This window comes from Aristolochia californica, unplaced genomic scaffold (genome assembly GCF_029961685.1).
Source record: "Aristolochia californica isolate CCGP_79_NKW_82.1479 unplaced genomic scaffold, dmAriCali1.0.hap1 SCAF_16, whole genome shotgun sequence".
NCBI classification, from domain to species: domain Eukaryota; kingdom Viridiplantae; phylum Streptophyta; class Magnoliopsida; order Piperales; family Aristolochiaceae; genus Aristolochia; species Aristolochia californica.
In genome coordinates this window covers 13,576,321-13,648,409 of record NW_027181837.1, presented here as the reverse complement: position 1 = coordinate 13,648,409, position 72,089 = coordinate 13,576,321, and the positions used below count along the sequence as shown (strand labels likewise).

Below are 72,089 nucleotides of genomic sequence, written 5' to 3'. Positions count from 1 at the left end.
CTTGTATAAAGTTTCATATCCATTCAATAGAAATCAGTTGGGAAAGAAACTGAAAAAAAAAAACACTTTACTGATTTTACATAGTATGGTACTCTGCTCGGTCTCTCTGTCGCTCCCATCTGCCCGTTTGGTCGAGCGTTTATAGGGTTTTCTGCCCTTTTTTTGCCTTTATTGGCTGAATGCACCCACTTCCTCTCGTTTTTCCCAAGTCTGGTTTCTCCCTAAGGTCGCCCTTTCCTCATTTCTTCCATATTCCGCTCCAAGATTTTCTCCTCTTCCTGGATCTCGAATATATTGAATTTATGGAAAAGATAAAAACTTCATTGACTTTATAAAATCTGAGTACATGAACCCATATTTATAATAGAGGAAAGTAATAGAGTCCAATTATATTTAAACTACCATTGTCCTAATTATACCCAAACTCTAACACTTAAAGATGAGTCCTAGCATAATTAAATAATTCAATATAGAAGACTAATATAACTAAAACACCTTTAAACTGAGACTCATGTAAACCTCACTTCCTCCTTTGGAGGACAACTCACGCCTATAGTCCACCTCAAACTAGTGTATATAAATCTTTGATGTCCAACTTGCCAAGTGAGTTGTAAAAGTTCTTGTATGTTCTTGTGAGTATGTCTACCAATTAGTCTTCAAATTTAACAAACGGGGATCGAATTATTTTGGCTTCAAAGGGTTTTCTCCATGGTCGGATATGGTCTAGGGCATATATCCGCTCTTCTTGAACACCCCATTGGGTTCTGTTGGCAGAAGTCTATTTCACGCCATAGACCCTCGAGATTATTCTAGAAAATTTCAAGATAGTCACCGATCTCACATGTCGTCGGAGATCATTTACCTAGGAGGTGTTATTGTCGTCAACATATGTAATAGCAATGTCAGTGGTCTAGGTCGAGGTTGAAGCTTTGCTCAAAGCTTCAGTCATTCTCGTGATCAACTCGACCATGAGTAGAGGAAATCGAAGGAGATCTTTGTTCAAATACCCCAATTTATCTTTGCTTGAGATATACATCTCGACAACCTGGGATAGGTCCGAGTCTAGTCCGACTCGAGTACGGTCCGAGTATGGTCCAAGTCGACCCGTCTAAATCTGGTCTTGGTCGAGTCTGGTCTAAGTTGAGTTTAGTCCGAATCTGGTCTGGGTCGAGTTTTGTCTGATCAAGTCTAGTCCAATTTTTTTTCCGTGATAGTTCTTGGCCACATCAATTAGCCTCTAGCCTTGGGGTCATCAAACCTCCTTTAAGATAGTCCTTGTCCACCTTCTCCACCTTGGTCGGAATCAGATGTTTGGCCACCTGAGGAAGCCCCACTGATACATCCAAACCTTACTCGTCTGCCACCTATTGCATCTGACTTCCCCTCCCAAAGTGGAGAGAGAAGTGGATCCCACCATGGCGCTCTCCATGAATTCTGCCTGGACCTCCATATTCACAAATTGTTTCTCAAACTGATGCATCTTCTGAGACATCTTCTACAAGTTACCCGTAGTGAGAGATGAACCAAGCAATTTTACAAGCGACGACATGGACTTGCTAATCGTGGTCATTTTGGCTTGGGTGTCGAATCGAGAGGCCAATAAGAGATAATTCATCTACTCGATGCATTTTTGGATGGCGTTTTCAGGTAAATTCGAGCTTCGTCCATGTTTCCCTTTTCAATCGCTTTCTTGATTTTGAGCTTCTGCTCTTTCTCACACTTTTGGGACTGACTTTGAGCTCCATGATTTGGTTCATCAGCTTCTCCGTTTTTCCCACGGCCAGAGATCTGGATTCTAGATGGATTATTTCTCTGTCTGAGTGAGGCTAGGGTTCTGATAGATTGTTCTCCGTCGAAGGGAAAAGAAACGACAATTGTTTTATAAAACCTTGTAAAATTTATCTTTTCTTTCTTCTTATTTCATACAATTACATCTCTATTTATATACACAAATTACAGGTACTTCAAACCAGTCTTTCGGATCATCTATGAGGCCATAGCTACAGAGGATTCCTTCCTCTGTTTTTACGGATCTGGAAGACCATTCTAGAGGAAGAAGTCCTCCTCTGGAGGAACTCACGCCAACAGTCCCCCTCAAGTTGGTGCGTATATATCTTTGATGCTCAACTTGCCAAGTGAGTTGTAGAAGTTCTTACTGCATACTGCTTTTGTTAGTATGGCTGTCAGCTGGTCTTCAGATTTAACAAATAGAACTCGACTTATCTTTGTCTTAAAGTTTTGCTTGATGAAGTACCGATCTACTTCCACATGTTTAGTCCGATCATGTTGAACCAGGTTATGTGAAATATTAATAGCCGCCTTATTATCGCAGAATAAGTACATCTCACAGTTTGGGCCAAAGCCAATTTCGTTTAATAATCTCCGAAGGCAGAGAAGCTCACAAAGACCCTTAGCCATCCCACGAAACTCAGCTTCAGCACTTGACAACGCTACCACCTTTTGTTTCTTACTTCTCCAGGTAATTAGGTTTCCTCCAACAAATGTAAAATAGCCTGAGGTGGATCTTCTATCTGAAATATTCCTTTACGAGTCAACATCTGTATAACCTTCAACCCTTAGGTGATGGTTTCTTGAAAACATAAGTCCTTTCCCAGGGGAAGACTTTAGGTATCGCAGAATTTGATTCACTGCATTCATATGATCTTTACTAGGACAATGCATGAATTGGCTTACTATACTTATTGCATATGTGATATTAGGTCGTGTATGGGAGAGATAAATAAGTTTTCCAACCAACCTCTGGTATCTTCCTTTGTCTATTGGCACTTGGTCTTGGTATTCTCCAAACTTGTGAGTTGGGATTATTGAGATATCTATAGGTTTAAACTCCAGTAGTCCAACTTCTAATAATAAATCTAGGATATATTTTCGTTGGACAAGGAATATGCCTTGCTTGGACCTAGCAAGTTCGAATCCCAAAAAATATTAGAGTCCTCCCAAATTTTACATCTCAAATTATGTTGCCAATTGCTCTTGAAGTCTTGCTATTTCTTTTGGATCATCTTTTGTAATGATCATATTGTCTACATACACTATTAAAATTGTTACTTTACCTTGTCGATACTTTAAGAATAGCGTATGATCTGAGTTACTTTGTTTAAAATCATATTTCCGCATTGCTAAAATCAATGTCCCAAACCACGCTCTAGGAGATTGCTTCAAGCCATATAGAGCACGCTGGAGTTTGCACACTGTCCTTGCTTCAAAATTCGCTATATATCCTGGAGGAACATCCATGTAGATTTCTTCTTCAAGATCTCCATGAAGAAAAGCATTTTTAACATCAAATTGGTATAGTGGCCAATCAAGATTAGTTGCAAGAGATAACAAAACTCTAACAATATTCAATTTGGCCACCGATGAGAATGTCTCTTTATGATCCATGTCATATGTTTATGTATATCATTTTGCCACTAGCCTTGCCTTGTACCATTCAACTGCTCCATCAGATTTGAATTTGATGGAGAATACCCATCTACACTCCACTATTCTTTTACCTTCAGGTAAAGAAACAAGACTCCAAGTCTCATTTTCACTAATGCCTTCATTTCTTTCTTCATGGCTTGAATCCTCCTAGAGTCTTTCAGAGCTTCATCAACACTTGTGGGGACATGGTGTGAGGAGATTTCATTTATAGACTTCTTGAGGGGTTTAGACAGTTCTTTTGTAGACACACAATTGGCAATAGGATATTTTTTATTTTTTCTCCTTCACTTCAAGGGAATCTATTCGGTAGTTTGCCCCAATTGCACCTAACAGGTAATTCATAGCCAACAGGAGTAGCCATATCATTAGAATTTTGAAGTGTGATAGGATTACTTACCTCAATGATATTCTCAGGAGGTGGGTCATTGAATACTGAGGGGAAGAGGGGTATTGCTTCATCATTGATTTCTAAGAATGTCTTCACTTGATTTGGTTCCATAGTGGTTGCTATATCAGTGTCCTTGAACCAGTCAAATGTCATCCAATTCAGTTCTTATTCTCGTGTTTCCCCCTGAGGAGAAGAATTGGATGTAGTCGATGAATAGAAAGTTTCATATTCAAATAATGAATCATCCATAGTTACATATGTGCGTTGAGTAGTTGGATCGTAGCAGCGGTACCCTTTTTTATGGACCACATATCCCAAAAACAGATATTGAATGACACATGGATCAAGCTTAGAGCATTGATTTTTGTGGAGATTAACGAACACAATGCAACCAAAAATTTGAGGGGGGAGCATTAGCACCAAGTGTATTGAAACATGGTTTGACAGGGCTTGTAGGAGAGTCTTAAACTCAAGAATTTTGGAAGGCATGTGGTTAATGAGGTAGACAACCGTAGTAACAACATTAGGCTAATGATGGCTAGGCACTTGAGCCCTACGTAAAAGAGCTCGAGATGTTTCAAGAATGTGGAAATTTTTTCTCTCTGCAATACCATTTTGTTGAGGAGTCTGGGGGCATAAGGTTTCATGAATCAGTCCATGGTGTTGGAAATGATCACGAAACTGATGATTCACATATTCTCCACCATTATCAGATCGAAGAATTTGAATGTTGGTAGAGAACTGTGTTTGGATCATTTTATGAAAGGATTGAAAGATATGAAAGACCACATCCTTGTGTTTCAACATATAAAGCCAAATCATTCGTTTATAGTCATCAACAAATATGACAAACCAGCGAACACCAAACCTAGCATATTTAGGGGAAGGACCCTACACATTAGAGTGAATTAAAGTGAAAGGATCATCACTCTTATTCATACTTAATGGATAATTGACTCGATGACTTTTAGCTAGAATGCAAGTCTCACAGTTAAAATCCAAAACTAACAAATTCAAAAATAGATCGGGAAATATATGTTTCAAATACCCAAATGAAAGATGGCCTAACTGACGGTGCCACATCAAAATTTGTTTCACTTTGAGGTCGCTCGGGTGCCACATGTGATATGCACAACCTATGCTGAAATCTTCCATGTAATAGAGCCCCCTCCTCTTAGTACCACGCCCAATGATCTCCTTGGTGAGAATATCCCAAATAAGACAAAATGTAGGGGATATAAGAACAACACAATTCAACTCATCGATAACTTTACTCACTGATAGTAACTTGTGAGAAAGAGAGGGTACGAGTAGTGTATTAGATAATGATAGGGTTGGTGATAATATCACTGGTCCAGCCCCTATTACTAGAGAGATAACTCCATTAGCGTTGGCAATGCTATTTCACTGAGGAGCAGTGTGTTGAGAGAAATCATTTGCATCAAATGTCATATGGTCCATTGCTCCAAAGTCAAGTATCCACGCTCTGCAATCATTCTCTCTAGTGGATCCGTGGAAAGCATTACCTGGGTCCGCATCCGTCTAAGGAGGTTGAGGGAGATCACCATTCAAATACCCCAGTTTGTCTTTGTTTGAGATATACATCTCGACAACCTGGGATAGGTTGACTCCAGTCCAAGTCGAGTATTGGTCTGAGTCTGGTCTGAGTCAAGTCCGCTCCGAATCTGATCCAGGTCGAGTTGGTGCAGTCTGAGTCCGGTATGGTATGAGTCTGTTAGGCTCTCTAGCCATGGATCAAGTCACCCGACGATCTCCTCTAGCTTCCAGATTGAATGACGAAGAAGGGAAGGATTTGGGGTTCTTGGAACGCCCAATGATGAAGGGCGTGAGCCTTTGAAGGAGCTCCAACCTTAGGCCTCTTTAGAGAGAGAACCTGATCTCATTTAGACTAATGATCAATGCTTGTTTTCATTCCATCACTTGACGCCCTAAATAGGTCAAAGAAAACATCAAAGGTTCTATAATTACAATTAGACCCTTATGAAACTTCAAATTACAATTAAACCCCTAAGGTACTGAAATACAAGTTATTCCATCTCTTCTCTTCTCCGGTTAGCCACTCTTGATGCTATGGAGTCCATAACATCACCCCCCTCCTGAAGAAAGAGCTTGTCCTCAAGCTCAAAAGTGGGGAATAGAGTCTGGAAGGACTCGAGTGTCTCCCAAGAGGCTTCTATCAATTCCTTGTCAGTCCACCGAACCAGCACTTCCCAAGCGTTGTTCACTCGCCTGGCTTGAAGGATCTGAGCGGGCGTGGGCATGGACGTGCCATCTTTGAGAGGGGACAGAGGGGTATGCAGCAGTGGTGAGTCTCCCTTGAACGGCTTGAGAAGGGAGACGTGGAAGACGTCATGGAGCTTGGCGTCTGGTGGTAGTTTCAAATGATACGCCACAGTGCCAATACACTGCATGACCTGGAATGGCCCATAAAATTTTGGAGAAAGCTTATGGCGTTTGATGGCGGCAAGAGATAGTTGGCGGTATGGTTGAAGTTTGAGCCAAACAAATTCTCCAGGTGCAAAGGAAAGGGGACGATGTCCTTTGTCATAAGTATACTTCATAGTTGCTTGTGAACGTTGTAACTGAAGGTGGACTTGCGCAAGCATTGCATCTCTGTCGGCTAATGCTTGGTCCAATGCCGCTACCCGAGAAGACCCCGGTTCATAAGAAAGTACGCGCGGAGGTTCGCGTCCATAAACAACTCGAAAAGGGGTAGTACCCAGTGCGGTGTGGTATGAGGTATTATAACAATACTCCGCCCATACAAACCAACAAACCCACTGTCGGGGTGTGTCCCCCACAAAGCACCGCAAATACATCGCCAATGTGCGGTTAACCACCTCTGTCTGGCCGTCTGTTTGAGGGTGGTATGCTGAAGAAAAAGCTAACTTAGAGCCATGGAGCTTAAATAGTTCCCCCCAGAATTTACTGGTGAAGATAGCATCACGGTCGCTGGTGATGGTCTCTGGAAGGCCATGGAGACAGACAATATTATCCATGAAGAGCTGAGCGACTTGTGTTGCTGTATACGGATGGCTGAGGGCCATAAAGTGGGCATATTTCGAGAACCGGTCTACCACAACAAGAATAATAGATTTCCCTGCAGAAGGAGGAAGACCATCAATAAAATCCATTGCGAGATCTGCCCATACCTGTGAAGGAAGTTGAAGTGGCAGTAGCAAGCCGGCGGGTTGTAAGGATTCAGACTTATTCCTCTGACAGACCTGGCACGATGCAACATATTCAGCAATGAGCCGCTTCATACCTCTCCAATAAAACTCCCGACTGAGGCGGAAGTATGTCTTCTGCTGGCCCTCATGTGTACTATCATGAAAGGAGGCAATAATGGCAGGAAGGAGTACCGACGAAGGATGAAGATATATGCGTCCTTTATATAGAATGAGATCGTCCTGTAGTGTCCAGTTCTTGTCCTTGGAATGGTTTTCGATTTGAGCTTGTAATTCAAGGAGATTTGGATGATGGCTAGTATCCTGACGAATTGTGTCCAGCAAAGGGGACTTGGGGTGGCTCAGTGCGTGCAAGTGTGAATCCCCTAGTTCTCTGCGGGACAAGGCGTCTGCTGCCCGATTGAGATAACCCAGTTTGTATTCCACCTGAAAATCGAATCCCATTAATTTGCTGAGCCAATGTTGTTGTGGGGATGTAGTAAGGCGCTGCTCCAATAAGTATTTGAGGCTACAGTGGTCTGTCCGGATCACAAAAGGTTTGCCCCACAAATATGGCCGCCAATGCTGCATGGCTTTGGCCAAACCGATGAGTTCCCATTCATAAGTGGCTAACTTGTGATGGTGAGGAGCGAGATGGCGGCTGAAATAGGCAATGGGGTGACCCTGTTGCTGCAAGATGGCACCTATCCCTCCCCCGGATGCATCGCATTCGATGATGAAATTTTTGGCAAAGTTGGGCAATTGGAGAACTGATGCTGACGCTAATGCCTGTTTTAAGTTGTTAAACGAGGAGTCTGCCAACTGAGACCACTAAAAGGCATGCTTCTTTAGTAAATTGTGCAATGGCGCTGCCAGGTGACAATATTCTTTGATAAATTTTCTATAATACCCTGCGAAACCAAGGAACCCTTTCAAAGCTGTAACGGAGTGAGGTGTGGGCCAATCCATAACCGATTGTATCTTGCTGAAATCTGGTTTCACCCCAGATGCCGAGATCACATGCCCCAAATAAGCTACTTCGGATGTGGCAAAGTCACATTTGGCATGATTGAGAAATAAATGGTGTGCTCGGAGAATTGTGAAAACATGTCTCAATTGGTGCAAATGTGCTTCCCAAGTTTTGCTATAGACCAGTATATCGTCAAAATAAAACTAAGACATGCTTTCGTAAGAAAGGGCGAAATACCTAGTTTATAAGCGCTTGAAAGGTGGACGGGGCATTGGATAGCCCAAATGGCATCACCAAGAACTCGTAGTGACCATGGTGGGTGCGGAAGGCAGTTTTTTCGATATCCTCCAAATAAACCCGAATCTGATGGTAGCCAGATTTCAAGTCCAACTTTGTAAATAATTGAGAGTCGTGTAGCTCATCCAATAATTCATCGACCACTGGAATCGGAAATTTATCTTTGATGGTGCAAGCATTGAGTTCACGGTAATCCACACAAAAGCGCCAAGATTTATCAGATTTCTTTACCAGCAATACCGGGGAAAAAAAAGGAGAATGACTAGGCTGAATAATACCTTGTTGGAGCATTTATTGACATTGTCTTTCTATCTCATCTTTTTGCACATGGGGATATCGGTAGGGACGCACTACCACTGGTTCGGTGCCCATTTTCAAATGAATTCTGTGATCACACTCTCGTATAGGAGGAAGGTCGGCAGGGTCCTGAAATAAATCAGCATATTCTGCTAACAATGAAGCTAAGTTATCCCCTTTTGAAGGATCCAACGAAAGTGTTTGGAGGCTGCATGGCCGCTGGGCGCTATTGCCCTGGAGGGTGATCGGATGGGTGTCCTGTTTAAAACTCATGGTAAGGGATTGGAAATCCCATAAGATCGGACCCAATCGCTGTAGCCATTTAATGCCCTATACGAGGTCAAATCCAGCCAGCGGTATGACCAAAAAATCTGCTACAAAGGAGTGACCTTCAATAGTAAAGGGCACTGCTGAACTGAAACCCACAGTGGTGACCTTGTCACTATTAGCCACTGAGACTGATATTCCTGATTTCTGCTGTAGTGATAACCCCAACTGTTGTGCTGCCTGGCTGCTTATAAAATTATGTGTGCTGCCTGAGTCCACGAGTGCAAGCAGGAGATGATGGTTCATGGTGGCATGGACCTGCATGGTATTGGTGCTCTGCAGGCCTGTCATGTCATGGAGGGAGATTTCTGGTGTTTCCTCCTCGGTTTGGTCCATATCCTCCTGAAAGTCATCCTCTGAGGGGTCTTCTATTTCTACCCAAAACAGTCTTTTGCATTGATGGCCCTTGACGAATTTTTCATCACAATTGAAACATAGGCCCTGAACCCTTCTCTGATCAATTTCTGCTTTTGTCAGACGTTTGATAAATCCCGGTGGGGGTGTAAAGGCTGGTGGTGGTGGTGGTGAGGGGTGGTTGGGAGGAGGCCTGGGGTGAGTGGAATAAGGACCATGGGGTTGTGGGCGAGGCTGCCAAGGGGGACGTTTGTTTAAGGACTCACAGAAGAGGCGTTGTTTGGTGTCCAATGCTCTTGCGAAATTCATGGCGTGGGCTAGGGAGGTGGGGGCTTCCAATTCCACTTCTAGGCGAAGGGGTTCTACAGGCCAACCGTGAACAAATTGACATAAAGTTCAGGTCGGACCAAATGACTTGCACGAGCAAGTTTTTCTTGAAACAATTTTTGATATTGTTCTATAGTGCCAAGCTGTTTTAGATTGACCAAATCCCCAACTGGGTTGCTACGAAGCGGAGGACCAAACCGTAGCATACAATTTTCTTTGAAAAATTCCCAATCATAGACCACAAACTCGTTTTTGAATTGATGAAACCACATAAGCGCTTCATCGAGCATGTGGAAGGCGGCTAATTGAACCTTGCCTTCGGGCAGAGTTCCTTGATTGGAAAAGAAATGATCACACCTGTGCAACTACATTAAAGGGTCGGAGGACCCATCATACGTTGGAAAATCAAGCTTTGTGTACCTTGGCACGGTAGGGGGTGCTGGATTGAGGCCCCCACGAGGTGGAGGTGTTTGGCGCAGGGGAGGAGGTGGAGGCGTTGGATGAGGGTTGAGATGATCTGCTGGGCGTGAGGAGGATGCCATCTGGACTGAAAGCTGGATAAAGCCTTCCTCCATGCGTGACAGCAACATCTGGAATTTTCCCTCCAGGCCATTGATTTGAGATTGTAGATCAGCATGGTTTTCTTCCACAAAATTTTGAATTTTTGCAGGGGAAGAGGAATCACCAAGGGTGGTCCTGTCTGATACCACGATGTTAGACTCTCTAACCATAGATCGAGTCACCCGGCGATCTCCTCTAGATTCCAGATTGAATGATGAAGAAGGGAAGGATTTGGGGTTCTTGGAATGCCCAATGATGAAGGGACGTGAGCCTTTGAAGGAGCTCCAACCTTAGACCTCTTTAGAGAGAGAACCTGATCTCATTTAGACTAATGATCAATGCTTGTTTTCATTCCATCACTTGACGCCCTAAATAGGTCAAGGAAAACATCAAAGGTTCTATAATTACAATTAGACCCTTATGGAACTTCAAATTACAATTAAACCCCTAAGGTACTGAAATACAAGTTATTCCATCTCTTCTCTTCTCCGGTTAGCCACTCTTGATGCTATGGAGTCCATAACAGAGTCTCGTCTGAGTCAAGCCCTAGTCCAATCCAGTCCGAGTCTGGTTCAGTCTGAACCTGGTTCGGTCTGAGTCGTTGGGCTTCGAAATTAAATCCCGCTCCCTAATTTTGGGCGGGTTTAATTTCATAGGTTCATCGTCCCTGGGACTATGCCTCTGAGCTGCGCAGAATGAGAGATCTCTCGCTGCGTAAGTCATCGTTCCCGCGAGCGATGTCGATAGTGGGGAAGCGGGATTTAATTTTGAAGGTTCATCGTCCTCGTGACGCAGCCTCTGAGCTGCATGGGACAAGAGATATTTCGCTACACAGATCATCATCCCTGCAAGTGCCATCAGCTGTGGGAGAAGTCTCTGACTCCAAGCTTAAGCCTCCATTCTCAACAATTCGTTCACGCCGAAGAAGCAACAGGCACAGGAATCTCCGTAGTCGGATTTTTCTCCCTGCGTCGTTGCTAAATCTGATCTCTGGTTCAGACCCACTTTGATACCATATAAAACCTTGTAAATTTTATCTTTTCTTTCTTCTTATTTCATACAATTACATCTCTATTTATATACACAGATTACAGGTACTTCTAACCAGTCTCTCATATCATCTCTGAGGCCGTAGGTACATAAGACTTCTTCCTCTATTTTACGGATCTAGAAGACCATTCTAGAGGAAGAAGTCCTCTTCTAGAGGAACTCATGCCAACACGTTTGTCTCCAATCTTCGGCAAAAGTGGTTTACATGATGGCAAAAAGCGAGCCGTCTGTCCTTGCTTGTCGCATCCAAGCAGATTGTGCACTCGGCCTCCTCTATCTTTGTCCCCTCCTACACTAGTAGCTTCTCCAACTCCACAACTAGCCACTCCTTCACTGGCAGCGGTGACGCTCTGCTTACTGTGTACCATATCAAACACAAGTACACCAAAAACACCACCCTGGTGCCAACAAACGGCAGAAGGATCGCTATGAATATCCGCAACAACATTGCTCCAATCTCCAGATCCAGCTCATCCTTCTCGTCAAACTGTTCAGTTGCCAAAGAGTACGAGATCATGATTCACAACTCGCAACAAAGGCACTAGAATCTTCGACCGATTTCCTTTTCAGAAGAGCTCGTAGCCGCTCAGTATGGAGTGAAGCAACTACTGTAATGGCGGACGTCTTTCTTGTGGTCGGAGATGTTGAACAGATTAAGCATCGACAATGCAGCATTTGATGTTGACTAAACGGCGGGAGCTTCCGAAATCAGGTCCGCAATAGGAAGCACGACGTAGGGAGAAAGAAAGGGAATTTCTAGAAAAGTGGAAAAAAAGATAGATACAAACCTAAACTACTAGAGATAATAGATCAGAAAAGGATCACATTATCTCTATAGGTTGACCGAGTCAACTCACAGAACCTGCTCTGATACCATGTTGAATTTATGGAAATAAGAAAAAAATTCATTGACTTCATATAATCACTTCTTCCTCTGGCAGATAGCTCGAGAAAAACTTCATTGACTTCATATAATCACTTCTTCCTCTAGAAGAAAGCTCACACCAACAGAATCTTCCCCTTGGTCGAAGGAAGAAGAAATTGCAGCCCTTTCGCTGGACGAAGAGAGGAAGATGATGTGCCGCTTGTTTTTTTTGGGTCTCACTCTGTTCAGAAACCAGAGGTGAGAGGTAGACGAAGACCAGGAATTAAAGCGCCAAGTTAGGCACTGATTTATTTATGGGACTGGGTCCACCACTTGATTTAAGTGCCGAATCGTACCAATTGATTTCAAGAGCTGATTTAAAGCGTTGAGTTGACTTAGCCAAGTCCGCCAGTTTTTTTTTTAGTTAACTTAGACGCTGGTTTTCTGCTATCCCAAGTTGTTCGGAAGCCAACGCCACTAGAGGCAAATTATTTCTTGCCCTCCTTTTATCATTGTTTCCCATCATCATGTTGAACAAGTAACCTTTGAATTGAAGCAAGCTTTATGCTACCAACCCATATTTTATTTACCATTCCAATTATCCAGGAATGGTGCTTGTTTCCAAGCCTCTCAATTGGGATAATGATTCGACATGGTGTTGAACCATGATGAATTCTTTTAACGCAAAATCCAATTTCAGGTTCATAAATGGGACCACCATAATACCGCCTGCCACAACCAAACCAGATGACTATGCTTCGTGGAAAAAATGCAACAATATGATCCTCTTGGATGTTCAATTCACTCACACCGGACCTTGTAGACAGGGTCATTTTTTTACCACCGCTCAAGAGGTATGGGAAGACCTTCGAGATCATTTTTCTCAAAGCAATGCCCGTCGTATTTTTCAGATTGAGAGGGACATTGTTTGTCTTGCTCATGATTAAATGATTGGTGTGGCTTATTACACAAGGCTTAAACGATTAGGGGATGAACTAGGATCCCATAGTAACACCGTTTGCTCTTGTTGGGCAAACCATAAGGGACACAGCCTAATGTAATTTTTCATGGGAGTCAATGAGTCCTATAGTGTAATCCGAGGGCAAATTCTATTGATGAGTCCACTTCCTGATGTTGCCAAAACTTACTCTTCCATAATACAAGAAGAGAAGCAGTGAAGCCTAGGGACTGCATGTGAGACGACGGAGAACTCAGCCAAGGTTGTTCGAAGGGCTGAATGGATAGTTTTGGTTGTTCGATGTGGACACGGTTCTTCTTCTCACACTTCTAATTGAAAACGTTTGCACTGTTCTTATTGTAACTGTGACCATCATGTCCGAGAAACATACTGGAAGTTGAATAGGTATCCACCAGACCACCCTAAACATGCTTCAAAAAGGCCTAATCAAGTGAGTACTCATTTTAAATGCAACAATAGTCATCAGTCTTCTGTAAGTGACAAATAGCCTCTCTGATTTGCAAATCCAGCAAATCTTATCTATCATGCAAGGAAAAGGGACAACACAATCCATCAATCCTAAAACTAGTGTTGTTGTTGTCCTCAGGTTTCTTACAAAAATTATTGCGACTCCATCAATTCATTATTGATAGTGGTGCCACAGACCACATTTCTTCATCTCCAACTTGCTTGTCAACAACAGTAAGAACACCCTTTTGCCACCAGTTGTTATGACAAGTGGAGATCGGTCTCTGATTACTTCCATTGGGAATTTACCTTTGACTTCTGCTGGTAATTTAAAAAATGTGTTTGGTATGACATCTTTTAAGGTGGATTTAATGTCTGTGAGTCGAGATACTGATGAGGACGACGGTTGGTTTGGGTGAACAACGAAACGGACTTTATTACTTGGTTGCGTTAACATCAGAGAAACCAATACCTCCAACTCCATCTGCAATTGCCACTTCATGTTGTTCACCCAGCCCTCAGGTCACCTGCTCCACGGTTTTGTGGCATCTCCTATTGGGGCATTTATCTTCCTCTAGATTAAATTTTATGGTAAGACATTTGTTAAATTTTCTTTTCCAGTTTCATAATGCTTGTGATGTTTGTGTATTTGCAAAACAAAGTCGACTTCCATTTTCTGTTAGTTCAATTTTGTTTGTTAGACCTTTTGAATTAATCCATTGTAACATTTGGGACCCCTATACCTCTTTCTGGTGCGAAATATTTTTTGACTATTGTAGATGATTATTCTAGATTCACATGGGTATTTTTTATGTATCACACAAGTGAGACACAATATTTACTTGTCAATTTTTTTCATTTGTCCAAACACAATTCAATGGTTCTATAACCAACATTTGGGTTGATAATGGTGGAGAATTTTTCTCTATGCAATTTTTTTTTAAACAAAAAGGGACCACTTATCAACATTCTTGTGTCTATACTCCCCAAAAAAATGGGGTTGTTGAGTGCAAGCACCACCATATTCTTGAGTGAGCTCAAGTTGTTAGTTTTCAAGCCCATACCCCTTTACATTTTTTGGTAGAATATGTTTTTACTATTATTCACATAATTAATCGTTTGCCTACACCACTCTTTCTCGCCAAACTTCTTTTGAACAACTTTATAGCAAATCTCCTTCTTATTCTCATCTTCGAGTTTTTGGGTGTTTTGCATATACTACTGATGTGTACGTCCCCCATAAATTCATTCCTCAAGCCAAACATTGTATTTTTCTTGGTTATCCAGTTGCTCAGGAAGCTTACAAATTATATGACCTTGCCTCTCATCAAATATTCACTAGTCATGGAACTATTTTTTCTTATGAGTCCATTTCATCCACTTCCTCAAATTCAGCCCTGGTGATTCCTCTTTTTGTACCTGGTCGTTCCCCACTAGTCCAACAACCCTCATCACCGGAAGCAGTTTCTCTTGTCCAACAACCCTTACCACCAACTCCAGTTTCTCCTCAACCATCATCTGCTAGTCCTCCTCCCGAAAATCTTTACGCCATTCTTAACAACCTCATAACCCTCCCACGACTTTACTTGACTATGTCTGCAACCAAGTGATGTCTCCCGACCATTTGTCGCCCTTGCCATTGGGTCCACAAAAAGGTACGTGCTATCCACTTAGCAATTTTGTTTCTTATCATCGTTACTCACCACATCATTGCTTTTTTACTGTTGTGGTCAGTCGAGATATTGAGCCTTCATCTTATACCAAAACAGCTTATCATTCTCATTGGCAAGAAGCAATGCAATCTGAATTGGCCGCTTCAGAAACTAACCACACTTAATCCATCACTTCTCTTCCTATTGGTAAGAAACCTATTGGTTGTCGTTGGGTTTATAAAATCAAACGGCACTCAGATGGTACTAATGAGCATTCAAAGCTCATTTGGTTGTGAAAGGTTACACACAGATGGAAGGTATAGATTATCATGACAAATTTTCTCCCACTGCTAAAATGATTATTGTTCGCTGTTTATTGGCTGTAGCAGTCGCCCACAATCGCTTTCTTCACCAACTTGATGTCAACAATACTTTTCTTTATGGTGATCTCCATAAAGAAATTTATATGTCTCCACCTCCTGGTCTTCAGTAACAAGGGGAGAATCTTGTGTGTCGCCTTCACAAGTTAAATGGCTTAAAGCAAGCTTTCCGACAATGGTTTGCCAAGTTCTCTATAATTATCCGAGTTGCTAGGTTTGTTCAATCCAAAGTAGATTACTCGTTATTCACATATGGGAAAGACAAATCTTTTACAGTTTTGTTGATATATGTTGATGACATTCTTATTACGGGTAATGATGTCAATGTCATATTAGCTCTCAAGAAATTTTTGCATAATCATTTTTGGATTAAAGAATTGGGTGATTTGAAGTATTTTCAGGGCCTCGAAGTTTCTCGATCAATTAAAGGTATTTCCATCTCACAACGAAAAATACTTTGGAAATTTTAAAAGATGGTGGATTTTTGTGTTCTAAACATGTGAACTTTTCCATGGAGCAAAACACAAAGCTTTCAGATTCAGGTGAATTGTTTAAAGATCCATCTCAGTTAGGTGACTTGTTAGACGCCTAATTTATTTTACTATTACCCGGCCATATATCAACTATCCGTTCCATGTGTTAAGCAGATTCATGCATGCACTACACAAACCACACATGGAAGATGTCTTGCGTGTGTTGCGTTATTTGAAAAGCAGTCCAGGGCAAGGTTTATTTTTCGCTTCTTAGAATGATTTATCCTTGCGAGGTTTTTTTTTATTATTTGGATTGGGTTGGTTGTCCAATATCTCGTAGATCCACTACGGATTATTGTGTTTTTTTTTATCTAATCTTATTTACTGGCGGACAAAGAGGCAGAAAATCATCTCTCCTCAACAGAAGCCGAATATAAAGCCATGGCAAGTACATGCTGTGAATTATCCTAGTTATGCTCATTATTGACAGAGCTGAGAATATTACATTTGAAGCTAACATTATTATATTGTGATAATACAGGTGCCTTACATATAGTAGCCAATCTCGTTTTCCATTAAAGAACCAGACATATATAGATGGATTATCATTTTATTTGTGACAAAATACAAAAAAGTTCAGTTGTAACCAAATATGTTGTTTCGACAAATCAGCTTGCTGATGTGTTCACCAAGCCATTGGGAAAGAAAGTTTTCTCAACTATGATGCACAAATTGGGAGTTCTTGACATTCATTCTCCAACTTGAGGGGGAGTGTTGAGAAGATTGAGAAATCAAGAAGATATACATTATTATAAATAGATTGTTTAAAATCGCGAGATTCGTGTGATTGTAGAAATCGCTCTATTAACCCCTCGTATAAAGCTTCCTATCCATTCAAAAGAAATCAGTTCGGAAAGAAAGAAAAAAGGAAACACATTCCTGATTTTAGAGGATGGATACCCTGAGATGGTTTTCAGTTCAAACTTCAAATGGCATTTCGACGAAAACAATTAGGAAAACTGCGTTTGAAAGGTTTTTAAATGGCTCTCTGAATGTTTCGATAATTGAACTATAGAAAAGTTGGGAGATTTGGAAAGAAAGAAATAGATGAAGAAGGTTCCTCATGTGTGGAGCTTGTTTTATTCACGAAGGAAAATATTCTACGGCATGTGATAGCCTTTTTTAAATTGCAAACAAAAAACATTACAGAACAGAGCTCATTTGCTATGAAACTTACTTGGAACCTTTATTTTGCTATTTTCACGCTTCTCAGCCAATCTTAGGAGGAGATTCTAAGTTCTCAATCCTGAATGGGCTGAGAATAAGCCCTCATATAACCTAGATGCAAGTTACTTGGACCAGTTTTTGGCAGATCTGAACATATTTCAACTTGTCCAGCCCTTCAAAAATTTATTCAGAAAGAGTCTGACCTAGATTTAAGCCAAAAGCATATGATAGTCTGAAATATGATGTTTTCATTACATGTATTTCTTTTTTAACCCTTTTCCCCATACTTTCACAGACTTTGTAGTAACACATTATTATTTTTGAATGGTTTACAAAATGGTTCACATTCATATAAATAGTTTATAAAACTCAAATCCAGCTTGAACAAACTCCCCCAGTTGAAGAGAAATCTACATTTCTACACTTTGGTTACCCTGAACCTAGGGAGACTTGAACCCTGAATACTCTTAATCGTAAGTCAAATCCAATATAGTTGCAGCTTGTTGCATTTAAAAATAAAAGAAAATAAAATAATAACATAAGATTATAGGATACTAGAGGGTATATAGCATACGAATCATACGATTATAGGATACTAGAGAGTATATAGCATACGAATTAGAATTCTTTCAGGCAGCCACAAGTGAACCCATCTCTCATCTTTAATGACACCAACTGCTCAGAAATGGCTCGATTAAAAATAATGTCAACTTGCATCCCATGGACAAACCAAGAAATTCAACCATAATCAATCAGGGAATCCGAAAAAGAGGCAAAAAAGAAAGTCCAAGGTGGCACTTTCACCAAATTCTGAAACCAAACTGATTGAATTGCATTTTAGTCGAGAGATAGACCTTGCTTCAGCAGCATCAACTTGGGGAATCTTGACGGAACTCTCGGTGGTTTGCATCCCAAAACTGTTACTATTTCAACACCTTCCACAGAGATCAATTGTCTTGTTCACATGTAACTTGAATCAAGAATCGATTCCTTTTTTTCCCTTTTCAATGACAGGAGTCAAAAAATTGTGTCTACCCATGAATCTTACAAGCATCTTACTCGCGAACCTTTTGAATCCCGATCCAGCATGTGTAGTCCACCCACCTGTACAGGTCCATGACATTCGGTGTTAGTTGGAAAACTCTACTAACCTTCGGCTCAGTCACGAAAAGAAGAAAAAAACAAGGAAACTCACAGTAATGATCCCAAGAATGTGTTCCCCGTCCGGAAAGCAAAGCACATTGCACTTAATAGAAGTTTGTGTTGATGAAGCATTGGCTCCAAAATTCTTTGTTCCACCACACCAGCCAGTACTTGGTACCTGTTGAACAGATGAATTGAGCAAATAGTTTAGTAGATTATCCGAGCACCTCTATCCTCTGCATAATTTTCCCGCAGGTGAAGGTGAGATTTGTCTCTGAGCCCATCTATCCTCTTTACATTTTATCTGCAGGTAAATATGGAATTTGGGATTTAAACCTGAGATCCCCGGTTAGGAAGAAAGGCTTCTTACAGATGAGGTTGTGTTCATATTCTAAATTTGGACGAACAACAAAGCTTTTCTGTAGTTTCTACTTCTTCATTCGTAGATGAGACCATTTTATGTGTCATCTAACAACCACACTTTCTCAACTGCCGAAACCATAAGTCTTTTGTTTTTTGTTTTTTTTTTTTTTTTCTGAATGGTGATAAAACTGAGTAAATGATAGGTTTCTGAAATTACTTAATAATGTCATGAGTTTCTTTTTCTTTACCTTTTTAGAATGATAAAATGATGTGTATCGTTGCAGTAAATGCCGTGGGTAGTTCTGGTGGCCAGCTATTTCCTCATGAAGACTTACAGGATATTGAGACATAAAAGAATGGTAGCAAAATGAGAATGTTAGAGCCACATACCTAAGGTTGCTAGAAACAGCCATATAGACACCATAAGCCACACTGGTTGAAAGAATAGGAACATCCTCTGCTTCTCCAGCAAATGCCTTGTCAACCGTTTTTCTTGCCTTAATTAAGGCATTTGTTGCAGCAGTTCCAACCTGGGCAAAAACGCAACCATGTTAAAGCATCAAGATGATTTGATCACTGAGCTCCTACAGCAATTATTGCTAAATTTTCCAATGAATAACTACAACATTTTAGACATGTACCATGTAAAACTTCAGGGACTGTTGAGAATACTGTAATCTACTCTAAAATGTATACATGTCAAGTAGTTAACTTTGTTGTGAGCAAAAAATAGCTCCCAAGGAAAAAACTTCTCAAAAAAGAAAATAATTTATGACTAAAAGCAATAAAATAAATTGAGAAGTAGTTTCCAGACTGTATAGCAATTCAGTTGCATCCAGCATCCCAGTCAGATGGAAGCTCATTCATCAATGCTAGTAGCCCAAAAACTTCAACAATGAGATTATTTAAGCTGTCAAGAAAGCATACAGACACCACCACCCTCATCAGAACTTGTTCCAACTATGTTGGGTGAGCTATACGAGTCCTCCGTTCTGCTTCTTTATCATCAGCTAGGTCAACCATTCTTCAAGTCTTTCTTCACCACCTCCATCCAAATCATTATCACTCCCAGTTCTTTGTTATTTCGGTCAAGTTAGATCCTTGACAAGACAATCAAAACATGATATTTCATGAACACAATTTCATGTATTTCATTGTTTTCCTCATGAATTTGATAACCTAGCCTGAAATATTAGAAAGACTCAATGACAACTAAGGATCAATACATAGGAGATGCTTTAAGAGCCCAAATATGTATTCAATTGGCCGGACTGCTCAAGTACAATTAACATGAAAAGACTAAGAACCAACAAAAACCCATTAACTACTGCCAAGAAGCACATACACAGGAAAGAAAGGAACTGAAACATCTAATTTGTACAGAAAGTTGACATACCAGAGAGGCAGTAGTTCCCACAACAAAAAGCTTTGATCCATTACGCTGCAGGGCACAAATTAAGTTTCATAAATGCAGTTCAATCAATTTGTGGAATTTTCAAGAGCAAAAACCCACTTGTTTTTTAAACATCACAGTAATAGATTTGGTACAATTACATACCACAATTGCACCTATTCTTTGTAAAAATGAGTAATGTGTTCCTGCCAAAGCAACCTGCAGAAAACAACCAGTGGATTACATAATTAGTACTAGGTAAGCAATTTATTAAGCAGTGAACCACCACAAGGACAGGTTCAACAACTACTGGAACACTACCTGGAAAGCATTGTCAGGACAACCATGAAAGAACTTTGCGATTGGTCCTGCACTGACTGCAAGAGATGGCCGAAGAGAAACAGTTGGAGCAGGGAGCCAAACAAGCATAAAATCAGCAATTATGGCCATCACCTAAGAGGAAAGGTAAATTAGCATTCAAGTAAACTAAAAGCAACTGTTAATAGAAACAGCAAAACATTCAAATAGACAATCCAAAAACAGATACTACCACATTTTAAAACAGGTAAGAAGTTATCTAACCTCTACAGATTTACCATATAACTCCTTGGGCATTTATCAAAGGGAACAGAACTATTTCCAACAGCAATGGAGGCTTAAAAATTATAAAGGCTGGCCACCAAGTACATGTCACCTTATAGACAACTAGGTGAGAGCAACGCACTGGGTAATCATCTGGACTTCAACAGGTTACTTTTCAATGTTTTCATGAAAACCTCCTTTTCCCTATAGAGTAAAATCTTTTTGAAAATTTTCAATAGCACAAACTTGTAACCAAGTACATAATTGTATACAAACATTTTTCAGAATTCAAAAGGAAAGCAAAATGCAAATTAAGATCCTGAACTGCAAAGAATACAAAGAAAGGAAAAATCGACTAACAACAACATAGATACAGTAAATCTACCAAGCAGAGAAGGATTTTTTTTTTTGGTGGGGGGGGAGGGGTTGAGGCCTCTCTCCAATGCCGAAAATTTGATAAGCATCATCCATATGCAGTCTCTGTTGACCTTGCATCAGACATGTATCTTATTCTAAATTAGTATTGTCTTACTCCATACAGGCTGGTTATGGCTAATATTGAAACTTGATACATATCAAAGGATAAGCCCCGGCATATATATTGTATGCTGGGACCAATAAACCACTACAGAATGTCAATATTTCATCAACTCTTACAACAACCTCAATTTCGGCCACCGACATTACCAATCATGTGAAACAGTGGGCCACCTTGAAAAACACTAGTTACATCCCTTTAAGTCCTAAAAGAGTTCAAAAGCTTCCACTATCTGAAAGTTGAATGTTCCTGGGGGAGTAAAAAAGAGCAACCTTTCATCAATCCCTTCAGCATACATTTCTTAAGGAGTTTCAAACAAAGTTTACTCGAGAACACTATAAATCATTAATGAATACCTACAAATTATTTCCATTCCCTTGAACTGACAAAGTTTTCTAGTTGAATAAAGGCTGATGAGAACAGCCAACGGAGTTGCTGGAGAGAGCAGCAACAGCCACCACTGAAGGCTGACAGAACAGCCAAGAACAAGAGCTCCAAGCTCTGAGTTTCCGTGGACAGGAACACCACCAAAGGAGGCTGACGGAACAGCCAAGAACAAGAGCTCCAAGCTCTGAGTTTCCGTGGGCAGAAACACCACCAAAGGAGGCTGACGGAACAGCCAAGAACAAGAGCTTCAAGCTTTGAGTTCACCGTGAACAGCAAGACACGAGAGAGGCTGGAAAAATGGGAGTGCTGCTTCCCTCTTATTCTTTTCTATTTAAACTTAGGGTTAGGTCAATTACAAAATCCATGGGCTAAATACCATACAACCCAGCCCAACTAATCCCTTTCTAATTAACCTATATACATGTAAGTATCTATACAACAAATGTTAATATAAATCCTAACTTATATAAATTCCAAAGTATGGTAACATTAACTTTGTGGTCCTTTTATTCTGGGGCATTTACTGAGAAAAGTCTAGCATCTGCTTCTTAGGTAAATTTGACAAATTGGTAACACTATACTCTAAAGAAGGAATGATTCCAAGACCGTGACAACCCCATATTCATATGTCAGTTTATTGCTCTAAATGGGTTAGCATATGATTTTTAAACATAAACAGCAATTAAAGAATTCACATTAAGACTTAGGTCAATCCTTTTTCTAAAAGAAAAAAGGTAATCGATCCTTGTTCTTTTTTTTTAAAAAGGTAGGTCAATCCTATTTTTCACAACACTTCAGAAAGCCTCACAATCTTAGTCATCATGATTTCACACATGAAATGTAATTAAATCCATTAATTCAAATAAAAAAACTTAGCCCATTGAAAATATAAGAAAGGTGAATATGGGTTAGTAACTCTGAGAGAGAGAGAGAGAGAGAGGACACTTATGATGCTCATTCCAAACTATGTGTCATTGACTCAATCCTACATAGACAGTTACACATACCAGACCATAGCACACCCATAACTACCAGATGAACGAGGCAAAAACTATTTCTTTTTACTTCTATCAGTGTTTCCACCCAGGAGAAAGATGAGGATAGCCTTCTGACAGAGAACTGCAGCTTTTTAACCTTTCCCAAGAACTCTAAATCTCAGTTTTACAAGTTTCAGAATTTTTGCCAAGAGACTGAAGTAACTACAATTTTTGGAGAAAGCATTTGTCATTTATTATGGATCTTACATTTACCAACCAATAACAAGAATATAGATATTAATACTGTTAAAAGTTCAAGGCAGTCAATTTGGGTCAATACAAGACTCATTCAGAACTTCATAGTATAGCTTTCAATGCCACAAAAGAACACAAAAGGTACAGCCAGCTTAAACAAAATCAGTGAGCATTAAAGAAGCATACCACATCCGCCACAACAAAATCTAGCTCCTTAATGAAATTTTCTCTCCGTCGTTCCCACTCTGCAGCAGTCTGAAAGATGTAATTTAACTAGATTTAACTCTCTTTTAATTGACTAAACACTAAAAAATAGTCTACCATCCACAATCACTGTACTAAATTATATCAGCTTCACAAAATTAAAAAAAAAAAAGTTTCTTAAGATATTTATATTTCAGTCTAATACTTTTTGAATAAAAATTGAGCAGCAAAGTTACATAAACACTTCTTCAATCAAAACAGCCTCCTTTCATATAAAACAAAAAGAAGCACTGATGTAGTGTGAAAGTTCTGGTTATGTTTGAGGAGCAGTGCACTACTTTTACAGCATAGTGAATGCAGGAAATGACATGGGATGTTCACCCCTATCAGCGCATTAGGAAGGTGCCTTAAGGAGAAAACTGGAAACAACTTATTTCTTGTGCATATTTGCAGAAGCACAATATTTTTTTTTTGAAAAGGTGAAGCACAATATTCTAAAACTTATTGGACAAAACAGAAAAAGTTCTTGATGCTGTTTGTCATGTTGTTGAAAGCGGACATAGAAAGAATACTATAACATTTAACCAACAAATGCCAATTAGTTTCTAAGTCAAGCTATGACTGCAATCTTCAGTATGTTGCAGTCGCATTTATACGACTAAAGAATCCATGCATCAAAATCAGCCATGCTAATCGTCATAATATTAGAATCACATACCGAGCTGAAATCATCTGTTTTGATAGATCATCAATCTCACTACAAAGCAAAGTAAAATGAGAACTGCAATGGGCAATTCCTCGATTCCATCGAGCTCGGTACATGGTAAATGTTTGAGGGAGAGACTGAAGAGACGGAGCTTCGGGGGAAAAAATGACCTTTGTGAAGATTCCGACCCCACATTCCATAGCCACTTTAGCGAGGAAGAGATCATCCGCAAGAAGCCTCTCCTTAAACCCCCCAAACTGCATTAACCACCTCATCACCACTGACTTCTCCAAATCGGTAAATCTATGTACAATAACTCCAGGCACCTTCCCAGTATCAATAGCCGCAGCGAAATCCTTGGGCAGACTATCCAAACTCCTCCCAATCTCCGCGAGCGCCAACAAGGCCTCCTTCCGGTTCCTATCTCCCGCCTCTCCATCATGACCGTCGCCGTCGCCACCACGTCCACCGCCGCCAGCCCCCCCATTTCCTCCCCCTCCCGTGGAGAAAACAACAAATGCCGGTTTCTTAGAGCAAAGAGGCCACGCAGTGAAAGTCAAGGACGGGAAAGAGGGGGCTGGGGAGGAGACCTGGAGAGACGAAGGCGCGTCGATGCGATCGAGGACTGAGAAACGCTGGTAAGTAGAGGGAAGGAAGTGGCAGGAAGACGAGGCCGCTGCCGCCATTGGAGGAACTCGGAAGGAAGCTACGTTACAGGTTCGGTGGTGGAGCAGAGAAAAAAGTGTGGCAGAGCAGGACAGCAAAGGAGAAGTTACAGGCAGTGCCACAGAGCCACTGATTTATACGGTTTAGATGCTATGCGTGCCCTAGAATTTGCAGAAACTGAGTAGACGACACATGTTTCGGCGGCGAGTTGGCGTGGTTGGTCGTTAGTAGCGATACCACATACGTAGAGAGACGACTGAGGTCTGTGAAGTCGCCTAGGTGAGTGTAGAAATGAGAAATGAGAAATGAGAAATGAGAAATGAGAAATGAGAAATGAGAATCGAGAAATCCTTGATTATATCATGTAAAGAAAAAAAACCTGGTTTTGAACTTTTGAAAAGAATAAAAAAAGATTGACGGCTTTTTCAATCTAAATCTTAATCTTGTGTCATATAATAGTTTATAAAGAAAATCATATAAATTTCAAGATAAAATATTTAAAAATTAAGGTATATATTCTAAAAAAGTCAAAAAAACATGTCCTTGCATTAGGGTTTTGGACCATCTCACCCCTGCATAGGAGTGGCATCCAACCGAGCTGGTTCACAAATAGTTTGAGCTCGGTTTGGTCCCGACTCGATTAAACTCGAAAAATCCCAAACTCGAACTGAGTTCGAGATGAGGTTTGGCGAACCACGGTTTAGTTCAGCAGCTCTCAAGCCGACTTGTTACTTAACAAGTAATTTCAAGTTGAGCCTTAATATTTTCGGTAAACCTTCCTTCCCTCTCTTCGACTTTTTGTTCTATTTTCGGGCTTCGATTTCGAGGAGTAGCAAATCAGCAATTCGAGAGGCGTCTTCCTTCTTCGACATCTTCATTCTTCGGCGTTTTCCCTCTTCGACATCTTTGTTCTTTGGCATCTTTGTATTCCTCTGCATAGGGGATATAGCAGAAGCTAGGTTATGCGATGGAAGGTGAACTGGTGGGAGACGGAACTATTTGTGAAGGGTTGGTTTGGTGATGGTAAAGGATTTGTTGAGATTTTGGAAGCACATCAGTTCGTTTGAGACACCAGCGTAGTGGAGATACTTTCCTTGGTCCAGGTCTTCATAGCTGATGATGACCACTGGGCGTAACGAGGGAACTTTGCTTGTGTGAATTTTGAGGAAGGTGGACTTGGAGGCAATGTTCCGCCAGAGCTTGCAGATGGTCTTGAATCAAAGGATTTCTCTCACAGTCCATTGGAGTTCGTTGAGGCCTCCCAACAATGGAGCCTCCATCGTGCTTTCTTGGCTTTGTGGATTTAAAATCTGTGGAGGAAATTTTTGTTTGTTGGGTGTACATATATCGTGCCCGGTGTCAAGGTGGTGACGGAGGTCAGCGCAAGGTTGGAGATTGAAGTAGATCTCCAGGGTTTGAACTGAGTTGATTCAGGCTTGCATGGTCGACTCCGAAATCCTAAGAAAAAAAAGAAAGAAAAAAAAAGCAGAAATTTTATTATTGAGTGTGAGATTTGAATCCACGACCTCAACTAAAAAATTAAGAAAACGACCTCTAATCCATCTCACCTTGAGTGAAATCTCTGGATACACGTAATAGATATTTGAATAATTAGAAAATCAGTATATTTGTTTTTTATGCCATTTCTCATTTACTTCGTATGAATTAAATAATTTTATTTGCAAATATGAATTTATAAATGCATATCTATGAAAATTTTATTTAGGCTTTTATGCATACTTAATTTTCTATACATATTTTTGGTGACCTAAATATAAGGAATTAATAATTAGCATCAATTTTAGTCAATTATCTTAATGTCATATTTTTGTTTACATTTGAATAATTGAGTAATAGCCACAACATTCTTAATTGTGAAAATATCTAGTGACATTAAACTTAGTCACATAAAGTTAATGACATAAAAAATTGTGATTAAAGTTAATGACATAAAAAATTGTGATTAATTATGGAGATATAATTATTTAACCCCATAGTGTAAATGTTTAAGTGATTAATCAGGATGAGACAAAAATACTATAAGAAAAATTCTAGTTGCCCATAAGCTTAGAAATTTTTTTATAGACAAATTTTGATCCCATCATAAAGTAATAGAAATTGTTTGTGTATTATAATCTAAGCCCACAGGAAAGATTATACTGACATATTGATTTATTTAAATTTATTTACATGGATAAATATTCAATATTTGGCTTCAATGCATGTTTTAGTAAGTTTTTTTTATTTTACAATTAATTTATTTACATAGATAAATATTCAATATTTGGCTTCATTACATGTTTTAGTAAGCTTGATATTTATTTCTTATATTTATGCATGATTTTTCAGTTTAGATTTTTTATTGATTTTATTATATTTATCAATGTTATGAGATCCAACGTCTCCACTAAATCTAATAACATAAAGACCCGAAAATCAATCACAACCAATTAGCTAACCAAGTTTTTTAAAATTAACTCCCTGGATCGATCCAGATGGGTCAACTAGAGACAAGGTGGCAAGGTCGCGAAGGTGTCTTCCTATGTGAACAACTAAGAAAATAGCCTCAACTTCCTCCCCCATTTCCTTTCTTTCTCATTGTCACCAACTCGTTGCTATGATCCCAACTCTACCGGCAATTCACCCATCAACTCCCCCTACTCATAATGATAATTCTCTCTTTGTGAAGAGGATTTCTCTAGGGACAAGTTGCTTTTTTTTAAAAAAAAAAAAAAAAATCTCTCTATTATACATATTTATTTAAAAAAAAAATCATTGTATTGTGTATTGGGTTGAGGGGGAGACGAGGGCTACGGGGAGAGAGGAGGTGTGTGTGTGTCCGTGTGCATGCATAAAAATAGAGGGAGGGGATTGTGGGCAGTAAGATAGAAAACAAAGAAATTTAAGTGAACCGAGTCAAGAGAAATTCAGTAAGAATGGTCTATATTTGAGTGCAACATTTAAAAATATAATTAGATATCTCCATTTCCCCTTTTTACTACTATTTATTTTTAATTTTTAAAATTTTAATATTATTTTATCTTAATCATTAAAGAGTAATTTTATGCTTTATGAAATCTCTAATACTTTATATTCTAATTGTTCTCACATCTCTAATATTCTACTTTATCTTTTTTTTTTATTTTAATTCATTTATATTTGATTGCAACATTTCAATAAACAATATGATAATCTTTTTTTTTATTCCTAACCAATCAATTATTCTTTATCAGGTAATAACATTTGTGATAAATTCATGTTTCACTGGCGTGTTCTCTCACTAAATTAGTATTTCTCTAGGCATGAGACCATTTTACCATGACTAAAAGTAGCATTCATTTATGTCAATGGATATCCACATTCTACTATACACATCACTATTTTAGTAAATATTTTCTATTTTAATTTTTATTAAAAGATCTTTTTTTTTGTTATTATTACTCTTTTAATATTTTATTTTTTAATTTATTTATATGATTTTTTATCTTATTCATTAAACACAAATAATTTATATTCTATTTTTTGCATTATTTTATTTTAAATTTAATTTAAATTTCTATTTTAAAATTAATTTAGTTATTTTACTTATTATTTTATATTAAGTTTATATTTTATTTCTAAATTTATTTTTAAAAATTATTTAGGAATCTTATTAATTTATTCTCTATTTACTTTCTCTTTTTATTTTATTTGTTGTGTTAAATACTTTACATTTTGTTTTATTTTAAGATTTATTTTTAATTAGTTACTAGAAAACCTATTAATTTTGAAAAATATATATATATATATATATTAAATTATGTGTTTGTGATCTTCCTATAAATGTTTTTAATGGTATATTAAATTTAGGGACTTACAAAAAGTTCTTTGTGATTATGTTGCTTTAATTCATTCACGTTGTATCTTTTCTTTTTTAGTGTAGTTATCAAAAAGTTTTCTACTAAATATGTAAGTTTAAAATAAGGTAATAAAGAAGATAATGTATAAATTTTCTACTCCAAATTCAACTATGGTAATAAATAAGAAATCTAATAATTGTAATTTAAAATAAATTAAAAATTATGATAAAAAATGGATATGAAGTCATGTTAACTTTAACCTTCCTTACCTATAGTTCTCAATAAGCGAAGAGGGAGTAAACAAGGGTGAGTTTTTTACTTGCTCCAATGGATGAGTATGAGTTTCCATTTGCTTGTCATTTGGATATGTTGGATCCTATAATCCTGTAAACTATTCTATAAGTTCGGCCTTGCAACAAGAATCCCCTGATAGAGTTAAGGATAAGGATTAAAATACAATTACTAAATAGACTCAAACTTAAACTTTGAAGAGTTGTAATCTCTAAAGTCACTGTTGTAATTCAATAAATACCTATCTCACATCAATGAAAATCACGTTCCCCAGTTGAGTGGCAAATGTTGTTGCGCAGAAGGGCTGATAGTGGCTTTTGGTGGAGTTTTCATTCTTCTTACTATCGCTAACTACCACTTTTTGTGTTGTTGTCTTGATAATCTGATCTCTAGTCTCCACCTTTTACAAGATTGACATTACAAGTATTTTTTCTTCCTTCAAATAGATCAGTCAAAAATCCATTTGGGTATCTTAGACGGCTTAGAAATAAGTCCCAGAAATGTTTATGAAACTTATAACAAATTTTATCCGATGAAAATAACCCTAGGATTCTGAAAACCGATTCTGCAAGTTCGACTCAATAGTTTTGGGTTACTCTTTCTCAGGTTATTTTCTTTTGGATATGCTACTAGCACAATGATTTGGATGCGCTGGTTCGGAAGTGATATGCAAGCTTTTACTCGGAAATTGCAGCCATGATTAAGGTTTGAGTTAATACTACAAATAATTAAAAAAACAAGGATACAAATGTATAGAAGTAAACTCATGTGGAACTATTATGATTAAAGAGAGATATACATTTTTTTATTTCTGAATTTTGAAGGGTGTGTTTAGAAGAAATATATATATATATAAATAAGGCTGATCTAATACGAAAAGTCATTTGGTGCGAAACACTATCTCAACCATCCGATCAACGACTATCTCAGCCACTCGATGAACGACTATCTCAACTATTTGATCATGGTCAGACAACTGAGATAGTTGTTTCACGTGTTTCGCACCAAATAATTTTTCGTATTGGATCAGCCGTGTGTATATACACAGACAAACACACACACACACATAAGATGAAATATGTATTATAATACCATTAAGAGGTTGATGGCATCACTTACTTCACCTATCATTTATCACTAGTCTTTCACTTAAAGGTTCGTTATAATATTTACAAGATCGCCGTCCTATAATTATAAATTAAAGGTGTAAAGCTTGCCCATCCCATTAAACTTACTTTTAAGATTATGATATAGAGACAAATATGATTTTTTTTGTTTTTGATTTTTCTTCTTATTTTGTTTTCAAATTTCTCTTTTGACATATTTCATATTTATTGGTTCAACATTGTGCTTAACTTGCTTTAGTATAGATTTAGATGTGGTTCTCATTGTGGAATTTGAACAGATAGAAGAAGCAGAAGAACATGATAGATCGTACTTGGTTCTTCTTGGACATCAATGAAGTTTGATCAACCATGCTGCCAAAGATACAAAGTAATCCATTTTTAACCTTTACTGTTCTTTTCAAATTTCTTGATTTACTTCTTAGTACTATAAAATTAACTAATACATTTATTTAGGTGACTTAATATTCTAGTTTTATTTGGTAACTTTGCCTCTGAGTCATCGCTTTGTTTTCTATTTTTTTGTTGTCTTTCTATTGTTCAAAGTATTTATTTATAGATGAAATTGAGCTATCTCAACAATAACGAATCACCTGGGATTTTGGTGAATCAAAGGACTTGAAATGTGCACATTGATTACTATGATTGAATATTAGAATTTCAATATTTTAGTTTAAGAATCTAAACATACTTTCAATGAAGTGGCATGATTGCTTCCCATTTCATACTATATATTAACCAACTACATTATACAAAAGACAAAGGCAGTAGACTTATTTGCCACTCAAAAGGTAAATTTCGCCCCCAATATTCTTTCTATTTATATAATTAGAATTTTCCAAAGGTTTACTTCCCCAAATAAGATGAACAATAAATAGTCATTATTACAAATCATTAAATCAGCAAACATCATTGGCAAAAAAAAAAAAAAAAATCTTAAATTAGGACTAAGATAAACAACATAGCAAGAAAAGAAATGAGCACCACACTCATCTATTTAACAACATAGATTATTGTTGGCCTAGGTGGCTTGTCAAGGGCAGGGCGGGGAGATTGAGTTTTTCAAGTTTTAAAGCTTAAGGTGAATAAGAATAAAATCAAATAAACATGCAAATAAAATATATAGAAATTTACACACCACCATTTGAACACTAAATATTTTATTATCGATGTTCTCCTATTAGTGTTCACTACCCAATAACCCGTGTTTGGAAAATTCCACTAATAGTCACTCTATTAGCTTGGAAATTACAAGAAAGAGGTTTCAACTCTCCTTCAAGCCATACACATGATTACAACTTAATCTCCCCAAAAAATTAGTTAGATTCTAGCTCTAATAGGCCATTTTTATCTACTCAAGGTTCTAGATGAACCTATCAAAAAATAAAAAAAAATTACAAAAAAGGTAAAACTTACACCCTTATAGTTAGAGAGATACCCTTTTCCTTTGAGAGTTCCAAGTTTCCAGCCTTTGATGCACAATGGAGAATGCAGGAGCTTGATTATTATGATTGCAAGGAGATAGAATGGGAAAGGAATGCAAAGATTTTATAAAGTTTAACTCTCTCTTTCTCAAAATAGTACTTAGGAAAGATTTTCAAATGATTGAAAATAAAAGCAAGTAGGTACACCAATAAAAACTCATTAAGTTTTGAATGGGAAGTTTTGTCGGGTATTTATAAGTTCACCAAGCCAAACTAGCCATTTTTTGCCTATTTGCAAAAAGTTGATTTTACAATGATTGATAAATGTAAAGTGATTGATCGATCAAACGTGTGTGATGACTATATTTTTGTTGAATTTATGGAAAAGTGAAATACTTCATTGTCATCAATAACTTGTTGTAATCAAAGTACATGAAACTCTATTTATAATAAAGGAAGGTAGTAGAGTCCAATTATAATAAAACTACCCTTGTCCCAATTACACCCAAACTCTAACACTTAAAGATAAGTCCTAACATAATTAAATAACTCAATATAGATTAAAGACAAACATAACTCAAATTAAAACTCTTCTTTGATGTGACCATAAGATAAGATATTTTTGTGAGTCCTTCTTGATCTTCGATCGTGTGGCCCATCTTATAATAATCTTAGATATGTGGGCATTCCTTGGTCGTGTGGGCTTGAGCCTATCTTCCAACACTCCCCCTCAAGTTGGGGGTGAGAGAACAACATGAACTCCCAGCTTGCTGCAAATGATGTATAAAATATTTTTTTTTATAAAATGGCACATCTTCCAATACTCCCCCTCACGTTGTTGAGTCTTTCATTGAGGCCCTGCGACATTATATAAGTGAGAGTAAAAATTACTCCTAGCTGGTAAGCCATTGCTTCATACTCCAGTCCTAATGCTGGATGTAGGGCACACTCGGTCTTCTATCGGTAGTGTATCTATCGGCATTGCTCTGAAGTGTCCACCACTGTGTCCCTCCACAGAACAATGACTCTCATATGGTAGGAGACATAAAAGCTATTACAGGGGGGGGGGGGGGGGGGGGGGGGGGGGGGGGGGGATTTCATAGATGTAATACTAAGTTCCTCCGTCATGGACTTCCAACCATAAATAATTTTGATCTTTTTGACAGGGATGAAGTTCCTCCATCATGGACTTCCAACCATAAATAATTTTGATCTTTTTGATGGGGATGAAGTTCTTCTGTCATGGATACCCAACCACAAATAATTTTGATCTTTTTGACAAGGTAAAATAAATAATGACATGAGGCTACCTCTTCTTCAATAATAATGTCCCCAAAGAGACATTATAGCTGCAATTGAATATAACACGACCATCTTCCAACACATATAACATGAACCAAATAATAAACTTTGTAAAAGAACCCATGAAATAATCCGATATAAAAATTTCTTCTTAGATGCACAAGCTTCATCTTTTGTGCTCCCATTTTCTTGAATATTTTGGTCACATAAACTTATTCACAACATATGAAATAAAATACCTCTTGCTGGTACTTCTTCTACTTCTCCCCCTCAAGCTGGGAGGTAATGGCAGTGATCCGAGTTTGAACCAAATATCATAGATGTAGCAATAAGCTCAAATAACAGAGATGTATAAATAAGCCCTCAAACCAGGGAGAAGTGAGATATTTTTCTGATATATCAACTCAAACAGTGATGCAAAACAACCGGCTTACATTCGGATTTTCAATGTAATAGAATACTAACATGACCTTTGATTCTTCAAATTCAAATATATCTTTCAATATAGATCAGACTGACATGAAATTTGTCCTTATGAAAGTAGACTTAAATAAATTTCATCCAATTATAACTTAACTTCATAAAATATAATTTTCAGAAGATAAATAATCTGATAAATTTTGGTCTCTGTCATCTGGCCGAACTAAATACTGTTTCTCCTGTTTTCCAGAATGACCATTGACTCTTCAAAGATAAATATCTCCTTATAAAAAGATCATACTGAGGATTGGTTGAATAAGTAAGAAAATATACTTATGTATATTTCTTTTGATATATAGTTCTCCATATAAAGTCTCTTTCTAGATAGCGTAAAATACCTCAGAATTTGAAGTTTTCTGCTGCTGCTCAAACCTCATTTTCAATCTGACCTTTGCTGTTTCAAATATTGATTTCTCTTTGTAGATAAATCAAATAAAAAATTGGTTGAATAGGTAAAAGAATAGAATTTAAAATATTTCTTTTGATATATTTTCTCCATATAAAGTCTAGTTCTTGATCGCAAACAAATACCTCGAAATCGGAAGATTTCTGTTGCTGCTCGAACCTTTTTGCAATCTGACCTACGCTCATTCAAATATAGATATCTCTTTGTAGATAACTCCGATTGGAACAAATCATTTTGCTTTATAAAGTAGACTCAAATATATTTCCTTCAATATATAATTTGAAATATAAAAAACTATGTATAGAGGTAAAAGACGCAAAGAAAACTATAGGTGTAGGGAATGAAAAAAATAACTACGAACCTAGACGTAGGGTTTAGGGTTTAGAGAAAAGGATCACATTACCTCCGTGAGTTGACCAAGTCAACTCACAGAACCTGCTCTCATACCATGTTGAATTTATGAAAAAGTGAAATACTTCATTGACATCATCAATAACTTGTTGTAATCAGAGTACATGAACCTCTATTTATAATAGAGGAAGGTAGTACAGTCCAATTACAATAAAACTGCCATTGTCCCAATTACACCCAAACTCTAACACTTAAAGATAAGTCCTAACATAATTAAATAACTTAATATAAATAAAAGACAAACATAACTCAAACTAAAACTCTTCTTTGACGTGACCATAAGATAAGATACTTTTGTGAGTCCTTCTTGATCTTCCAACTGATGTGATAAGGATGCCAGCTCATGGTAATCATTGTTGGTCCTACTTCTTATGGGTTTGGGCTCATCTTGTGGGCCTTCCTTGGTCGTGTGGGCTTGAGCTTATCTTCTAACATTTTTTATTAGAATGTGACTAATTGATCGATAGTATGATCAATCGATATCATCCTATTGGCTTTGACATTTTAAGTTGATAGATCAATCAAAAGTGAATAACAAGTATGATTGATCAATGACTTTCCTATGATCGATCATGTTTTATGTCTCTGGTTGGCAAAGTTCCATATGATCAATCAATCAATGAGGTTCATTGATCAATCAATATGAAATTGCTTTGCTCATACAATATTGACCGATCATGCTTTATAGCACAATTTAGCTATGTTTTGGATGATCGATCATGCTTAATATTTCTGGCTTGTGCACTTCTGGTTGATGGATCATTCCAATGTCGGCTCACTATGTGAATTATTAAAGCATGGGAATTTATGATCTTAAGTGATTCTTATATGTTTGAAATACGTGTATGTATTTTCAAAACTTGTTTAAGTGCAAAGTATGTCCTAAAGCTCCCAAATTTGTATTGTACCTTAAATTTTGGAAGAATTGGGCTACTCTCTTATATAGATTGAGTTTTGACATTTCTCAATGATTCCTAAACTTTAGTCTTTAGTTTTTCTTTTTCTTTTTCTTTTTGAGGGTGCTACTTCAAGAGTACTTTGACATTCCATGGAACTTGAGGTCTATGAGAAACTTGTGTTGATTTGATGCTTAGACATTTTGAATTTTGAGTCTCTTGAAGGAAATATGACTGAAATATTAGAATTCCAGTTGTTAGCTCAATTAAGTTTTGTTATCATCAAAATCAAGAACGGAGTCAACGCTTAATCAAAAATTACTATCAAACACAACTTTATACTAGTACTTAGTCAACACAATAACATGAAATAGAATGTTCATCACAAGGATCCACTTTTTCCAGAAAAGACGACAACCACAAAAATCTTAAGCAATGACCAAATAAACACCTGAAAGGAACGCTTGTCAACCATATACGATTATTATACTAACACGAAATGAGAGAAAACTAATAAATTTCTGACAAGAATGTGAGTAGACAAGAAAAATAATAAAAAAGAAAAATTAAATCTTATTTAGACAATTACCTCTCCTTGTAGTCCGCTTTTTCCTTCTTCTCTCCTTTTCTTTCTCTTTGTGCAAGTTTTGTCGAGGGAAAGAAATTAGATTCTTCATGTCAATTGGTTAAATCAATTAGAGTTGTTAGTTAGGGTTATGTAGTCTAGTTTACAAATGCTCATTTGAATATATCATCAAATTTTTTTAGTATATACTTGATTTTCCATTTGTTCTTTTATTTTTATTTTTTTAATGTTGAAACATTTATTGCCCACGTGAGATTTGACTTCAAGACCTCACACTAGAAATCCCCCAATGTAACCATGGAGCCAAAGGCCCAACTCATTTTCATGTACTCAAATATTTTATAGAAAATAAAATATACTTAAATTTGGAATTTTCTTTTGTTCTTGGATTTTTTGGTTCAAGACTCTCTTTCAAAGACCGATCTTAGATTAGTTTTTGTAGTGATTACTTTTTATTTTTGCTTTCGCTATTTCTAGAAGTTCCTGTTATTCTATTTGTAGTGTTGGGGATGTTGAACCTTCTCTTCATTTTTCAATTGAGTTTTCATTTTTTATTTCTCTTCTTATTTTTTTTTTCAAATTTCTCTTACAACAAATTTCATGTTTATTGGTTCAATAAATACAGATTTGGATGTGGTTCTCATCATGGGATAGGTGGTGGTGCTCTCGAGATTAATTGTGAGTGTTTTGCCAAATATGCAAAGAGGCCTTTTTTGTTTTGAAATTAGAATCCATTGGAGAAGAATTATTCCATTTGTTAGAGTTAAACTTCTTTTATCTTCTTAATAGTGTTGATAACCAAGTTTAGGAACTGATATAAATCCAAAAGACTATCCTTAAGGGATGGTTATACTACTTTTTTGAATTTCGTTTTTTATGATAAATGGTTGCTTTTCCTTAGTGCTTAGTCGTCAATCCATTATGAGGTATGTGCTCTTTCTATCTTTTTTTTTATTATTATTTCTAAAATTTCGTGATTTTGATATTTAATTTTGTTTCTTTGTCATCTACAATGGCAATTCATATAACCAATAAAGTCACTTGCTGAACTAGTTTTAGTTTTCAAAAAGTCTAATGTAGCCACCAATTAGCAATCCGTAGAACCAGTCAATTCACTTTCTAAACCAGTTTTAGTTTTCGAAAAGTATCTAATGTAGTCACCAATGAACAATCCATAGAACCAGTCAATTCACTTTTTGAACCATTTTTAATTTTCTTAATGTAACCAGTCAATTCACTTTTTGAACCATTTTTAATTTTCTTAATGTAGCCAACTTACATTGTGGACATGAATGATTTTGCTTCGATGGCGAAAACCTATGTGACCTTTATAACAAAAAATAGATGCCTAATAATGTGAACAAAATAAATTTTGGTGCTTAATAAAAATTAATACAAGTAATAAAGTAAACAAGTACACATCACAAAAGAACACAAAAATTTTGTTCTTGATGTTCTCTTATTGGCAATCACTACCTAAGAACCCTTGCTCGGGAGAATTCTATTAATTACTCGATTACCTGGAAATTACAATCTCAAAGAGATTTCGATGCACTTTAAGCCAAGTGTAATACCCTATTACTCTAAACCCTAAACCCTATTACACTGTTACAAACTCTCCCAAAGAGATAAACAACTAAATTCTAGGTTTAGTCGCCCTTTCCTTTCTAGATTTGAAGTTCTAGAAAATCTCTATTGAATTTCAAAGTAAAATACAAAAGAAAAAGGAAACTTACGCTTTTGAGTAGGAGAATCAGCCTTCTCCTAGTGAGATCCAATTCTACAATCCTTTTGAGCACAAGAGAGACTTTTACAGAGTTTGAGAATACTAGGATGTAGAGAAATTATGAGAGATTTGAAAGGAAATGCAAAAACATTTTCTTTCTCTCAAAAGTGGGTTTGAGTAAGAATTTCAAGTAAATAGATATTGAATATTTTTTGTTTTTAAGAAATTCTTAATCAGTTATGTAAGGGACGTTAGTGGGTTATTTATTAGATTTCCAACCAAACTAGTCATTATTCTTCTGTTTCCAAAATAATGACAAACACATTGATCGATCATTGAAAAGGTATGAATGATTAGTCATGTGTAATAGCTATCTTTTTTTTATTCCTTGAGCTTGTTGACCAATCATAGCATCGATCAATAAGTTTTTATGTCTTTAAGAAAAACTCGATAGGTCAATCAATTTTGCTCGATTGATAGGTAATGCTTTGTAGTCTTGGCGGTGTGTAAAGGATACCAATCAAGATTTATGTCCATTTTGGCATAGTTCTATTCAATTGATCAAGCCAGTTGGTATGATCTGCCTTGATTTATAGTTCATTATGCATGGACTTAGCATGATCGATGAATCCAATCTAGATGAGCGATCATTCTTTATAGTTCATTATGGCAGGATACTATATGATCAATCAAATTAGTCAAGTTGATCAATCATACTTTTTATTGCTTGATAGACTGCACTTTGGATGATCGATCATGACCACTAGTATAATCGACCATGCCAATTGTCAGTATTCTAAAATGACTTCTAAACATAATAAAAATTATCGTAAGGTGTTTTAGCAAATTTTAAACATTAATATGCATCGACTAAACATGATTTTGAAAAAAAAATTGTCTTAAAGCTCCAAAACTCTTGTCTACCTCTGGATTGAAGGTTGACTGACTGGTCTCATACATGGCTAGATTTCTTGAAATATTTTTACTTGACTATACTTTAGTCTTCAAGTCTTGAAACTTCTTGTTGGAAGATATGGAGGATTGACATTTTATATGAGAAATCCTATACACCATTTGTAGCAAGTTGGGAGTTCATGATGTTCTCTCACCCCCAACTTGAGGGGGAGTGTTGGAAGATGGGCCCAAGCCCACATGACCAAGGAAAACCTACATATCTAAGAGTGTTGGAAGATGGACGCAAACCCATAAGATATGGACCCACCATGATCACAAGAGCTGGTAGGGCCCACCATGATCACGTCAGGTGGCACGATGAATCATTACACAAGCTGAAATCCTTATCACACGAGTTGGAAGATTTGGCACAAGCTGGAATCCTCACATGAGTTGGAAGATTTGACAAATCTTCCTAGATTAGTGTAATTAATTTATCTTCCTGTGATTTATGTAGATTAGGATAATAATGATTGATGTAACCAAAGGCATAATTGTAATACTATAGTTTGATTAATCTATAAATTGAGCTTCAGGAGAAGGCTTAGGAAATAAGTCCATAACCTCTCTTCCTCTTTTTCTCCCAATGGGTGTCTTTCTCTTTTTCTCCATGAAATAAATCCATGGAATCCTGAAAATCATCACTTCTTATAGGTGCTTTTTCAAGATGACAAATACTCTTTTGAGTTTGAGGTCTTGAGATGAATTTGTTGGTTCCTTTGCAAAGATCATTGAAATTATGTCTCTTAAAGGCTTAACATATAAAATGTTTAATTTACAATTATTAGCTAAATTAAGTTCTTTATCATTTAAATATGGATGTGAGTCAACCTAGGTCAACATTTTCCTGCTTTTTTATTATATCTAACTTAAAAAAACTAAAAATAAAAATTCCCATATGCATTTGAGTTTCAATTGCTTAACCTATTGGTCCCCTTGAATTTGAAGATACAAATGTTTACAAGATTTAGTGTTAGCTTAGATTTTTCTCCCCCTTGTTTTCATACATTGAAAAAGATATGCGACTATTAGAATAGTTGTGTACACAAAAGATGACCCAAGGCCTTTCATTCAACATCAAAATGTATACAAGATATTACATGATTTGACCTTCAAGTGTGAATGCAAAATGAATATAAAGGTCAAATCTAGGTCAACTAAGGGAAAAGGGACTAAGCCGAAGGTGGAGGTTGGTTTGGTGGAGAGATGAAGGTGATGATGGGGATGAAGGAGAGATTGACTCTCCACAAGTGTTTCCTTTATATCAGCCACTTCATCCTCAAGTCTCTAAAGTCAGTCGGAGCTCGAGGAAGCTTCATATCTTCTTCTCTTTACAAACTCCAATTACTCTTCATGAGACTGATCAAGACTAGACTCATCTTCTGAGCCTTTCCTTATTGATACATTCTTCCCTATTGAGCCCATAGAGACCCACTTGAGTCTATACTTGACAAAGCCAAAATTTCCATCTTTGACTTCTCTTATGGTCATCGTTTTGGTTTGGCTTATGACTTCTTCTTCATCAAGTTTGATTCCATGATGCTCGAGGATAGTAGTGATGAGCTATTTGAAGGCTAGACTGTTGACACGGGTATTATTTGCTACATTGATCATCCATAGGACTATGAAGTAGGCAAAGTCAAGCTCAATGTGTTGGGTCAGTGCCAAAAGTCAAAAGATGTTAGCCATAGTGAAACGTGACAAAGTCCCCTTCCTCAAATTGAGAATGTGGGTTACTATCTTCATGAAGAATCATAGGTCCATGCTCAGATATTTGAGTTTGATTTCATAGGAGCTTCCAACTATCTAATCGAAGATGAGTGAGATGGCGTATTGGATTGATTGAAGATGGTCCCCTCATAAATCATTTGGCCAACTCTCCTTGATGTAACGCCTGAGACTTTGTGTTTGGGTGCCCAAAATGGTATTGAGCTCAATTGTGGTGAGAGTGATATGAGTCTTCTTGACAAATGTAGCGATCTTCAAGTGGCCATTTGCAATTTCTGCCACGTCAAGATTGCTCCCAAAGAATTTTACTGAGGTGGAGTAAATGGTTTTGAGACCTTCAAATATGTGCATATATGGCTTGAATGCTTCTTGAAAACCTCTTACATCTCTCCACTAGAAGCCGAGGTTGAGTTGGGATGGCTCCACCATACTCTACGAAACTAGTCGCGCCAATGGGGCTTTTCGGTGAAGTATTCCTCTTTTGTATGTGGGAATCCTTCCTAGTGGCCCTCTTGGTTTGAACCATGGTTGATTTGAGAATGAGTACCCTACAAACGAAATAGAGTAGCTCAAGGAGTGGTGTTTGTGGGCAACTAGTGATTTTTGAGGTTCTGGGATTGACGAAGGATGGATTTTAGTGATGTTGGATTTAGGATCCCATGATAATCAAGTCAACCAAGCAACACAAGAGAGGGAGAAACTGAAGAGAAGGAGGAAGAGAGGCAGAAGAGAAAAGGAGAAGGAGACAGGGACAAAAGTTTTAGAGAGAGTTTGAGAGAGAGGGAAGGAGGATTAGGGTTAAGTATCGTGCCTAATCCTCCTCCTTAACATCTATTTATAATATTGAATATGTCAAAAATTACGCCAATGTTCTTTACCTTAAGAAGTGTGGAAAGGGACAAGAATTGAAGATATATTACATCATTGCCACTATACTCAAGTTACACTTTTCAACACTCCCCCTCAAACTGGGAGAGAGAAAACATCATAGATACCTAGTTTGGTGCATATAGTGGTCTGAATCTTGGATGTGGCCAGCTTTGTAAGGATATATGCTATATGTCGTGGAGATGAAACATGCATGAGAGATATAATACAAGTTTGAAAATTTTCTTATATGAAATGGTAGTCTACCTCAATACGTTTTGTTTTCTCATTGAAAACTAAATTTAAAGGAATGTGAATGGTTGCCTCGTTGTCACAATGTAGTTCCATAGGAGCTTCTTTGTGGAACTCCAATTCAGTAAGGAGGGATTTGATCCAAAGAAGCTCACTGACTGCATGGGTTATAACTCTATATTTGCCTCGACACTAAATCTTGCAACAACAATCTGGTTTTTACTCATCCATGTAACCAAATTTCTTCCAAATAAAGTGCAATACCCAAAACTCGACTTCTTGACATAAAGTGACCTAGCCCAATCTGCATCCTCAAATCCTTCAATGTTGAAGTGACCGTGACATTTATATAAAAGTCCCTTGGCTGGAGCTCCTTTTACATATCTGAGGATTCTTTCTAGAGATTGCCAATGGGTAAGTGGTGGTTTATGCATGTACTAACTAACCACACTTACTGATTATGATATTTCTTATCTCGTCACAGTGAGGTAAATAAGTTTTTCCACAAGTCTCTAATATTTACCCGCATCAACATCTTCACCAGAGCTTGCACACAAATTTGTGTTAGCATCCATAGGAGTATTTATCGATCAACATCCTATCATTCCCATGTCCTTAAGTAGATCAAGAATGTATTTGCTCTGACATATAACAATCCCAAGTTTTGACTAGAAGACCACAATACCTAGAGAATATTTCAGAAGTCCAAGGTATTTTGTTTTGAATTCTTTGCATATTTTCTCTTTGACTTCCTTTATGCTATATGTATCCCTGCCAGTCAAGACGATATCATCCACATAAACCGCAAGTAATATGCTTCCCTTTAAGGTATTCTTTAAAAAGATGGAATGATCTATTGAGCAACTATTGAATCCAAACCACAACATCGTTTGACTAAAATTGTCAAACCTGGCCCTAAGAGATGGTTTTAAACCATATAAAGATTTTCTCAATATGCATACTAACTCCCCCTCAACCAAAAATCCAAGTGTTGATACATATAGATTTCCTCAATGTCACCATTTAAAAAGGAGTTTTTACATGCTGTTGATATACTGACCAAGAAGAATTTACGGCAAGTGACGACAAGATACTTACAAAATTTAACTAGGCCACATGGGAGAAAGTTTTATCATAATTAACTCCATAACACCGAGTGTACCCCTTTGTTACTAGTTGGGCTTTGAGACGGGCAACAAAACCATCGAGATTGTGCTTAACAATAAAGACCCATTAATGGCCATAAGTTTCTTCCTAGAAGAAAGTGGAACCAAGGTCAAGTTTGATTCTCATATATGGTATTCATTTATTCTTCCATCACCGCCTTCCATCCTGGATGTCTCAGAGCCTCCTGATATGACTGCGGGACAAATAAGAAAGAGAGATATGCAAGGAATTGGCAACAAGGAGTCAAACGATGGTGAGAAATAAATTTTGATAAAGGATGAGAAGTAGAGGGCATACATGTCCTAGGTTCCTTATGAAGAGCATTGAGCCTAGTATCAAATGGTGGGCCAAATATAAGAGGAGAAGATGGACTTACCTTGGAAGAATCCATAAGCTCCGTAAGTGTGGTATCGACCATTGCTTCAGGAGGCAGAAGAGAGATATCCGCATCAAGGAGCACAATAAGCTTCAAAGCTACAGGAATTGACGAAAGATCCGAAGGAACATCCTTGGAGGAATAAAAGGATTTATCTTCAAAGAAGGTTACATCCCTAGAGACAAACAATTACCAACAAGAGGGGTTATATCAAATATATCCTTTTTGGATGCGTGAGTGACCCAAAAAATACACTTCATAGCCTTTGGATCTAACTTACCTTTTTGTGGGGATGTGACATGAATGAAACAAATGCAACCAAAAACCGTCAAAGGAAGGGAAAATGGGTCCTCATATGAAAATAATAAGGAATATGGGGACTTATTACAAAGTATGGAGGACGACAACCTACTAATGAAAAAAATAGGTTGTAAGAATCACATATGGCCAATAAAAATAGGACATGAGCTACCTCAAGAAGATGTCAATTCTTTCTTTTGGCTATACCATTCTGTTAAGGGGTATATGCACATGAAGTGTGATGAATTATGTCATTATCCTTGCAGATGGATTGAAACTCTCTAGACAGATATTTTTTGGCATTATCAGAGCAAAGTACTTTTATCTTATTATTAAATTGAGTTGAGATCATGACATAAAATGATCTTAAAATGTAAAGGATTTTAGATCCATCCTTGAATAAAAATAGCCATGTAACTTGAGTAAAATCATCAACAAACATAATGAAGTACTTAACTTGAGACACTCTACCATCTCTTCCTCTACCTTCTACCGCGCCCTTTGTTGGTTGAATTTGTACCCCTGATACCAAAATACATAGTTGAAGATATCTCAACATGAGAAGTGGAAAAGAGGTTGGAATACGAAGTAATGTGGCACTTATATTATCAAAAGATGGAAGTGTTGAAGAACTCAGAAGTTGTGATTTAACCACCTCTATGTATGGCTTGATATTTGCCAGACAAATGGCAGTTACTAAAGCCTCCCACTATTTTTCTTGAACTAAGATGTTAGTAGAGTAGAGTTGAGCAATTTTCCACTCCTGAATAAACCCTCTAAACCGAGACAAGTTCTCATGCAAGTTCTCCCCCTGTTTTGTATTAAACATACTTTGAAAAAGATCATATATGTTCTTCAAATTCTCGGTACTAGAGTACAACTTAGCACAAGTGTCCCATATTTGCTTCACGATTTCAAGGTGGATAACATTATTTGCCACATGCTCCTCCATACTGTTTATTAACCAACTAATGACAAGAGTGTCATCCTTGAGCCATTTAGTGTAAGAGGTATCTTTCTCATCGACTGGTGGATCTGGTTTGGTTAAATGTTCTAAGAGGTCTCCGCCTCTTAACCGATTGAGGCCAGCTCAAATAATTAAACAACCCTCTCAAGGATATAGTGGTGATCTTAAGAAGGTCACTTTTAATCGCCATGTAATCTTCAAGCAACTAATGAGTATCAAACACTTACATGCACAATGTCCACAAATGGAGAGAAGGAAGCTAAACCAACCCGAGGGAAAAAAATAAACCAACTCGAGAGAAGATAAACCAACCTGAGCTTAACTATTATTTAACATTAATCATGCCTTTAATCAAGGAAATAAATATTCCGTGTGTTGGCCCAAATCATATAAGATAGATCTCATATCTTTGTTAAACAAGAAAGAATCTTAAAAGGTAAACCAAATCTCAAGGAATCTTGGACAAAATCAGAATATCTTCTCAAGAATGAAAGTTTCCTTCTCTGTCACTTGCTCCAATTGGCAATACAAAATCACAATCTTTGACTTCTTTTTTTCTTGACTAATTTAGTAAATAAATTCTAGAGAATAAAATAATATAGTAAACTTTCAATTAGACAAAATACAACATCTACCTTTCCTCAAAAAAATTCCTCTTGGTAATGACAAAGAACAACCATCAACGAGCTCTAAAGAGATCAAACCAGAATAACAGCAATATGCAGCAGTCTTCTAGGAAAAACCAACAATCTTAAGCATCCTTTTGATCATGTTAATCTAAAGTTACAGTAGAAAACTAATGAAGCTTGATCTGGAATATAAATTTCCAAGGATTTAAATCAACAACAATGCATAAACTGCTCTTTAATCGAACTTGCACAAGATTAAACAAACCTAGTACATAACTCTGATGCTAAAACATTAGGCAAAGAGACACTTATTCTCCTATCCAAATAGAACGAAAAACTCACTCATAAAACTCTTTTCCCGAGATCAAGGTTCAACAAAACATCTCAACAAGGGAGACATTTAGAAAATCCTTCAACTCCTTCCTTGCTTCCAACAAAGATCCCACGTGAAGCTTAATAGAAAATCCACTTTAACATCACCTTAGCCTTGGGATCCTAAACCCATAGCTTTGATACCATGTTCGATTTAGGATCCCATGACATCAAGTAAACTGAGCAGCACAAGAGAAGGAGAAACCAAAGAGGTGGAAGAGAGGAAGAAGAGAGAAGGAAAAGAAGAGGACAAAAGTTTTAGAGAGATTTTGAGAGAGGGGGGAGGAAGACTAGGGTTAAGTAATGTGCATAATCCTCTCCCTTAACATCTATTTATAATATTAAATATGTCACAAATTACATAAATGCTCTTTACCTTAAGAAGTGAGGAAAGGGACAAGAATTGAAGACATTTTACATCATTACCACTATACTTGAGTTACACCTTTCAATAGGTGAAATGTGGTAAAAATGGAGGAAAATCAAATAGAGAAGTGAGGGAGGATGATTTTCTGAGATCTGGCGACAGTGAGGAGGGTTTTTGAAAAGATTTGAAATGATTAGAATGAAGTTTAAACCCTATTCAAAATCATTTCCTATCGTGGTTGATCAATCAATTGAATTTTGTTGATTGATTGATCAATTTTAGTTGATCAATCATATGCTCTGAGTTGATCGATCATGTTGTCAACATTGATCGATCATGCCATATGCATTGTAAACATAAGTGAGTTCAATCTTTCAATTTCACTCTCTTTTCATGAATTATATGAGATATCATTTCTAGTTTAATGTATATCAAGCTATTTAGACAAAGGTGAGCTACATATGCCTAGTTCTCCTCTTGGCTTAGAGAATCAAATCCTAATGGCTTTGTAAAAATATCTGCAAGTATATTTCTATGGGAACAAATTCAATTTCAAGTACCTTAGTTTGAACCAATTCTCATATGAAATGGTGTCTGATTTCAATGTGTTTTAACTGAGAGTGGTGAACTGGATTCTTACGATAGACTGGCATTTTTTTTGCTCTGAAGTTGTATATAGCAACTTCCAACAACTTTGTACCCAACTTCGATAGTAGATAAAGAAACCAAATGTCACCTCTTGGAAAACTAGTAAAAAAATATATTTGTAAATAAATTAATAACTACCACTCGTACTCTTCCATGGGTGTAGGATTTTCTTTTTCTTGTAATTTTACATTTTATTTGATAGGATCATCTTGAAATCTAGATAGAAGAGCTTTATAGAGCTAGAATCTAGCCAAATCTTTGGGGAGATTTTTTGCAATCGTGTATCTAAGCATGCATGTGACTTAAAAGAGAGTCAAAATTTCTTTTGTGTAACTCCAGAAAATAAAGGTTAAATTAGTAGAATTTTCCAAGCAAAGGTCCTTGGGAAGTATATACTAATAGGGAAATATCAATAACAAAACTTCTTGTGTTATTTGTGGTGTGTAATTTTTTATTTACTTGCTTTAATTTTTAATTTGAGCACACTTAATTTTTAATTGTAAAATCTTAATTTTCACCCCCTGCCTCTAATAAGCCAACTGGGCCAATAATTGGAATCAAAATTGGCATTAGTGTATTTGAATTCCAATTCTACTTGCTTTTGAATAACCGAATATCACATCTTAAGATAAATTGCTCCTTTCCAAAGGACGATTAGCCAACCATTCAACATTATTTAATGGTGTGAATTATGACTATTGGAGGTAAGAATGGAATTCTTCCTCCAATCCAAGGATTGGGACATTTGGCATGTGACAAAGAATAGCCTATTTGAGCAACAAAAATTAGATGATGGCCGTCTTGTTACAAAGGAGTTTAATGAGCTAATTAGAGAAGATAAAAGAGTAGCTCATAACAAACTTTAAGGCCATTAACTTATTACTATGTGCCTTAGGTCCTAACAAGTTCAATCAAGTCTCTACATGCAAGACCACATGAAGGGACCACTACAGTCTAGGACTCTAGAATTAGTTTGTTGATAGTGCAATATGATGAATTCAAAATGAAAATGGGTAAATTAATAGCTGAGATGAACTTTAGGTTCACTCATATAATAAATGAATTGAACATTGTAAGAGAGAAAATTTTCATGTATAGACAAAATGACAAGTGTCTCAAAGCTCTTCCAAAGTCACGGGACATGAGAAAGACAACCATTCGTGAGAATGCTAATCTTCGAACAATGAACTTCAAGGAGCTACTTGGAATCTTCTTAATTTATGAGATGGAACCTGAAGAAAAAGAGGAAGAGAAACCCAAGAGGAAGACTCTTGCTTTTAAGGCCAAAATTAGTGTGAATGATGACACTAATGAAGAAAGCTTCGGTAAAGTGGGCTTTATCACTAGTCATCTTTAAAAGATTTATGAAAAGAAGAAAATTTTAGAAGATACCAATTCAAGAACCAAAACGATAAATCATTTAAAAGTACCAACCTTTGTTATGAGTATGGACAACCAAGGTATAAAAGAAACAAATGCCCAAATCTAGAAGCTAGAACCCCATCCACAAACAAAGATCCAAAGAACAAAAACAAGAAACTCTTTATCTTAGCTTGGATGCAATGGAAGAAGAGTCCAACCATTTCGAGGAAGAAGAGAGTGACATGGGTCTAATGGCGATTTAGAATGATAACTCCACGACTTTAGAAGAGGTAAGTGACTCAGACTATGAAAATGAACTTGAATTACTTTTAGAAAAATCAATTCATAGTTTTAACAAATTTAAGGAGAAATGCAATGCTTTAGACATGAGATTGGAAAGCTCAAAAGTGAATTTGTTGCCTTAAAGGAAGCAAATGAAATCCAAGTGGCTAATGCTTCAAGGTAAAGTGGTGTGATAAACAGATTCTCTTGTGGCAGACTAACCTTTGAGAAGGAAAGTATTGAACTTGAGCAACGATTCAAAGCTTTATCACAAAAGAACACACCTAGGTGGAAAATTGGGAAGAACAAGAAAAAGCAAAATAAGAAGTTCACTCCCATTCATCATGTCATATGCCACTATTGCAATGAAGTGGGACATTATGCCCACATTTACCAAATTAAAAATTCAAAAGGCATCAAACAAAGTCGGGTACCCAAAGCAACCAAAGGGGTTTTGGTAACCAAGAAAACCACATGAAAACAAGTTTGGATGATCAATTCACATAGCAGCTCAAATGTTATCACAGGGGATCCAACTTAAATGGAATCTCTATGGGTTTATCTTTTTATAATGTAGGTTTGTCTATGACTCAAGGCACCAAAAAATGTGTAGATTTTGCATAGTGAGTGCTCCAAGCACATGACTAGTGATAAGAAGTTCGTTGAACTCAAAACTAAAAGATGTGGTCATGTAACATTTGGAGACAAAAGGAAATGTACCATCAAAGGAATTGGAAAAATAGGTACCTCCAACTTTTTCATATCCAATGTCTATAATTTCGAAGGGTTGATACATGATTTACTTAGCATTAGTCAATTTTATGATGAAGGAAACAAGATATTATTTGAAAAGGAAAAATTTTTAGTAAAGAATGAAAATGATGAACTAGTTCTAGAGGGTCATATAAATAGAAACCTCTATGTTGTGAACATAGTTAATTTACCCTCAACTAGTGTCATATTTTTGGCTGAAAATATTGATGAATCTTGGTTATGACATAAAAGGCTAGGACACATTGGAATAAATTCCTTGAAAAATTTAGTGAAGAAAAATCTAGTGAGAGGACTACAAAACCAAAATTTTGTAAGAATTTCTTGTGATATTTTCCAACTTGGAAAGAAACAAAAAAACTCTTTCAAGGCTAAGAACGTAATTTTAACCTCTCAACCTCTTCAACTAATCCACATGGATTTAGTTGGACCTACTCAAACCTCAATCTTAAACGGAAAGCGTCTCATCTTAGTAGTTGTAGATGTTTATTCCAAGTTCACATAGGCAGACTTCATAGCACACAAGTATGATGTTTTTCTATCCTTCACAAATGAGAAAGTTCAAAATGAACAAGGTTGTAGCAATACACATAGAATATATAACAAGATATTTATGAGAGTCAAGAAGTCGCCACATCCAACCCAAACTCCAATTTCTTATGATGAAGAGGGAAACCCTTTCGATTCATACCCAAGATCTTAGCCCCAAGACTAAACTCTTGATGAGAACCAAGATGACACAAATGACCAAGAAGAACTTCCTATGAAGTGAAAGAATTTTAGGTTCATGGCTTATCATCCCCTAGAAGAAATAATTTGGGATCCTCAAGGCAATTCCAGCTAGAAGGACAACTCATGAAACTATGGTGAATAACGCCTTTATTTATCAAATAGACCCCAACTGCTTTGTCAAAGCTAAAAAATATGACTTTTGGATCATGGCAATGCAAGAAAACTAAATCAGTTTGAAAGGAATAAAGTTTGGACAAAGCACAATAGAAGAGAATTAAGGGGTGAGAAGAATAAGAAGAGTTGTGGAGAGAAGGTTTTAGCAGGAAAAGAGGAATAGTGATGAATTTAGAGAAAAAAAGGAGGAAGAATAGGGTAATGGACTTGTTCAATCCCTCCCCATGAAGTTGTATTTATAAATACCCAACATACTAATAATATAAGAATACCCTTCACCCTAGTAAGAGTGAATCAGAGATATAAATCATAAAGTAATTATATCAGTGTCATCTTTATAAGATGACTTGTTATTTACTATCATGCCACCACTGTGTAGGCCTCTGGGCTTTCTCCTTAGTCTATGGGCCTTGAGCCCATCTTCTACCTCTCTTGGATGTGTGTGTCTTCCTTGGTCTTGTGGGTTTGAGTCCATCATCTAACACACTTGGATGTGTGGGCCTTCCTTAGTCATGTGGGCTTGGACCCATCTTCCATCATGAATGCCCGACTTGCTGCAAATGGTGTACATGATTTTCCCATATAAAATAACAGTCCACCATATCTTCCAACACTCCTCCTCAAGCTGGTGGTCTCTTTGTTCTTTTTCAAGAGACCCAGCTGGTATAATATAAGAGAGAGTAAAATCACTCTTAGCCATAAGACATCACTTCATACTCCAGTCAAATAGTCATAGTCACAAATATTTTCCGCTCAATTTCACAGGCAAAAAGTAGCCCTATTGTGGGGCACAAAGTCTACTCACTTTCTCAAGGTAGCTCAAAAAGACACCCCTTGGGTGAATAATAGACTTAACTCACGTTGGATGTTGGGCACAATCCTATCCTCTGTAGGTAGTGAGTCTATAGGAATTACTCAAAAGTGAGGTAATAAGTTCTTCCATCCCGATGTCCCTCCATATGGCACCGACTCTCAAATGGTAGGAGTAAAAATGCCAAATAAGGTGGTAAAGGGTAATCACTAGAAGAAAATATTTTGGGGCCACTATGTGCTTGAGCAACCGAGAAGTCTTTCAATAATAATGTCTCAATCAAAGAGAAACAATAACAATAGCTAAAATGGGTCTGGGCCCAAATAACACGTACCAAATAGGCAGTTATATAGCAGCGGATAACCAGTAGGTAGTAAATGTCCTTAAGAGTAATAAGGACACATAAGATAATCGACATCAAGTCCATCTTTGAATAAGGAAGCTATGCACCAAGTAATAAACTGAGGATAATCCAAGGTAATAATCAAGCCAAAGTCAAGCGGGTAGCAGATAGTAGCTTTAATAAACTGAGTGAGCCAAGCCGAGTAATAGATTACAAATAATAAGTTGAGCCGAGCTCGAACCTGCCTATGTTCGAGTTGAGATTGATTTAAATATTTTGAGCTTGAGTTGAGCCGAACCTAGCCTTGAGCCTAAAATTGTAATCAAGCTCGAGTCAAGTTCGAGCTCCAACCTACATTTAAAAGTTTGCATAAAATACATATCAAATAATCTGTATATAAAATTATGCATAAATTTCCTTAAATTTGGGCATTATATCTACATAAAATTGGGTATGACATCATTTGAAAATTTGTCATGAAATTATTGATATTGTAACTTCTTTTGATTGTATCTAATCTCATGTCCCTATCAGCTAATTCTCCGGTGGACTCCACGGCCAGCAAAGAATATCCCTCCAATCCTTCCTTGTTATGGAAGACCCTCTGGCCTAGGAATGACCATTTGAAAATTATCTAGCTCTTGCTAGAATAAAACTCATTTTCAGAAGAAAAAAAAATTGCTGGTCCAAAGAAGTTCATCTATGAGCACTGAATTTTGTAACTTGGATGAAAGCTTGGAATAGTTACAATTTTGAGTGAGGGGGTAGAATTTTTTTTTATGAAATTTTGGAGTCAAAACATTGCTGAAATTGATATTTGAATAAACACAACAGTGCTCTTATTCTCAGTTTCAGCTGTCACTTGTAACTTATACAAAGGAATTTCATTAGTCTGAAATGTGAACACATCTGACAGGCCGCTGTTGTTATTTTAATCGGACAAGTTCCGCAAACGCTGCATGAAGAGTATAAGATGCACAAAGGATACCAGACCCTCTTTGGGCATGGCTGTGAATTTGCCTACTAAATTTTGCTAAATTCATTGTTTCAATCAGAGGCTAGGAATGACCAGGAGGAAGATTGCAGTGTGTGTTTCAGTTACAGCTCTTATGTCATAATGTGCACCATTCAAAGAAAAATTTGTGGAACTACTATTTGAAGTGTCGGAAATCCACTCTATTTTCATTAGACTAAGCTTCACCATTAATGTCCATTACAAGTACTTACCCGACGTCAAACGACCACAATATTTCACACACTCCAAGCCAGAAGAAGAGAAGAATAAGGGTTGGGATTTGGATAAATGCAAGAACACAGATTTAATCGACTAGTTTATTCCAATATGAAAATCATCCTCATAACTAAACAGATAATCCAAAACAACAGAACTTGCGACAAAAAAATTTACGAAAAGGGAGTTTTTTGTGACCATGAAATCTGTCAATAGAAGACAGAAAAAGAGAAAGCTTAGGTAACATAAACGGCAGAGAGAAATCCTCACTTCAATCCAATATCAAAACTGTCCAGGACACTAAATAGATTGTCCAAGAAAGAGGGATTTTTTTCTGGCCACAAAATCTATTAATAGAAGACAACAGAGAAAGGCTAACGCATGAATGAGTTAGAGAATGGACAGAGATATTCCGTCGGCAACAGACAATCTCGGTGAAAACTGGTTGATTGAAGAGGCTGATGAATAGGGTAAAAACGAGAAGACTTTCGATGGTGGTAAAGATAGTGATGGCTCTCTTGAAATAGTCGATTATATCTATCTATTAGAGAAGACTGGGTAAGCAGACGGGAGAGGAAGAGGAGGATCCGAGGAGAAAGACGGGATAAGCGTATTGTCTCTATCCTGATTTCTGATTTCTGATTTCTGAAGAGTCGAAGACTCCCTGTCGTCCAGTTCTTCTTTCCCTTTCTCTCCGAGGTTACAAGATTCTTCGAGCTATAAGCAAACTCGCTCGGTTCGATACTACCCTAATCCACCTATTGTATGATCCTCTTGTATGAACAGTAAACGAAGATTAGTAGCTCAAATATTGTAACTCAAGCCAAGCCAAATATTTCAATCTTTTCTTGCCATAATTTTTTCATCAAAGACACCAAATCAAATTCTCTGTAATCTTTCAAAATACCAACAAAATTCGTGGCTGAAAAAATCTTCTAAATAAGGTAGTTTCCTCATTCAATTTGTGCCAATGTAGCTATCAAAGAAGATATATTTTTTTGCCTTTTTTTTTTTCTTGAAATCATTAGACAAGACAATCTTTGACAAAAAAATCAACAAAAGTTTTTAAAAATAAGATGATCTTCTAAAAATTCTTTCCAGATATTGTTAGTTAACAAATAGAAACTTTACAAGGGTAGATCGTGTATACTTTCCCGACATTGTTGATCAATAACAACAACTCAAAAAGTTAAGCAAAAAATTTGGCTTAAATCTGGATCTTATCATGCAACAATATACCTGCATGACCTTTGATTCTTCTAATACGAATATCTCCTCAAATATAGATCAGATTGACATAAAAGTTTCTCCTCCTGAAACAAAATTAAATACCTTTCAACCAAGTATCTTCACTTCATAAATTTTTTGAAAGATGGGCCCAGACCCACACGACCAAGGAAGGCCGACATATATAAAAGTATTGTAAGATGGGTCACACGACCACGGAAGGTCCACATATCTAAGAGTATTGTAAGATAGGCCACACGATCAAGAAAAACTCACATATCTAAGAGTATTATAAGATGGGTCCAAGCCTATAAGAAGTAGGACCCACCATAATTACCACGAACTGGCATCCTTATCACATAAATTAGAAGATCAAGTGGGACTCACAATAATAACCACAAGTTGGTTGGAAGATCAAGAAGGACTCACAAAGATAACCATGAGTTGGTTAGAAGATCAAGTGGGATCCACAAAGATAACCACGAGCTAACATCTTTATCCTATGGTCACGTCCTCATAGAAGAGTTTTAGTTTGAGTTACGTTGTCTTCTATTTATATTGAGTTATTTAATTATGTTAGGACTTATCTTTAAGTGTTAGAATTTGGGTGTAATTGGGATAAAAGTAGTTTTATTGTAATTAGACTCTACTTTATCCCTCTATTATAAATAGAGGTTCATGTACTCTAATTATAATAAGTCAATGAAGTATTTCTCTTTTCCATAAATTCAACATGGCATCAGAGTCAGGTTCTGTGAGTTGACTCGGTCAACCCACAGAGGTAATGTGATATTTTCTTATTTATTTTCTCTAGCAATTTAGGTTCGTATTTATCTTTTTTTCAATCCCTATACCCATTATATGATTTATGTTTTCACCTCTATACTGAGTTTTTCATATTTCATATTATATATTGACAAAAAGATATTTGAGTCTCATTTCCAAATAAAATCAAATTTTTGTAATCGGAGTTATCTACAAAGAGAAATCGATATTTGAAGTAGTAAATGTTAGATTACAAAAGAGGTTCATGCAGTAGTAGAAAGCTTAAACTTTCGAGCTATTTTATGTTATAAAAACTAGGATTTATATGAAGAATTATATACTAAAAGAAAGATTTGTATTTTCTTACCTAGTCAACCAATTCCCGATCTGAATTTTTTATATGGAGATATTGATCTTGGAAGAGTCAATGTCATGCAGGAAAAAGGGGAAAGAGTACTTAGTTCGACAAAGACCGAAATCTATCAGTTTATATATCTCAATAGAAGTATATTTTATGAAGATAATTTATACTTGGATGAAAGTTATTTAAGTTTAGTTTCAAAAGGAGAAAAATTCATGTCAATATGATCTATATTTAAGGATATATTTGCAATGGAAGAATCAAATGTCATACTAGTATCCTGTTGCATTGAAAAATCCGAATTTAAGCCGAGTGTTTTGCGTCACTTTTTGAGTTGTTGTTATTGATCAACTATATCAGGAAAATATCACACTTAACCCTTTTTCAATTACTACATCTCTATTATTTGATTCAAGCTGGGAACATTGCCGTTACCTCCCAGTTTGAGGGGGAGAAGTAGAAGAAGTACAAGAAAGATGTATTTTATCCCATATGTTGTCGTAATTTATATGTGACCAAAATATTCAAACAAGGGAGAGCACAAAACATGAAGCTTTTACATCTAAGAAGAAATGTTTTTTGCAGCAAGGAAAATTGAAGATCAAGAATCCTAACTCATAGTAATAATTGTGGTAATTATTGGTGATACCTGACTCGACTCGACTCGATTCTATTTTTCCGGTTGGATTATTATTTTGAGGTATTCACAACATATTTCTTGGTCAACACAATGCATCAGATTATTTCATGAGCCACTTTTATAATGATTTTTATTATTTTGGTTCGTGATAAATGGGGCCCAGGCCCATTTCAACTGCAGCTGTTGTGTCTCTTTGGATGAGATATTATTATTGAAGAAGTGGTGGCCTCAGTATCCTTTCTCATACCATCCTTTATTTGACTCTCATAAATATCTTTGGGTCAACCCTTATTGTAACCTTATAAGTGTTTCTATGGTTGGGACACCGTGACAGAGGAGCTTATTACTACATCTATGTTACCCATTAATTTCTCCATGTGAGAGTTGGTACCCGGGTTGGGACACCATGATGAACGAGCTTATTACTATATCTATGTTCCGTCACCATGATGGAAGAGTTTATTACTACATCTATGATATACACCCCCACCCCCCTTAATTGGCATTTATTACTCCTACCACTTGAGAGTCGTTGTCCTGCAGAGGGACACAATGATGGAGGAGTTTTATTATACTTCTGAGCATTGCGTATAGACCCACTACCTACAAAAGATAGGAGTGTGCTCCAACCTATTAGAGTATGGAGCAATGTCATACGGCTTGGAGTGATTTTACTCTCACTTATCTTATGCTAGTTAGACCTCATGGAAGAGCCACCAGCATGAAGGGGAGTGTTGGACGATATGGAGGACTGTCATTTTATACAAAAAGATCATATACATCATTTGTAGCAAGCTGGGAGTTCATGATGTTCTCTCACCCCCATCTTGAGGGGGAGTGTTGGAAGATGAGCCCACACCCACACGACTAACAAAGGCCCACATATCTAAGAGTATTGTAAGATGGGCCACATGACCAAGGAAGACCCACATATCTAAGAGTATTATAAGTTGGGTCACACGACCAAGGAAGACCCACATATATAAGAGTATTGTAAGATGGGCACAAGACCATAAGGAGGACCTACCATTATTACCACGAACTGGCATCCTTATCACATAAGTTGGAAGATCAAGTGAGACTCACAAAGATAACCACAAGCTGGTTGGAAGATCAAGAAGGATTCACAAAGATAACCACGAGCTGGTTAGAAGATCAAGTGGGACCCACAAAGATAGCCATGAGTTGGCATATTTGTCCTATGGTCACGTCCTCATAGAAGAGTTCTACTTTGAGTTATGTTGTCTTCTATTTATATTGATTTATTTAATTATACTAGGACTTATCTTTAAGTGTTAGAGTTTGGGTGTAATTGGGACAAAGGTAATTTTATTGTAATTGAACTCTACTACTTTCCTCTATAGAGGTTCATGTACTCTGATTATAATAAGTCAATAAAGTATTTCTCTTTTCCATAAATTCATAAAAAATATACATCTTTTAAGATAAATCATCTAATATTTCGGACTCTGTAATTTAGACGAATAGAATACTCTTTCTCCTTTCGCCAGCATGGTCATTGATTATTCCGAGATCGATATCTCCATGTAAAAAAATAAGATTGAGAATTGATTGAATAGGTAAGAAAATAGACTTACAAATATTTATTTTGATAAGTAATTCTACATATAATGTCTCATTCTTGATGGCATAAAATGACACAAAAATTGAAGTTTTTTGTTGTTGCACAAAACATTTTTTCTCTTTGACCTTTGCTGCTTTAGATGTAGATTTCTCTTTCTAGAAAAATATGATCTCACTGATTCTTTTTTATTTAGAAACTATACTCAAATATATTTCCAATGGTATATAATTTTCTATTTTAAAAATATGGCAAGAGAGTAAAACATCCAATGAAATATAGAAAATTGAGAAATAAGACTTAAGGAAAAACGAGAAAATCCTCTTTTTTCTTTTTCTTTTTCTTCTTCCTCTTCTTCTTCTTCCTTCTTTTCTTCTCCATCTTTTTCTCCTTTTGCGTCTCAGATCATTGCCTTTTCTGATACCATGTTGAAAATTAGTATTCCATGATGTATAATCACAGTAGAAGAGGATTAAGCGGTGAGAAGAAGAAGAAGAGTTGTGGAAAGAAGGTTTTAGGAGGAGAAGAAGAAGAGTGACGAATTTGGAGAAAAAGGAGGAAGAATTGGGTAATGGACTTGTCCAAACCCTCCCCCTTAAGTTGTATTTATCTATATCAAAAGTACTAATATTGCAAGAATACCCTTCACCCTAGTAAGAGTGAATAAGAAACATAAATCATAAACTAATTACATAAGTGCCATATTTATGAGATGACCATTTATTTACCATCATGCCACCACTGTGTGGGCATGTGGGCCTTGAGCCGCCCATCTTCCACCTCTCTTGGATGTGTGGTCCTTCCTTGGTTTTGTGGACTTGAGCCCATCTTCTAACACACTTGGACTTGTGGGTCTTCCTTGGTTGTGTGGGTTTGGGCCCATCTTCCAACACTTCCCCTCAAGATAGGGGTGAGAGAACATCATGAATGTCCGCCTTGTTGAAAATGGTGTATAGGATCTTTCCATATAAAAAGAGGTTGCTGTTAATTTCTATTTGACTTTCAATCCCATAAGTTGTTGCTAATTTCCCGTAATTCTTGCTGGAGTCTTTGCGTTGTCTGATTTTCATTCCAAGTGGAAGTTTCTTTGTTATTTTATTTCGGGAAGATTATTTCCGATCTTGATTCGATCTTGCTTGTTTCGGAAGGATCTCCAGCTATTGCTAAAATGTCACTACTGTTGCTCCCTATACATGCTGACTGTAGGGCACACTCCGTCTTCTGTAGGTAGTGTATGTTATGGACTCCATAGCATCACGAGTTATCCATAGGCATAGGAATTAAATTATGTCAATTTACTTTTCATGTAATTTCAATTCGGTTTGGTTTACTTTATTTGGTTTGGTTTATTTTGGGTTGGTTCAGTGTAATGTGGCGTGAACCACTTGACCTAATGGGTCATCTTTGTATTTTCGTCCTCAACCCTATTTAGGGGGACGTGAAGGAAAAGAGAGGCAAGTATTGAGAAAATTATATTTTACAGGTCTGATTCTCCCTCAGAGGTCAAGGTCGGATTCTCCCTTTGAGGTCCAAGGTTGAGCTTCCTCCAAAGCTCCTTCATTCTAAATTGAGTTCCACCATTACTCGTTCAAGAAACAAGGTTTCTCTTCCAACGTCAAGATCATCCATGGAGGGAAGAGAGGAAAGAAGGGTGACTCGATCCATGGCAAGGGAAGAACCTAACATCTTGGTATCAGACAGGTCCACCCTTGGGGATTCCTCTTCCCCTGACGATTTGAGACAGCGAGTGGAAGAAAATAGGCAAAGGACAGATAACCAGGCTCATGCCTTGGAAGAGGTGCGTCAAACAACCTCTGATTTGCGTGAAGCAATAAAATCAATGGATGCTGCCATCCAAGCTCTCCTCCGACGACAAGAGGACTATGAGACACGAGCCCAACCTCCAGCTGCCTACTCTCAGCCGGCCGAACACCATCCATTCCACCCACCACCTCCCCCACAACCACCACTGCGTCAACACCATTCCCATCTGGGGCCTGCCGTTCAAGGACCAAAGACTGTGCCCGGGTATTTAAAACTTGACTTTCCTATGTATGATGGGTCTAAGGACCCTTTGATTTGGTTAGCCAAGTGTGATCAGTTCTTTTACCATCAAAAAACACTTGCGGATGAGAAAGTGTATTTGGCCGCCTACCACATGCTCGATGAAGCGCTTCTATGGTACCACCAATTCCGAAATGACCAAGTGGTTCAGGATTGGGCAACTTTTAGACAGTTTTGCATGATGAGATTTGGTCCTCCTGCTAGTAGCAATCCATTGGGCGAGTTAATCAATTACAAACAAACTGGCACACTAGAGGTGTACCAAAAGACTTTCCAGGAAAGGTTAGCCCGAGCAAACCAGTTTGTTAGCCACACACAGTATGTTCATATTTTTACTGCTGGTTTGACAAAAGCTCTGCGTTTAGAAGTTGAATTACATGCTCCTACAGATTTAGACCACGCTATGAACTTAGCCAGAGCAATTGAGTGCAAGCAGCGTGTTCTAAAGGAGTCACTGGTCAGAAAACCAGCTTGGCCAGGAAGGCACAATGCCTCTGCGCCAAACCATTCCTATGGACCTCCAAGATTTAGAGACAGTGCAGCCCCACGCCCAGACATTTCTAATTCAGCTCCACCTGCTCCTTACTTCAAAAAACTTACTAGACAGGAAATGGAGCAGAGAAAGGCCAAGGGCCTCTGTTTTAACTGTGATGAACAGTATGTTTTTGGTCACCATTGCAAACGATTATTCAGTATATGTCTGTGGGAGGATGGAGAAGAAATACCACAAGAGGAAGAAATTGTGGAAACTGACCAAGAAGGTCCAGAGATTTCCCTTCATGCTATGACTGGTCTACACAGTGCAAGCACAATGCAGGTTAAAGCCCAATTACATCATTTACAGTTACTGGCTTTAGTTGACTCGGGTAGTACACATAATTTCATCAGTCAGCAGGCGGCAGAACAACTTGGGTTAGTAGTACAGCAACATAATGGTCTTTCTGTATCAGTAGCCAATGGGGCTAAAATTACTAGTGTAGGCATATCACCAGCCACACACTTTGATATTGAGGGATATAAATTTGTTGCATATTTTCTGGTGATTCCACTATCAGGATTCGATTTGGTGCTAGGAATTAAATGGCTACAATTGTTGGGACCAATACTATGGGATTTCCAAGTTCTCACCATGTCTTTTATAGAGGACCAACATCAGATTATATTGCATGGCACACAAGCACCACTCACCTGCGCACTACAAGTTGCCCAGGTCCAGTCCACAAATACATGTAAGTTATCTCACTTACTTACAGAATTTGAGGATATCTTTCAAGACCCTACTGCCTTACCGCCACTTAGGCACTGTGTTCACCGTATCCGTTTGAGAACGGGGACAGAGCCGGTAGTGGTACGTCCGTATCGTTACCCTCACTTGCAGAAGGATGAGATTGAAAGGCAGTGCCAGCAGATGTTAGCACAGGGTATTATTCAGCCCAGCAGGTCTCCTTTTTCTTCACCGGTATTACTAGTCCGCAAGCATGATAAGTCATGGAGGTTCTGTGTGGATTACCGACAACTCAATGCCCATACAATTAAAGATAAATTTCCTATTCCAGTGGTGGACGAGCTGTTAGACGAGCTACATGGAGCTACTATATTTACTAAACTCGATTTGAAATCTGGCTATCATCAAATCTGAGTTCATCCATCCGATGTGGAGAAAACAGCATTCCGCAAACATCACGGCCATTTTGAATTCCTCGTAATGCCATTTGGTCTGTCAAATGCGCCTTCCACCTTCCAGGCCCTCATGAATGAGGTATTTTCCCCTCTCTTGCGCAAATATGTATTGGTCTTTTTCGACGATATTTTGGTCTATAGCAACAGCATCTTCAGCACCTTCACCAGGTATTTTCTCTTATACGCTCCCATCATTTGGTTTTAAATCGGTCAAAATGTTCTATGGGCACATCAGAAGTGGCATATTTGGGCCACGTTATTTCAGCATCAGGGGTGAAGGTAGACCAGAGTAAGATACAAGCGGTCACAGATTGGCCAATTCCTACATCTATTACAGCCTTAAGAGGATTTTTGGGCCTAGCTGGATATTATAGAAAATTTATTCGTAGCTATGGCCAGCTTGCAGCTCCGCTCAACAATCTCCTCAAGAAAAATGTTTTTACCTGGTCAGAGACAGCAGCTCATTTCTTTCAACAATTGAAAGATGCCTTATCATCAGCCCCAGTTTTGCAGCTCCCTGACTTTGAGGAGTCCTTTGTAGTGGAATGTGATGCTTCAGGGGGCGGTATTGGCGCAGTGTTGCACCAACAGGGCCACCCGATTGCTTATTTTAGCCGTCAACTGGGCCAACACCACCACAAGTTGGCATCTTATGAGAGGGAATTGATTGGATTGGCGAAAGCTATACAGCATTGGCGCCCTTATCTTTGGGGACGTTCTTTTTTTATTCGCACTGATCATTGCAGCCTCAAGTATCTTCTTGAGCAGCGTCTCACTACTTCACCACAACAGCATTGGTTAAGTAAGCTTATGGGGTTTGACTTTTCTGTCGAGTATAAACCGGGAAGTTTGAATGTAGGGGCTGATGCCTTATCTCGCCGGGATGTTCCAGAGCTGCAATAAAACGCCATCAGTCAGCCCAGAGCACTCTTGTTGGATTCTATACAGGAAGAGGCACAACAGCACCTAGATATTATCTCCTTATGCCAGGATATCCAGCAGGGCACAACGGCACCACATTGGACGGTTCAGGACAATCTCGTCCTCTACAAAAACAGAATTTTTCTCCACCACACATCCCCTCTAATTAACAGCATTTTGGCCTCCTTCCATGACAGTACACATGAAGGCCGACAGAAAACATATTTTTGAATCAGTAGGGAATTTTATTGGAGGGGCATGAAGCGCAGTATAGCTGATTATGTGGCAGCTTATCAGACTTGTCAATGGAATAAAGCTGAAACATTAAGTCCAGCGGGGTTGCTCCAACCACTTCAGCTTCCGTCACAGGTCTGGTCTGATATTTCTATGGACTTCATAGATGGACTTCCCTCTTCGTCGGGTAAATCTATTATCCTTGTAGTGGTGGATCGTTTATCTAAATATGGGCATTTCATTGCTCTAGCACATCCTTACACTACACCGCAGGTTGCTCAACTTTTTATGGATAACATTGTACAATTACATGGGATGCCTAATTCAATTACTAGTGATAGGGATGCAATCTTTACAAGTACCTTCTGGAAAGAACTCTTCAAGTTACAAGGCACAACGTGTTAGGCTCTCTAGCCATGGATCGAGTCACCCGGCGATCTCCTCTAGCTTCCAGATTGAATGATGAGGAAGGGAAGGATTTGGGGTTCCTGGAACGCCCAATGGTGAAGGATGTGAGCCTTGAAAGGAGCTCCCACGTCAGGCCTCTTTTGAGAGAGAACCTGATCTCATTTAGACTAATGATCAATGCTTGTTTTCATTCCTTCACTTGACGCCCTAAATAGGTCAAGGAAAACATCAAAGGTTCTATAATTACAATTAGACCCTTATGAAACTTCAAATTACAATTAAACCCCTAAGGTACTGAAATACAAGTTTACTCCATCTATTCTCTTCTCCGGTTAGCCACTCTTGATGCTATGGAGTCCATAACATCACCCCCCTCCTGAAGAAAGAGCTTGTCCTCAAGCTCGAAAGTGGGAAATAGAGTCTGGAAGGACTCGAGGGTCTCCCAAGAGGCTTCTATCAATTCCTTGTCAGTCCACCGAACCAACACTTCCCAAGCGTTGTTAACTCGCCTGGCTTGAAGGATCTGAGCGGGCGTGGGCATGGACCTGCCATCTTTGAGAGGAGGCAGAGGGGTATGCAGCAGTGGTGAGTCTCCCTTGAACGGTTTGAGAAGGGAGACGTGGAAGACGTCATGGAGCTTGGCGTCTGGTGGTAGTTTCAAACGATACGCCATAGTGCCAATACGTTGCATGATCTGGAATGGCCCATAAAATTTTGGAGAGAGCTTATGGCGTTTGATGGTTGCAAGAGATAGTTGGCGGTATGGCTGAAGTTTGAGCCAAACAAATTCTCCAGGTACAAAGGAAAGGGGACGGTGTCCTTTGTCATAAGTATGCTTCATAGTTGCTTGTGAACGTTGTAACTGAAGGCGGACTTGAGCAAGCATTGCATCTCTATCGGCTAATGCTTGGTCCAATGCTGCTACCCGAGAAGACCCCGGTTCATAAGAAAGTAGTCGCGGAGGTTCGCGTCCATAAACAACTTGAAAAGGGGTAGTACCCAAGGCGGTGTGGTATGAGGTATTATAACAATACTCCGCCCATGCTAACCAACGAACCCACAGTCGGGGCGTGTCCCCCACAAAGCACCGCAAATACATCGCCAATGTGCGGTTAACCACTTCTGTCTGGACGTCTGTTTGAGGGTGGTATGCTGACGAAAAAGCTAACTTAGAACCATGGAGCTTAAATAGTTCCCCCCAGAATTTACTGGTGAAGATAGCATCACGGTCGCTGGTGATGGTCTCCGGAAGGCCATGGAGACGGACAATATTATCCATGAAGAGCTGAGCGACCTGTGTGGCTGTATACGGATGGCTGAGGGCCATAAAGTGGGCATATTTCGAGAACCGGTCTACCACAACAAAAATAACAGATTTCCCTGCAGAAGGAGGAAGACCATCGATAAAATCCATTGATAGATCTGCCCATACCTGTGAAGGAAGTGGAAGTGGTTGGAGCAAGCCGGCGGGTTGTAAGGATTCTGACTTATTCCTCTGACAGATCTGGCACGCTGCAACATACTCAGCAATGACCCGCTTCATACCGCTCCAATAAAATTCCCGACTGAGGCGGAAGTATGTTTTCTGCTGGCCCTCATGTGTACTATCATGAAAGGAGGCAATAAGGGCAGGAATGAGTACCGACGAAGGATGAAGATATATGCGTCCTTTATACAGAATGAGACCGTCCTGTAGTGTCCAGTTCTTGTCCTTGGAATGGTTTTCAATGTGAGCTTGTAACTCAAGGAGATCTGGATGATGGCTAGTATCCTGACGGATTGTGTCCAGCAAGGGCGACTTGGGGTGGCTCAATGCGTGCAAATGTGAATCCTCTAGTTCCCGGCGTGACAAAGCGTCTGCTGCCCTGTTGAGATAACCCGGTTTGTATTCCACCTGAAAATCGAATCCCATTAATTTGCTGAGCCAATGTTGTTGTGAGGATGTAGTAAGGCACTGCTCCAATAAATATTTGAGGCTACAGTGGTCTGTCCTGATCACAAAAGGTCTGCCCCACAGATACGGCGGCCAATGCTGCACAGCTTTGGCCAAACCGATAAGTTCCCTTTCATACGTGGCTAACTTGTGATGGTGAGGAGCGAGATGGCGGCTGAAATAGGCAATGGGGTGACCCTGTTGCTGCAAGACGGCACCAATCCCTCCCCCGGATGCATCGCATTCTATGATGAAATTTTCGGCAAAGTTGGGCAATTGGAGAACTGGTGCTGACGCTAATGCCTGTTTTAAGTTGTTAAATGAGGAGTCTGCCAACTGAGACCACTGAAAGGCATGCTTCTTCAGTAAATTATGCAATGGTGCTGCCAGGTGACCGTATTCTTTGATAAATTTTCTATAATACCCTGCGAGACCAAGGAACCCTTTCAAAGCTGTAACGGTGTGAGGTGTGGGCCAATCCATCACCGATTGTATCTTGCTGAAATCTGGTTTCACCCCGGATGCTGAGATCACATGCCCCAAATAAGCTACTTCGGATGTGGCAAAGTCACATTTGGCACGATTGAGAAATAAATGGTGTGCTCGGAGAATGGTGAAAACCTGTCTCAATTGATGCAAGTGTGCTGCCCAAGTTTTGCTATAGACCAGGATATCGTCAAAAAAAACTAAGACATGCTTCCGTAAGAAAGGGCGAAATACCTGGTTCATAAGCGCTTGAAAGGTGGACGGGGCATTGGATAGCCCAAATGGCATCACCAAGAACTCGTAGTGACCATGGTGGGTGCGGAAAGCAGTTTTTTCGATATCCTCTGAATAAACCCGAATCTGATGGTAGCCAGATTTTAAGTCCAACTTTGTAAATAGTTGAGAGCCGTGTAGCTCATCCAATAATTCATCGACCACTGGAATTGGAAATTTATCTTTGATGGTGCGAGCATTGAGGTCACGGTAATCCACACAAAAGCGCCAAGATTTATCTGATTTCTTTACGAGTAATACCGGGGATGAAAAAGGAGAATGACTAGGCTGAATAATACCTTGTTGTAGCATTTGTTGACATTGTCGTTCTATCTCATCTTTTTGCACATGGGGATAGCGGTAGGGACGCACTACCACTGGTTCTGTGCCCATCTTCAAACGAATTCTGTGATCACACTCTCTTATAGGAGGAAGGTCGGCAGGTGCCTGAAATAAATCAGCATATTCGGCCAACAATGAAGCTAAGTTATCCCCTATTGAATGATCCACCGAAAGTGTGTGGAGGCTGCATGGCCTCTGGGCGCTATTGCCATGGAGGGTGATCGGATGGGTGTCCTGGTTAAAACTCATGGTCAGGGATTGGAAATCCCATAAGATCGGACCCAATCGCTGTAGCCATTTAATTCCCAAGACAAGGTCAAACCCAGCCAACGGTATGACCAAAAAATCTGCTACAAAGGAGTGACCTTCAATAGTAAAGGGCACTGCTGAACCGAACCCCACTGTGGTGACCTTGTCACCGTTAGCCACTGAGACTGATATTCCTGATTTCTGCTGTAGTGATAACCCCAACTGTTGTGCTGCCTGGCTGCTTATAAAATTATGTGTGCTGCCTGAGTCCACGAGTGCTAGTAGAATATGATGGTTCATGGTGGCATGGACCTGCATGGTATTTGTGCTATGCAGTCCGGTCATGGTATGGAGGGAGATCTCTGGTGTTTCCTCCTCGGTTTGGTCCATATCCTCTTGAAAGTCATCCTCTGAGGGGTCTTCTATTTCTACCCAAAATAGTCTTTTGCATAGATGGCCCTTGACGAATTTCTCATCACAATTGAAACATAGGCCCTGAGCCCTCCTCTGATCAATTTCTGCTTTTGTCAGACGTTTGATAAATCCTGGTGGGGGTGTAAAGGCTGGTGGCGGTGGTGATGGTTGGTTGGGAGGAGGCATGGGGGGAGTGGGATAAGGGCCATGGGGCTGTGGGCGAGGTTGCCAAGGAGGACATTTGTTTAAGGACTCACGGAAGAGGCGCTGTTTGGTGTCCAATGCTCTTGCCAAATTCATGGCGTGGGCTAGGGAGGTGGGGGCTTCCAATTCCACTTCTAGGCGAAGGGGTTCTACCAGGCCAGCCGTGAACAAATTGACATAAAGTTCAGGTCGGACCAAATGACTTGCAAGAGCAAGTTTTTCTTGGAACAATTTCTGATATTGTGCTATAGTGCCAAGCTGTTTTAGATTGACCAAATCCCCAACTGGGTTGCTGCGAAGCGGAGGACCAAACCGTAGCATACAATTTTCTTTGAAAAATTCCCAATCATAGACCACAAATTCGTTTTTGAATTGATGAAACCACATAAGCGCTTCATCGAGCATGTGGAAGGCGACTAATTGAACCTTGCCTTCGGGCAGAGTTCCTTGATTGGAAAAGAAATGATCACACCTGTGCAACCACATTAAAGGGTCGGAGGACCCATCATACGTTGGAAAATCAAGCTTTGTGTACCTTGGCACGGTAGGAGGGGCTGGATTGAGGCCCCCACGAGGTTGAGGTGTTTGGCGCAGGGGAGGAGGTGGAGGCGTTGGCAGAGGGTGGAGAGGATCTGCTGGACGTGATGAGGATGCCATCTGGACTGAAAGCTGGGTGAATCCTTCTTCCATGCGTGACAGCAACATTTGGAATTTTCCCTCCAAGCCATTGATTTGAGATTGAAGACCAGCATGGTTTTCTTCCACAAAATTTCGAATTTCTGCAGGTGAAGAGGAATCACCAAGGGTGGTCCTGTCTGATACCACGTTGTTAGGCTCTCTAGCCATGGATCGAGTCACCCGGCGATCTCCTCTAGCTTCCAGATTGAATGATGAGGAAGGGAAGGATTTGGGGTTCCTGGAACGCCCAATGGTGAAGGATGTGAGCCTTGAAAGGAGCTCCCACGTTAGGCCTCTTTTGAGAGAGAACCTGATCTCATTTAGACTAATGATCAATGCTTGTTTTCATTCCTTCACTTGACGCCCTAAATAGGTCAAGGAAAACATCAAAGGTTCTATAATTAAAATTAGACCCTTATGGAACTTCAAATTACAATTAAACCCCTAAGGTACTGAAATACAAGTTTACTCCATCTATTCTCTTCTCCGGTTAGCCACTCTTGATGCTATGGAGTCCATAACACAACGTTAGCCTTTTCTTCAGCCTACCATCCACAGACTGATGGTCAGACAGAGGTCGTCAACAGAACCATTGAAATGTATCTCTGCTGTTTCATGGGGGACTCACCTAAGAGGTGGGTTAAGTGGCTCGCCTGGGCTGAGTTCTGTTACAACACCTCCTACCACAGCGCACTCGGCACAACCCCATTCAAGGTGGTATATGGTAGAGAACCTCCCCGTCTTTTAGCCTATGAACCAGGGGCCTCTAATGTCGCAACTTTGGACCAAGCATTGGCTGAAAGAGACTCATTCATCATGAGGTGCGCACTCATCTACAGAAAGCACAACATTCTATGAAACAATATTATGACAAGAAGCACCGGGAAGTCTTCTTTTCTCCTGGAGATTATGTTTGGTTGCGTCTCCAACACTACAGGCAGTTGTCGTTGACAGCCTCCAAACGTCACAAGCTCTCTCCAAAATATTATGGTCCCTTTCAGGTGATGGACCGCATTAGGACAGTGGCCTACAGATTGCAGCTTCCGCCAGAGGCTAGAATTCACAACGTCTCTCATATCTCACAATTAAAGGCCTTCCACGGTGATTCGCCCTTGCTGCACACCCCGTTGCCCCCACTCCATGAGGGACGTGTACTTTCTACCCCGGCACAGGTATTACAAACTCGCCGTATTCAGGGTGATTGGGAGATCTTAGTGCAATGGGCAGATGCTGACCCCAGTGACACGACATGGGAACCATTAACGGCGTTTCACACCCTCTACCCATACTTTGAGCTTGAGGACAAGCTCTTTCTCCAAGGGGGGGGGGGGGGGGGGGGGGGGGGGGGGGGGGGGGGGGGGATGTTATGGACTCCATAGCATCACGAGTTATCCATAGGCATAGGAATTAAATTATGTCAATTTACTTTTCATGTAATTTCAATTCGGTTTGGTTTACTTTATTTGATTTGGTTTATTTTGGGTTGGTTCAGTGTAATATGGCGTGAACCACTTGACCTAATGGGTCATCTTTGTATTTTCTTCCTCAACCCTATTTAGGGGGACGTGAAGGAAAAGAGAGGCAAGTATTGAGAAAATTATATTTTACAGGTCTGATTCTCCCTCAGAGGTTAAGGTCGGATTCTCCCTTTGAGGTCAAACCACGCTTGCTGCGTTTTTTGAAGAAAGTAAAAATAACTAAATACATACCCTTAAAAAAGGGAAAGAAAAACTACTTAGCTACATAACTCCCGAAGTTACCGACCGTGGCACCGGTCGGTTCCCTCTTTTCTACTCAGCCATTACGGTTGTTTAAGCACATACCGTGCTTGTGGAACTTGCTGGAGAAAGATCGCCGGAAATCGCCAAGTCGCTCCAACTTCAGTGTCGCTTTGATTTTCGATACTGAATTTTTCGATGTCCTAAACCTCTGGAGGAGCATCTTATTTATAGCTGAAGATTTTTCAGCTTTTCCACCTTTACCCTTGATTGTAAGGTGGGCGTTTAAAGACAAAGGGTAACTTTTGTCTTTTTGGCATGTCTCTTTTGCCCTTGCATTATTACCTTTCGGCGCCGAAAGCAGGGGTAGAAATGTCTTTGCTGCTTGTGACATCATGATGATGACGTGCAGGAATCTTTTTAGCCGTCTTTGTTGACTTTGGTGTAGCCGTCATTGATGACTTTTTGTAGCCGCCATTGCGGACTTTTGAGCCGCCTTTGCTGACTTTGTTTTCGTCGTGGGCCTGGTCTGTTGACGTGGCTGCTGACTGCTCATTCGGACAGCTGCCTTTCGGTGCACAGTTTACAGGTGTGCTCCTTCGAAAAAGTCTTCTGGGCCATCTGGCAGAAGCTTTCCTTTGTTGTTTTGCTGAAGGGGATATTTCCTCCAAGAAGTTTCTTCAGCGTAGCTTCAAGACTGGTCTGGACGGAGGCCGGAGTCTCTTTATAGCTTTTCGAGATGATCGTCAATGGGACGGAGGTCTTGTAGACGAAGCTTCTCTTTTTCTGAATCAGCTGCTTCATGAGCTGTATCAGGTTCTTGAGCCCGTGGATACGTTTGGTTGGCCAGACTGCTTCTGGGCAAGGCTTGGCTTTTGGAATATGTCTGGGATCATATTCCATGTTGGCGTCACCTTCTTTGATGCCTTCAATGGTCACGACGGAAATGCTTGGAAACATTTTTGTGTCAGTAACAATTTCAGCAATACAGGAAACGAAATGAAGTCGAATTCCTTTACTCTTGGTTATGGAGATGAAACTTTTGCAAGCCTCCATAATTTCCTTTGGCAGTTTCTCCAACACTGATAAATCGGTGGAGTGCAATACCATCTGTTTTATGAATCCATATGCGTAAAGCATGGATGCATATTTTGAGTCTATTTCATGACTCAGCTTCACTTGATTCCAACTGTTGCTGGGCTCAGTGGTGAAGAAGGGAGTGTTCATCCCTTGCTCAATTTGTTCATTCCATCTTTGGAATTGAACAGTATGATCGGATTCGATCTTTGAACGAACGCTGTCCACCTTTTGAGGGCGTAGCGAGGGTTCTTCAGACATAATGTCCGAAAGTTTTAAAGGTTTAAATTTCTTTAAAAACTCAAACTCATTAAAACTAGTTTTATCTGGTTTATTTAGGCTTTTCAACCTTGTAAACTCAGACGGGGTAACCAATTTTGTCTTGAATGATTTCTCATTACTAGACAAGTCCATTTCCATCTGGGATGGATCCGTTAAGACTTCCTTTTCAGCTCTAGACTGACAGGTAGAAGTCCCTGATTCCGATTTCAATGAAATCGTTAAGGTTTCCTTTCCAGCTCTTGACTGGCAGGTAGAAATCCCTGATTCCCCTATCTTCAGAGAAGATTGGGTTGTGATTTCCTTCTCATGCCTGGCATGACCGGTAGAAATCCCGGGTCGACCTGTGTTTATCAAAACACTAAAGTCATCCGTCTGCTGATTAGCTGACGTTGTTGCTTCCTTTTCTCGCGATGGAGATCCGGTAGAAGTCCCGGAGGAGCTTGGCATTTCATGCCGTTGAGTGAGTTCTTTTAACTCTTCGGTTAATTCTTTAACCTTGAGTTGTAAGACTTCTCCACTTAACCCGTAACGGGCACAATTCTCATGAATGTCTCCTCGTTCTGAAAGAACTAAAAGACTGTCGAATAGTGACTGTAGGGTTGAAAGCAATACCGTGAGTGTGGCAATTGCTGCTGCTAGGTCCGTCAGGGTGCTGCTGAGAGGATCCATTTTACCTGTCTGTAACACAAGAAAATTCTCGAGTAAGAGTGTCAGGTAAATAGTTTTTATCTCCTTTAATGTGTTCAACAGTAAAAGAGAATTGAAAGAACCATTGCTGCCAACGGAGTAACCTACCGCGACAAAGTGAATCTTCTAAATTTCTTGTCATAAAACCGACAAAATTTTTACAGTCAGTTCTTACCAGAAATTCTTTGGGAGCGAGATAAATAAAAAAATTTTTTATCCCATTCTTTACTGCTAAAATTTCTTTTTCATAAGAATGATAGTTTGTTTCAGCAGATGAAAATGTTCCTGATGTATATTTGCATATTCTTTCAGAATCATTGATTTTGCATTTTAGGACTGCTGCCCAAGTGTGATCAGAGGCATCAGTTTCTAAAATCAGATTTGCATCTGGATCGGGTAGAGTTAACACTGGGAGGTGTTTCATCATTTGTTTGATCCAGATTACTTCGAGACTATCAGTGGGTGTCCATTCCCATTTGATGTCTTTCTTTAGTTTCTTTTGAAAGGGTTTCCTAATTTTTGCTAAATTCTTTATGAATTGTTCAGCATATGTTAGGCATCCTAAGAAACGTTGAAGTTGTTTTATATCTTCAATTTCATTCGGAAAAGCAGCTAGTTTTTCCAGAATATGATTTTGAAGAATGATTTCTCCTTTTGAGATGTTTAGACCTAAGAAGTCTATCTTGGTTTTAAACAACTCAGATTTCTTTTTGCTGAGTGCTATCCCAGCAGTTTTTAAGGCTTTTAAGACCTTAAGTAATTGCTCTTTATGTTGATCCTTGGTTTCTGAAAAGACTAGGATGTCATCAACATAGACTAAGCAAAATTTAAAGAATGGTTTGAGGATATCATCCATTCTTCTTTGAAATATGTTGGGAGCTTGTTTTAACCCAAAGGGCATTACAAGCCACTCATAATGTCCTAAAGGACAACTGAATGCAGTAAGGGGAATAGCTCTTTCGGTTAGACGAATTTGCCAAAACCCAGATTTGCAATCAAACTTAGAAAACCATTGTTTTCCTCTTATGGCAGCTATTAATCTTTCTTTGTTAGGAAGATAGTAGCCATCCATTTTTGTGGCTTCATTAACCTTTTTATAGTTAATGACCATTCGAGCTTTTCCTCGTTTTATCTCTGCATGATTCCGTACCAGGAAAGCAGGAGATGTATGTGGAGAATGACTTGCGTGGATTAATCCTTGAGCTAGCAAATCATTTATCTGTGTTGAGAATTCTTCAACATCAGAAGGAGTGTAAACCATAGGTTTTTCTCGGATTTCTTTTTTAGGATCAAGAAGTTCGAGGTCGGCATATGGTTTTTGTTTATGCCACCATTCTAAGGGTTTCTCAGAACAAGTGGATTCTAGAAGTTGCTGAACTTCAGATTCACAGGACTCAGCGAGGAGCAGAGTTTCTAAGGGAGGAATCTCATCACCACACTTGCTGCGTTTTTTGAAGACTTGATGGAGGACATCTCCATTGCCAGAAATGGCATAGGCTTCAGTGGGTTTTACTGCGTAGACAAATACAGCAGTATTATCGATCTCACGTCGAGTGCGACATCGAAGTTTATAGTAGGCTGGTGTTTGCTCTACTGGGGCATGAAACATGAGCCATTCATTTCCTAGGACTAAATCTGGTCCTGTATTTATGTTTGATCCTAAACTAATGAGTTTTGGAATCATAAACTTTTCACCTCCAATGTCGAGATGAATGTTTCGAGCTTCGGCAGGGAGAGAGATAGTGTCGCCGGAGCCGACTGTTACTTGAAGAGGTACTTCAAGCGGTTTCCATAGATCCGAGGGAAGTAGATTTTGTCGAGCTAGACAATATGAACTTCCTGTGTCTACGAGAGCGTGTATATGGAATTTGATATATCCAGGTAGTTTAAGCATGACCGTGATATAAGAATTTCCAGATGCAACATGCTCTGCGTTTATGCGGATACTCATTCAGAGAAGGAACCTGAAGAGTCTGACATGTTCTCTGAGTTTTCTGAGGAGGAAGACTCAGTGTTGAGATAAAGTTCATATACGTCATCTTCTGACTGGATGTCATCGTAATGGATGAGTTCCAATCCTTTTTCTTCGGCTAGTACCATGTATGTACTGTATCGCCGTTGTTGTTTTTCATTTGGACAATCTCTGGCGAAATGTCCTTCTTTCTGGCATATCCAACATTTGCATTTGCTTGGGGTTTTCCCCTTTGGGCAGTATGCATTTGACCCTTTACTGGATGTGGTGGGGCCAGAATTTGTTCTTTTTCGAAAGTTCTCTTTTTAGGAGTATACCTTGTTGTAGAACTTTTTTGTATCCTAAATTTTTTCTGTTGAAATTTCTTAGGATATTTTCGTTGCTTATGGGAGGTGGTTTTGCAACCATAAGCTCCTACATTTTTGTTCTGGTTTGAACAACATAATGTTTGTTTGTTTGCCTTACTACTTTTCTTTTGTAGTTTTTGGGCTTCACACAGATTTGCCAACATGTCTTGTACAAATCTATGTCTTCTTCCTAAAGTATCAATGTTTAGGAAAATGTCCATGGTTAAGGTACCAAGTTCTGGATTGTTTTGCCAATACTTTGTAATGTAGTCTTTTTCAGCTAC

The 72,089-nt window shown here is 38.5% G+C and overlaps 1 protein-coding gene and 1 pseudogene across 1 annotated transcript; both read right to left on the bottom strand.

The window, feature by feature from the left end:
• Positions 1 to 1,230: 1,230 nt before the first annotated feature.
• Positions 1,231 to 3,405, bottom strand: LOC137952626 (ESCRT-related protein CHMP1B-like; annotated as a pseudogene).
• Positions 3,406 to 17,905: 14,500 nt separating this feature from the next.
• On the bottom strand, positions 17,906 to 24,576 carry LOC137953111 (protein RETICULATA-RELATED 4, chloroplastic-like). Its single transcript, XM_068800338.1, has 8 exons — positions 23,948 to 24,576; positions 23,054 to 23,122; positions 20,450 to 20,581; positions 20,294 to 20,347; positions 20,132 to 20,176; positions 19,126 to 19,265; positions 18,425 to 18,550; positions 17,906 to 18,333 (listed from the first exon to the last, which is right to left on the bottom strand). Exons 1-8 carry the CDS (start codon positions 24,461 to 24,463, stop codon positions 18,285 to 18,287), a joined length of 1,131 nt encoding a protein of 376 aa, XP_068656439.1. The 5' UTR covers positions 24,464 to 24,576; the 3' UTR covers positions 17,906 to 18,284.
• Between the last annotated feature and the right edge of the window lie 47,513 nt (positions 24,577 to 72,089).

What these genes read in the sequence shown, in the direction of transcription:
- LOC137953111 (XM_068800338.1), bottom strand. Translation starts at nt 24,463, where the DNA reads ATGGCGGCAGCGGCCTCGTCTTCCTGCCACTTCCTTCCCTCTACTTAC. An exon ending in TGGGAACTACTGCCTCTCTG is followed by an intron (nt 19,266 to 20,131) that starts GTATGTCAACTT and finishes GTTTTTGCCCAG; the next exon opens with GTTGGAACTGCTGCAACAAA. An exon ending in GCTGTTTCTAGCAACCTTAG is followed by an intron (nt 18,551 to 19,125) that starts GTATGTGGCTCT and finishes TCTGTTCAACAG; the next exon opens with GTACCAAGTACTGGCTGGTG.